The following is a 72,089-nucleotide window of genomic DNA, read 5'->3' as shown; positions in this document are numbered from 1 at the left end:
CTCAATTTCCTCATCATGAAAATAGATACTTATCTATTTGGCTTATCATGAATATCAGAGAACAGGGCTTGGTACACCAGTATTTCTTGTTAAGTATTCGTTGTTATGACAATGAGAAGCTCAGAGAGGTTAAGTTAACTCCCTAAACCACACAGGTCCTGACAGAGCTATACTGTATAATTCAAGAATCTTCTCTATCCTTCGGCCCAGATTCATTCCCAAATGCTCTTCCCACCATGGAATGACCATACCTTATGGAGTAGGCTGACTGGGACAAAGCCATGTTCGAATTTCCATCATTCCATTGCATGGCCATGTGGGGTGGCTTTGATGTAGGAGTAGCTCTTACCCAGGGCCTGCCACTCTCTGTAAGATCCAATGTGGCCCAGAGCTTGCCTTTGCCCTTCTGATGCTATGCTTCTGTTCCTTTCTCTCCCTCTTGCCCCCCTTGGAGCCCTCCACCCACCTTGCTGTCCACCCTCTGGCCAGCCTGCTGGAGTAGCAGGCTGTGCTCCCCAAGCCACTGTGTCTGGGGCTGCACAGCATGTGGATTGGGCAGCTTAGGACTGGGCACAGAGCAGAGTGCTAGGGCCTGGAGTGGTATGGAGGGAGAAAAACATGGCCCAGCTCTTGAAGTGCCACAGTCAAATGAGGGGACATGAGGCATGCCAGGAAAAGGCCTGAGGATAGCACCAAGCAGGCACAAAGCATGGTAAATTCTGCACAGTCAGGTAGATGACAGGTGAAGTACTACAGAAGGTACTGAAACTGGTTATGGTCAGTCAGGAGGACACCATGAAGAGTAGTACTGAGGAACTCTTTGTGCTGAGGACTGTTGTTGAAGAATGGGTCGGGGGACGCCTGGGTGGCTCAGCAGTTGGGTGTGTGTGGCTCAGGGCATGGTCCTGGAGTTCTGGGATAGGGTCCCGCATTGGGCTCCCTGCATGGAGCCTGCTTCTCCCTCTGCCTGTGTCTCTGCCTCTCTCTCTGTGTCTCTCATGAATAAATAAATAAGTCTTTTTTTAAAAAAAAGAATGAGTGGGACTTGAAAGTAAACAGATGCACACATGCGAATTTCTTCAGTAATTATAATTTTCAGCATAAAACTAATAATGATAATGTCTACTTATGGAACACTTGCTATGGGCCAGCTGTATACTGTGCATCTGCATAGGACCTTTTATGCATTAGTTTATTGAATCATGTCATTCCACACAAATTCCTTCAGTTATTATAGTTCATGTTCATTAAAATAGCAGTGTTAATGATAGCTTTCTTTGATTAAGCACTTATTATGATAGACCAGATGTCCAAGGACTGTGTTTAGTATCTTTACATATAGTATCACATTTAACCAACATAGTAGTCTGGGGGATGGACATTAATACCTTAATACCTGCATTCTATATATGCAGCCCCCGTGACGCAGAGAGGTTGAATGACTTGCCCCACATTACGTAGGTGATAAGTGACAGAACCCAAATTTGACATCATAGAATTGGAATCACAGGGCTGACCCACCCTGGCTCTTCTCCTATAATTTGCCATCCCATTTTTTGGAGAATTATCACATTGCAAAATGTGTCATTCATGTATGCAAATCATACACAAGGTGATGTGCTGGTACTGAATGTTGTCATTCGGTAGAAGAAGACTGTGCTCAAACGATTTCCCATTTATTTATGGTGTTCATGACTAGTATCAATTAACTTACTTTTCATTGTTGATATGGACTAATGAAATGCCAGTCGATGTGGCATTAGCTTTGTCCCCATCCATTTGGTAGCATTGGACCTGCTTGTGTTGGGCAGCTTCTGTCCTGTCCCATAATGATTCCTGCCTCTTGGTAGTTATGCCCCTGTAATCCTTTGAGTATAGGCTGGACCTAATGACTTGCTTATCTATTGTAGGGAATACAGCAAAAATGCTGGAATGTAGGGAATACAGCAAAAATGCTGGAATGTAAAAAAAGAAAACAAACAGAAAAAACCCCACACAAACAAACATGCAAAAAAAAAAAAAAAAAAAGTGCTGAGATGTCACTTTTGTGATTAAGAACCAAAAAGCTTGACTTCCATCTTGTTGACTCTCTGTCTCTGGGCAGCAGCCATTGGGGAACTGAGTTCTGCCAACCACCATGTGATCGAGCTCAGGTGAGGCTTCAGATAAGATCACAGTTTTTCTTTTCTTTTCTTTTCTTTTCTTTTCTTTTCTTTTCTTTGCTTTGCTTTTCTTTTTTCTTTTCTTTTCTTTTCTTTCTTTTCTTTCTTTTCTTTTCTTTCTTTTTCTTCTTTTATTTTCTTCTTTTCTTTTCTTTCTTTTCTTTTTTTTCTTTTTTCTTTTTTTTGGAAAGAGAGAAAGAGAGAGAATGTGCTAGTGAGTTGAGGGGACAGAGGGAGAGGAAAGAATCTCAAGCAGACTCCATAGTGCAGAGCTTGATGTGGGACCTGATCACTCAACCCTGAGATCATGACTAGAGCCAAAATCAAGAGTCAGACCTCAACTGACTGAGCCACTCAGGTGCCCCAAGACCACCATTCTTACTAATACCTTGGATCCACCTGAGCCATACCCAGATTTGTGACCTTTAAAAACTTGGAGATGAGAAGTTGTTTCAATCCACTAAGCTTGGGGTTATCTGCTATGCAGTAATAAATAACTAAATGGACCCTAAAGAATCAGGTGCTATCTGGCAGCATGCTTCTCTATGGCCCTTACCTGTCCCTTAGCCCTGCTCACCTGTGCCCTTCCCCAACAATAAAGAATATAGAAAAAAAAGCCTTTTCCATGTTGTGGTGTCTAAAATAATAAGCTCCCTCCTTGGGCAATTTGCCAGCGATCATCTTTTGCCCCTTATCTTTCTTGACTTGTAGAAGTGGTTGACACAGTTGATCACTTGTTCTTCCTTCACATATTTTCTTCCCTTGTCTTTGGGTCACTACGCTGTCCTGGTTTCTGTCTTACCTCACTGGTAGCTCTGACTCAGCCTCATTTCCTGGTTCAGTCTCTTCTTCCCAACCTGTGGACACTAGAAGACTCCACATCTGAGACTTCGGGCCTCATCACTTTATGCACCCTCTCCCTTGGGGCTCATGTTCCATTGTGTGGCTTCAAATGCCATGCAGATGGTAAAGATTCTCAATTTACATTTCAAACCCAGGCTTCTCTCTTGAATCTAGACTTGTTTATCTGATTCTCTACTTGAGGTCTCTACTTGGAACTAGAACTGACATTTCAAATTCAGTGCCTCAAAAAAAAAAAAAAAAAAAAAAAAATTCAGTGCCTCAAGTGGCTCTTGGTGTTTTCTGCTCCATCTATAGCTGTCCCCATTAAGTTGATGGCAATTCTAGCCTTTCAATTGCTTAGGCCAAACACTTTGGGCTCATCTAGGTTCCTCTTTTTTACACTGTCAATAAATCTCACCAACTCTATCTTTAAAATATGTCTAGAATGCAATCTCAATACCACCATGGGTGCAGCCCTGGTCCAAGCACTGTCACCTTTCTCTAAGATTACTGCACTAGTCTCCCTACTATTTCCCTTACCTCCTTTGGAATATTCTCTGCACAGCAACCTCAGCAGTCCTTTTCAAAGCCTAAATCAGGTGAAGCCACTCTTCCACTCTAGCCTCTCTAATCCCAAGATTCTACTTGGGATTTCTTTGCTATTCTCCTCCAGCCACAGTGGCTCTGGCTGTTCCTGGAGAACCCGCCTGTCACATTCTTGTCTTGACTCCTTGCCTTAGCTATTCCCACTGCTTGGATGTTCAACAAGTGTAACTCCATCACTTCCTTGAGGTCTTTCTTCAGGAGTCACCTCCTCACTGAGGAGCAATTAAAGATCACAACTTTAACCCCCAAGACCTCCAATCTCCTTACCTGGATATGCCTTTTCTTTTCTCCATTGCGTCACCTTCTAACATACTGTATCATTTATTTTTTAAAAATTGGGGTGCCTGAGTGGTACAGTTGGTTGAGTGTCTGACCCTTGGTTTTGGTTTGGGTTGTGATCTCAGGATCATGCCAAGTCCACATCCTGCTCAGGGTGGAGTCTGTTTGAGATTCTCTCTCCCTCTGCCCTTCCTATTCATGCTGTCTCTCTCTAAAATAAATAAATGAATCCTAAATAAAATAAAAAATTATGTTTGCTGTAGTTAGGCAATAAAAAGAAATAAAAGGCATCTAGATAATAAAGGAAGAGTTTATTTTGCAAATCTCTATTTGCAAATGATATGATATACAGAAAATCCTAAGAAATCCACTAAAAAACTATTAAAACAAACGAGTTCAGTGAGGTTGTAGGATACAAGATCAATACAAAAAGTTATTGTATTGAACAATCCAAAAATGAAATTAAAAAACAATTCCACTTATATGGTATCAAAACTAATAGAATACTTGGGAATGAATTTAATAAAGAAGTGCAAGACATGTACACTGAAAACCAGAAAACATAACTCAAAGAATTAAATGGAGAGACAGGTTGTGTTCATGTGTTGGAAGACTTCATACTGTTAAGATGGCAATACTCCCCAAATTGATTTATAAGTTCAAGGCAATCTCTATCTAAATTTTAACTGAAAAAAATTTTTTTGTAGAGCTGATTCTAAACTTATATTGAAATTCAAGAGACCTAGAAGAGCCAATATCTCTTGAAAAAAAAACCTGGAGGACTCACATTTCTAAATTTCAAAACTTAGGGCAATAGTAATCAAGACACTGTGTTATTGATATAAGGATGGACATATAGATCAATGGGATAGAATGGAGAGTCCATAAATAAAGCCCAATATTTATGCTCCATTGATTTCAACAAGGCACCAAAACAATCAAATGATGAGAGAAAATTCTTTTCAACAAGTGGTACTGGGACAGCTGGTTGTCCACAGGCAAAAGACTGAACTTGGACACTTACCTTATACAATATACAAAAAGTTAGCTTAACATTCATCATAGACCTACCTACATGTGAACACTAAAGCTATGACCCTCTTAGAAAAAACTGAGCTGTGAATCTTTGTGGCCTTGGGTTAGCAGAGCTTTCTTATACATGACACTAAAAGCGTAAGTAGCAAAAGAAAGATAGATGAATTGCATTTCATCAAAATTGAAAAAAGTTTGTACTGCAAATGATACCATCCAGAAAATGAAAAGACAACCCACACAAATGAAGAAAATATTTTCAAATTGTATGTCTGATAAGTATCCAGAATAGATATAGAACTCGTATAACTCAACAACAAAAAGACAACCTAATCCAACAATGCACAGGGGATTGAAGAGCCATTTCTCAAAAAGGGCAGACAAATGGGGTGCTCGGGTGGCTCAGTGGTTGAGCATCTGCTTTTGGCTCAGGTCATGATCCCAGGGTCTTGGGATTGAGTCCTGCCTCAGGCTCCCTACAGGGAAGTCCCAGTGAGATACTACTTCTTACCCGTCGAGATGATTATAATAGAAAAGGATGGTAAGAAAGTGCTGGTGAGGGTGTGGAGAAATAGGAACCCTCGTGCACTGCTTGTGGAAATGGAAATTGGTGCAGTGACTTTGGAAAACCATTTGGTGGTTCCTCAAAAAATGAAATACAGGATTACTAATTCTTCAACTGGAAATAATACCTAAAAGGATTGAAAATCAGTGCCCAAACAAATACTTCTCTGAGTGCTCATAGCAGCACTCTTCATGACACTCTAAAGGGGTAAACAACCCAAATAAACATAAGCTCATGAATGTGTAAACAAAATGTGGTGTATCCATACAGTGAAATATTATTTGGCTACAAAAAGGAATGAATGATACATATTACCACATGGATAGACCTTAAATACATTAGGTTAAGTGGAAGAAGCCAGTCACAAAAGGTCCCATGTTACATGCTTCCATTTATCTGGAATAGTCAGAATAGGCAAATGCATAGGCCATAGAAAGCAGATTAGTAGCTGCCAGGGGCTGAGGTGAGGGCACAAGAGGAGCGGGGACCGGCTGCTCACATCTTTGTGGTTTCTTTCTGCGGCAAAGAAAACTGAGTACAATACAAATTGTACAAACTGTACAATTCTGAGTACAATACAAACTATTGAATTGTATACTTTAAATGGACATGTTTTCTGGTATGTGCATTCTATCTCAAGAAAGCTCTTTCAAATAACTTACCCTTATATACCGGCTGTCTCCCCTAACAAGAATGTAAGTGACACGAGGGCAGGAGTCCTTATCTATTTTCTTCACAGGACAATGCCCGGTGCTCAGGAAATGGTTACCATGTGAATAAGTATAGGAAGATTTTGTGTTGACTTTTTCATTTCCAGAAAATGTAAATACCCCTGCATTGGGCAAGACTTACCTATGGCTCATCGTATAAACCTACATATAAAGGAATTAACGTGCCACCTTTCTTTCTTTCTTTCTTTCTTTCTTTCTTTCTTTCTTTCTTTCTTTTTTTTTTAAGATTCTATGTATTTACTCATAGAGGCACAGAGAGAGAGAGAGAGAGAGAGAGAGAGAGAGGAAGAGAGGCAGAGACACAGGCAGAGGGAGAAGCGGGCTCCATGCAGGGAGCCCAATGTGGGACTCGATCTCAGGTCTCCAGGATCACACCCTGGACCGAAGGTGCTCAACCACTGAGCCACCCAGGTGTCCCCAGAGCCTGTCTTTGAACTTAGTCTCTGCAAATACAGAAAATCTGACTGTGGACTCCTGTGGTTTTGGCATTGGCTCCGATCTGTGCCACCCTCTCCCAGGTCACATGGTGGTTCCATGAGGCCGGGTCCTTTGCTCAGGTGTCTCTGTGTCTCCATGGTCCCTCCACGGGGGTTTTCTCACACATCCACGTCAGAGCTGTGGGACTTCTTGGAGAGAGGCTTGGGGCTCCCAAGAAGCATGTCCCCAAGAGGGAGCCCATAGATGTCCTGTCCCCATTTATGATCTAGCCTTGGAACTCAAGGAGCATCACTAGCACAGACTCTACCGGGGGGGGGGGGGGGTGCAGTCACAGGTCTGTCCACGTTTGTGGCCTGTCTCTCTTGGGCTTAACATGTAGATCCTGGAAGTCAAGCCATCATGGAAGGTAGATCAGGGCAAGAGGCCCACCGGCCCTGGAAGCAGACTTGGAAGCTCTTTGAGCAGAGAAAGTGGATCCCAGTTATGGAAAGTTTCCTTCCTTTTGAAAGGAAGACCTGGGCTCCAGCTAGGCCTGTCCCGAGACTGTGGCCTCCTCACTCTGTGTGGAGGATGGGGAGCGGAAGGGTGGTCAGAGAAGGGCTAGAGTCGTCCTCTGATATATGGGTGGCACAGGGCAGAAGTTTCTTGGTGTCTAGCCCACCTGGCTACAGGTGTGCCGCTGCTCACAGCCTCAGGGGTACTCTCTCTGGGTAGATTTGGATAGATTTCCATAGGTAGGTGGGTGTAGCCCTTGTATATCTTCAGTGTTTGTGAAGATGATCCATATTTTGTTTTTAGTTCCAATAAAAGCATGGGAGACAGGAAATTAGAGGGATTCTTGCACAGCAATACTTGGAAATGCACAAATTTTCCTTCAGAACTTACTAGAAATAATAACCTCCAGGTACGCAGGGATTGTGTAAATGCTGTCCACACACCATTTCCTTTCATACTTACAGCAACCCTTGGAAGCAGTTTCCATTATTTTCTACATTGTTCAGATGATAAAACGGGGGATCAGAGAGATTAAGTAATGTGCCCAATCTTCATAGCTCCTGAGGACTGGTTTTAGGATTTGAACTCAGGTTTCCTTAACTCAAAAGCACATGCTCTTAACCATGACGCTTGAGGAGACCCTATATAAACAGCATTGTTTTTCCTTGAATTATTGCCTCGTGGCTTCCTGGGAGCCTCCAACCAGCTTTCCTGCACACCTCTGTCTGAAACTTGCATTTCGCATCCAGGCTTTGCCTTCGGCTTGTGCGTCTGTGAGAAGAAGCTGCAGCCAAACCAGATCCGCACAATGCTTTTGTGATGTGGAAATATGCCAGCTAAAGAGGGGAAGGAATTTTTTCTGGTTGGCCTGTTGCCAAACCAATTCAAGATATACATAAAATTTTAGTCTTTGATTCCTTTTATTTTTGTTTTCCCTCCGCATTTGGCTTTCCCATGAGCAGCCTTTCATTCCATTTACTCCTCTATTTGATTTAATTATGAAATCGGAAGAATTTGCAGAAGTAGCCAGAGTAAATGGATCTTGCTAATCCTGTGGTTTAGGAGGTCAAGTCAGCAAACACTTGGGTGTGAAGTGTCCAGGGCCCATTTCATTATGGCCCTGATTTGTAAAATCCGGGTGGGAAAAATTATATTAAGAGCCAGAAGAGGAGTGTTGGGTGGTTTCCTTATGTCGTTTTTCCCCTCCTATGGCGGCACACTGCAGAATTCCAACTTCCCTGTAAGAAACTCATCGACATCTGTGACCCTGCTTTCTCATCCGGAATCATAATTCTTTATTCAACGTCACAAATGTTCTTGGTGTGCTCGCAAGTCAGGTTCAAGGCAGCAGCTCTGCTCCCCAAAAACCGTTCCAAGGCCATATTCTATCTTGTGGTTACTGCCCATTTACAGGACCAAATCTATGAGTAGGTATATGCACTTGACTGTGGAATACCTGTCACCCTTGAGGCACTGCTATAAAGAGTAGAGTAGAATAAAAGGTTCCCAATTTTTTGCCCCTCCTGCTGTTTATGTCCTTTTCCTTTTAACTGGACATAGTGAATATTTTCCTGCTCCAGTGATGTTCGGTTTGCCTATGTGACTTGCATGGCTGGTGGGATACTAGCGGACATAATACAAACAAAATGAAAACTGGAAATGCACTTGTGTGATTAGGTCTGTCCTCTTGTGCTTTTTTTGTCACCATGATAATGTGCTCTGGATAGCTTGTTTGTCACAGAAGACAAGGAAATATGAGGGGCAGATCCAAATCAAACCTGTGGCCTGGAGTCAGACTCAGCACAAAGCTGGGGTGACTGCTGCCATGTGAGCTAGAAGGCATAATAAATCCTTACTGTTATAGCTACCTGTTTGGGGTGTTTTGTTTTGCAACGATACTGTAAAAGCTAATAGGTAGGGTCTATCAGAGTTTTTGAGGGAAACAACAAATAAGATACAGAACCAATAAGAAGGAGGCTTATTATTGGGAATTTGTTTGGGTGATTATAAAGGCTGAGACTTGCTATTGTGGCCGTCTGCAAGTTGGAGGCTCTGGAAAGCCAGTGGTGTAATTCTAGTCTGGATCTGAAGGCCAGAGGACCAGGAGCACCAATGTCCCAAGTCAGGAGAATAGTTGATGTCTCAGCTTGGGCAGAGAGCAGATTCACCCTTCCTCAACCTTTCATCTGTCTGGGCCCCCAGTGAATGGGTCATGCCTGTCTACAATGGCAATGGCCATCTTCTTCACTCCATCTATGGATTCAAATACTCATCTATTCTAGAAACACCTTCACAGACACACCTAGACATCATGTTTGGTAGCTACCTGGGCATCCTTTAACCCAGGCAAGTTGACTCATAAAATTAATGATCACAGAGTCCATTAGAGATGAGATTCATGTTTTTTGTTCTGTTAACACAACTCAAGAAAGCAAGGATGTCCACACCACAGCTTTGCCACGTTGCTTTGAGGAGTCTCCAGGTGACCCAAGCAACCCTAGAATAGAGCTGTTCGTGCAGCAACGTAGATGATGAGGTCTGATAGTACAGAAGTTATGGATAACTTTTAGGGTTCAACAGTGCCATATAAAAAAAGTTTGCCATATAAAAAAGGAGTGGAGGGAGTGAAATGTCGCAGTCATGAACAGGGCGAAGTTCACAGCTGAGGTAAAAACATGAAATAAATACTGAGAGAAGAAAAGGAACATTGTGTATATATCCTTTAGGACTACATTTCTCAAGACTACCTTCTAGGGGATGTGTGAATGGTTTATGTGTATGTGTATATGGGGCTGTTTCTGTTGATTGTTCTCACCCTCTGGCTATGGATTTGTTAGATAGGATTACTTCTTTTGTAAACTGATATTTGAATGACCTCTTAAAGCCACCCTATGACAATGTTTGGCCTCTGTGCCTTGGCCTCTATTTTCTCTCTGTATCCACTCTCTGGGTGATCCCACTCAGTTCCATGGCTGTTGATCCCATCTTAAACTAGATAAATTGAAATATATCAATTTCCAGGCAGGGCTGTCCTCAGAACTCCAATCCTACACAGCTGTTAATTGGAAGGCTTTACTGAGAAGTAGAATAGTTATCACCCACTAAGCATGTCCCACAATGAACTGATGTTCACCTGCCAAAATAATCCCTGCTTCCCCTTCCATCTTGGTGAATAAAAATTTCATCCTTATGATTACTCAGGCCAAAACCAAAGAGTCATTTTGACTTCTCCATTCTTTCATTCCTTATGTTCAACCTGTTAGCAAATCATGTGGACTCTGTTCAATATATATTCAGAATGTGACCATTTCTCGCTGCAACCAAGGCTACTTCACTGGTCTCGGCCACCATTAATCACTAACCATCTTTCTGCTTAAACTCTGGAACCTTTAGTTTATTCTCAGTGTAGTGGCCAGAATGTTTCTGTTAGGATGGAAGCCAGAGAGGTCATGCCTCCACTTCTCATTTCACTCATAGCAAAAGACAGAGTTCCTGCTCTGACGTATACAAGGCCCCACATCCCCTCTAACCTGCTCCTGCTTGCTTTTCTTTCTCTTTCTTTCTTTCTTTCTTTCTTTCTTTCTTTCTTTCTTTCTTTCTTTCTTTCTTTTTTTCTTTCTTTCTTTCTTTCTTTCTTTCTTTTTTCTTTCTTTCTTTCTTTCTTTCTTTCTTTCTTTCTTTCTTTCTTTCTTTTTCTTTCTTTCTTTTCTTTCTTTCTTTCTTTCCTTTCTTTCTTTCTTTTCTTTCTTTCTCTTTTCTTTTCTTTTCTTTCTTTCCTTCTTTCCTTCTTTCATTTTATTTATTTGAGAGAGAGAAAGAGAGTGGGTGGAGCCGAGGGAGAGAGAATCTCAAGCAGATTCCACACTGAGCATGGAGCCCAACACAGGGCTCCATCTCATGACCCATGACATGAGAGCAAGACTTGAGCTGAATTCAAGAGTTGAACACTTAACTAACTGAGCTACCCAGGCGCTCCTGGGCTCCTTGCTTTTCGTGAAACATGCCACTTTTTTGCACTTGTTCTTTGTGCTGCTGTAAACAACTTTCCTTCCTCGGGGCTTGGTGTAGCCATCTCTTCTTCTTCTTTCAAGTCTTTACTCAAAATCATATTCTCAATGCAGAAGGTGTACAATAAATACCTGTAAAATGAGTGAATGAGCTAGAAGCTCAGGGGAAGGGTATTCTTGTGAATACCACCCTGTCACACTCTGTCCTTGGCATGGATCCAGGCATTCCAGACCACCTCTGTTAGTGTCAAGTCTGGTGTGACACCACACTTACCATGTGCCAGGGTCCACGCCCAGTGCTTCCTCTGCTTCATCTCACCTAATTCTCCAACCTCCTCAGGAGCCAGATGATGTCACCCTTGACACTGGGATGCCCCATGCTGAGTCCTAGGGTCTTCCAAGGCTACCTCCTGATCTCATCTTGCCTGAACTCATGGAGGCTTGGAGAGTGTTTCCCCTGCACTATGACTCCAACTTAGAGGGATGGAGGGTTGTCCTCCTAATCTGAGCCTCCAAGAGTCCTGGGCATTTTGAAGTCCTGGGGCAGTTGGGGAAGATGCGCCCAGGATTGGAAGAGGCCACAAGAGCCTAGCTCAGTGCCTGGCTCTGTGTTTGCTGACTGAATCAGTGAAGGACCTCCTGGAGGCCACCTCAGCATGGGACAACAGAAAATGAAACAAGTCAAGGGGATGAATAGACTTAGATTGTTTTTTAGCAACAATATTTGGTCAAAGTTGGAGTAATATAAAAACTAGCCCAAACAACTGGAAGGGTCCTGGGTGGTCTCTGAACTCTGAGGGATATAACAACATATAATGGGGTGAAATTGATCAAAGGAAAATGCTCTCGCAGGAAAGCTGATTATATGTTACCACTGGGTCCTAAGGAAGTGGTAAAATCCCTTCACTGAAGTCAATTTTGACTACTTTGGGGGAGTATTCATCAGGCACAGAGTGGAGGTGGTGGCTGCCTTGGGGGAGTGTGTGGTCCTTGAGAGCCTCTGGAAGGCAGTGGGGCCTCCTTCATGAAAGAGCCTTGGTTTAAGACCAGGGTTGGAAAGTTTGATCTGAAAAAGCATTTTGAGGAGAGTGTGTGGGAACCTTTAGTATTTCCTGAGCTTCTAATCAGGAGATAGGAACGAGTATGTTTCTCATCTCTCAGAACAACTTAGGTGGAGCATCTCGGTGCAGATGGGAAGACAGTAAGCCTTCTGGAGGTCAGCGAATGCCCGAAGGCTGCTTCAGAAACTCAGAAGGAGTCTCATCACATGTGGCTTAGAGTCTCCTGGTGTTTCCTGTCAGGGGTCTCTGTCAATTTTAGGACAAGGACAGGAGACAATGGCAAAGAAATGCCCCCCCTTTTGGCAAGCATGGCGAGGTACACAGTAGAGGGGATTTTTTTTTTCTTTTTCCCAACTTCTTCAGGAAAACAAAGGACTTGAATTGACAGCTCTCAGGCCAAACTCAGTCACAGACGTGTTTTGCTTGGCCTATACAGGTTTTTTAGAACACTCTAAGCCAACATTTGAAAATTGGGTGGTTTCATATAAATATCTGAATTTTGGAGTGTCCTAACACTCCAAGAAGGCCTGGGCATCCCAGTCCACGCTCCAGTGTGGCAGCGGCTGGCGGTGCCCCTTGTGGAGATGAGGCCGTCACTCTCGGGCTAACCTCAGAGCCTACCAGGTGGACCTTATATATCATCATTCGCTACCTTCTGGTTTTTGGATTTTGCCACTCCTGAGATAAAGTCAACTTTTAGTTCAAGAAACAAGCATGGGAATTTGAAAATGAAAACAACTGCTTCACAGCACAAATAAATGGTACAGCAGACCAAAGGCTGTAAGGCTTACGAGAGTAATGCCTCAAGAGAGTCTATGTGGGGATGGAAACAAATCATTACCTTAGTTGGAGTTTCCTAGAAACGGAGCCCAAGCCAAAGCTTCTTGTGCAAGGGATGTGTTGTGCTGGCGCTCTCAGCAGAGGGAGAGCTAAGGAAGAAGCAGGACCCCAGGGGGCTCTGGGGTTGGAACCACACCGCAGCCCAGGCCCCACTGAGGCAGAGGCCCCCCTTTTCTGCTTCCTTGTCAGTCGTGGGGAGGTAGATGGAGGGGGAACACTCAGGCCAGGGCCTGGCATCCAGGGTGGGAGGAAGGCTGTAAGCAGTCAGCAGGCCACGGCTGGGGTGGGTGGGTGCGCTGCCTTGACGAAGGCAATCCAAGTTACTCCACCTTCAACCACCTGTTATAAAAGTAATTCTTACTACAGGAGAGTTAACAAATACAGCAAAGTTTAAGGAAAAATGACTAATTATCCCAGAGCTTAGAGATAATAATTGTTCATATTTCTACAACAAATTATCTTTTCCTCTTTCCCTTAACAGTGTGAGTAACTTGGGCTTTCATCCCCCTAAATCGTGGGCCACCCAGGGCCTCACCCCTCCTGTGAAAGCACCCCCCCCCAGTGGCTGGAGGACCCCCAGGGCCTGGCCTGCCCTCCTTGGGAAGCCCCCACTCCTGCTCTCCCCACCTCCTCCTCTCTGGACCCCCTGCACTGCCTCTGTGTGCTCCCCCAGTGCCTCCGCCTCGGTGCTTTCTCCAGGCACTTCCCCTCGTGAAATCCGTGCAGGTTTCATCCTGTCTCGGCCTTTGCCGCTCAGATCTGCACTAGCACAGGTCCTTAGGTCCTCTTAGGGGTAACTGCTGCTTGCTACACAATTTGAGGTTGTCTCTGGCCATCTTGGCCTTTGCCTCAGCTGGAGCATTCTGTGTGCGGGCGCTGGAGTGTCCAAAGGGAGAAAAAAAAAAGCAGAGAGAGGATCCAAGGGTTTATCTGGGTGCTTGACAACTTTTCCAGTGCCTTCCTTTTTTTTTTTTTTTTTTTTAAGATTCCTCTCTCAGGTGCTGAATTCTGAGAATTCAGAATTCTTCTCACTTGGAAGCCCATCCCAGGGGCCGAGGGAAGGGCAGGGGCAGGAGACAGGCTGTACCCCACATACCAGCACATGGGGAGGCTGCAGCAGGTGTTGACCCTGACCCCGCTGATCTTATCCCTTCTAGCATGCCCAGGCTCCTTGTTCTACATCAAGGTCACTTTCTTATTCTCTATTCCCCGCACTGAGCTCCTCACCTAGCTTTCTGATTCCAGTACTGATGTATTGGTTTCGTCTTAGAGGAGATGATGGCCAGCCCCACCCGCATCCCTTTGGTTTTCCTCTCCGTGCACCGAAGCTGCTCTTAACAGGCACCAATGAAGGCTTTTTCTGGTCATGGGAGATGTTTGGCCTGAGCTCAAGGCCAGCCAGAAGTGCTGTGAAGTTGACGTTCCAGAAGCAGCTCTGACTAGTGACAGACAGGGCACTAGATTAATGCCTTAGCTCCTTGCCTCTTGGTTGGGAGAGCTCTGGATGCTCTGTGCTGTCTCCAGGGTTCCCTAGAGAATGGACTTCTGGAGTAGCTGGCTTAGGTGAACCTTTTACTGCCTTCCCATTTCCCAACCAGTGTTTCTTGGAATGACCTCCCAAGTAAAACACTAGCATGGGAATCCTTATCTTGAGGTCTGTTTCAGGACAGCCAAGCATGCTATTTCCCTTTGCTCACTGCTGCTCTGGGTTACATCTCTGGATGAGTGAGGAACCCAAGGAGCAGGGGTGAGAGAGGCACATGAAGACCGGTGCCACCCTGCAGGCCTATGGTGTCATTGCTGAGAGTACTGAAGGGGAGTGCCTATCTTTTGGAAGCCAAAGGGGTGGGAGGCTCAGCCTAAGGATGCAGATGCAGGGGTTGTAGAAGAGGACTCTTGGATTGGATTTGGCCCATGGGATGATTTTGTTTGGCCTGTAATTTTTTGAATTTGAATTAGTTGCCAAAACCAGAAGAGTTCACATAAAAATTCACATGTATCTTGCCTGGAAAAGTTGGGATATGTAGCCGATGATGATGGCCAGCATCTTTGCCTCATGCCAATGAGTTGCCCTGACAGCTGCCGCCCCCTTCAGATGGGGCTTATGTGTTCCAGGTTTCTACATCTCCACCTACCTGGTTTGGTTTGTTTCCTTGGCTTGGGGGGATCCTATAGTCATTTGGGCTTGTGGTCCTGTGCTAGAATTACTGCATTCCTAGAACTGGGTCAAAGGCAGATGGACTCATGCTGAATCGCACTGAGGGAACAGAGGTGGTGGGGCTGCTGAGCCCTTGGCTGGCTTGCTATCAGCTGAGGGATGAACCATGATTATTTCAGGACCCCAGCACCTTCTTAAAAGAACAAAACCAAAAAGGCCAACTGGGCTCTGAATGTGAAGCTTCTGGTCTGGTGCTTCTGAATCCCTGGCCTTACTTGTTATAAATCCTAAAATTTGGGCCCCATCCCCAGGAATTTTGGTTTGACTGGTCTGGGGTTGGCCCGGGGTATTGATATCTTGAAGAGAGCTGGCATGTGCTAGAGTAGGCTTGTATGGCTCAGGAGAACCCATGGTGTGTATCTCTTATTGAAACTGACCATGGTGGGACTTATTTACACCATGGTGACCAGGGCTCACACTGTCCCTCCAGAGAGCCTGTTGTTAGACATTAGCCAGCACACCCAGAACAGCTCCGTGTCAGTCTAATGGGAACCGTGTCATGAGCTGTGGTTTTCGATGTGAAATTTGTTGCCCAGTTTGAAGCAGAAAACTCTCCACACAGAGGGCCTCAGGTCCAAGCTGGTGGGGGGCCACATGGAGTCTTTCATTCAACTGGAGAGTTAGAATTTCTGTTCTTCTGGTCATGAACTGTGCGACCTTGGATAAAATGTCCTCATCCTTTGGGCCCCCAGCCTCCTGTGGATTCAGTGGGAGCAGCACTGTCGACCTCTCAGGAGGGTCGTAAGAATGAACGAGATCCCACCAACCAGTCATCGTCACCGTGTCTGCCATAGAGTCACACTCCATAAAGGCCATTTGTCTCTCCCTTTGTCTGAAAACGTACAAAGTATCCAGTGTAGTTTCTAGAGCCTCCTTCAAGGACTCGTGTTACCACTGACTGCAGATCTGAGTGGGTGGCAGAGAAGGTCCACTTGGAGGCCATCTGGGAAGAAACACCAGGGACCTACTGGTTCTTCTATGGCCAGGCCTAGGCCCCGGGGGTGGTGGGATTGATTTTTCAGGTGGAAATGACTCTTCCAACTATGACTCCTTTCTTTGATCTGGAGAAGTAAGGACTGTTGTCTATTGAAGGAAAAAAGAGCTACATTAATTACAGTCTCACCCATGACAATTTACTCTAAAATCTCACCACTCATCATTTCATATGATCTCTTTTAACCTGAAAAGCAGCTTGTTTTGCTCCCTTTCTAACCCAGACCCAGTATTTAGCAAGGTAATGGGATTTATGATTTTGTTTACATCAGTCTCCGTGGCGATCTACCATAAAAAGATCAGTTGCTTGGCAACTTGGCATTGTGGCCTTGCAGTGGAGGGTGGGATTTTTTGTCCCTCTGAAGCAAGGGCTTAGGGAAGAATGAAAACTTCTGCTCATACTTCTCATGAATGCTTTTATTTTCAAGGTCAACCAAATGTTTTTTCAGGAGAGACTAATGCACTTTTCTTCAAGCGATACACCGTAAAATGTTTCTCCAAGATTATCCTATCTCTGAGCTGAGGACAACTGGCTCTCAATGCTTTTATTTCGTCCTTGCTCTTGCAAAATTAGGTTTGAGCAACTCTGAGGCCATCATAATGGAGGGGACTCCTCTCATTTACTGGCATTTTCTACACTCATTATCAAATTTTTTTTTTTTTTTATAAGCTGCTATACACTCTGAATCACTTCTCCTCAGAAACCAGTTTGGTTTGGTTTGTAGTTGGTTTACCACCATCTCTTTGATGATGGGGTCACTGTTAGCAGAAGCCTGGAGGGCATAAAGCAGGACCCCAATTTCCCTCTGAGGTTCCTATTGATGATAGGCGTTTCCATGAACGATCAAAGGGCCTGTTTTAAAACATGCAAATGACCTTTCCCGACCTCTTTCTCAACACGGGTACACACGATGACGGGGAGAAGTTGACTCATACAGATATGCATGGACAAAGCCTATGCTGGAGTGTGGAGGCTGCACTGGGAATCACAGTGAAGGTCACAGGAGCTAACTGAACACCTGCCATATGCTTTACATATAGTACCTTGCATGATACTTGCAACAACACTCAGCCACATATAATCTGCTGGGGGGCCAGTTGCGGTTATCCTAGCAATCGAGACCTCCCACTGCCAGGCGATGGCTCCCTCACCAGCCCATGCCTCTCTGCCTCCGGTCTCCACCACTAATTTGTCCCTACTGTTGTTCTCTCAAGCTAAACTCAGAGCTCTGCTCCTCATGGTGAGTGATTCCCAACTGCCCTGGTCACAGGCCCATCCTCACCCTGAGTTAAGTTTAATCTAAAGACTCTTCTGCATCCCTATGAGGTATAATATATAATAATATACTTGGTTGTGACTAATATTAAGTATGCTAGGCTGTGACACCTGTGAATTAGTGCCTCTTGAACCTGAATGTGCACGAGAATCACTTTGTGGGTCTTATTCACGGGCACATGCTGAGCCTCGCTCTCAGAGCCTCTGATTTAGTGGGTCTGGTGGATTCAGTAAATGTTCGATGAGATAATTTATGATGCCCAGTTTTCATCTCACTTCTTGCCAAGGATTTGGCAGCTTTTATGTTTGTGGACTGTTGACAATTTACATGCATTGTGTTATATTTGTGGAGTGATTTGTAATTTACATGCATTGTGCCATTTGGCCCAGTGAGGTATGGTTTTGCCCACTTCACAAATTAAGAAATAGAGGCTGAGATGATTTGAAGGGCTGGATACGGATTATAAACCAAGCCTTTGGGTGCTAAGTTCCAGTCTGTTCACTCCACGGGAGCGGCCCAGCTCTATTTCCAGTCATGAAGTTGTCTCAGTGCTGTGAGGCAGTGGGGCACACATTCTCTGAAGAGGCAGAGATGGAAACTTGGTGAAGAAAGGAGTCCCAAAATGGAGGCTCAGAGCTTGAACTCTGACCACTCAGTAGGCACCCAATTCTCTATCTTGGAGAATAGTATTTCTATCTCGGAGGTTGTGCAGAGGATTAAATGCATGTAGTGGGTTTGTCCTGGAGTAAGCTGTAACTAGAATTCCCAGTAAAAAAGAGAAGATACTAGCAGTACTGGGACAGTAAGACCATTTCTTACATTGACTCTGGATATTTCAGAAACAAGGACACACTCTTGTGATCTCTGTTTAACTCTGAAATGCTCATACAATTTGCAAAATATCATTTTTTGGTGGAATTATATCTTGGTTCAGAGGCAGTGCTTCTCATTTTGGACATGACAACCTGAGGCTGGATGTCATTTTGTTTATTTTCTTCCTTTGACTCAAATTAAAGTGTTTTTTTTTTAAGATTTTATTTATTTATTCATGAGACACAGAGACAGAGAGAGAGAGAGAGAGAGAGAGAGAGAGAGGCAGAGACACAGGCAGGGAGAGAAGCAGGCTCCATGCAGGGAACCCAACATGGGACTCGATCCTGGGTCTCCAGGATCACGCCCTGGGCTGAAGGCGGCGCTAAACCACTGAGCCACCCGGGCTGCCCTCCAATCAAAGTGTTTGAAAGGGATGAGGTTGAAGAAATTGGTTGTCCAGCCAGCTCATGGGTAAGCATGTTATTGAAGAGTCAGGGATGGCTAGAGAAGAAGACTAATAGATCTTAATTATCAAGTACTATGTATAAATCCCAGCACTGACATGCAGAGGTGGGAGATGGGAGGAAACCCTGCCCAAAACTTGTGTTGGAGGTCACTCAGCTCTGTCTCCAAAGCCAGCAACTTAAGCACTCTGCTGTATTGCCACGCCCTCAGCCCCAAACCTGGATCTACTGCTGATTTTTTTTTTAATCTAAATTTGGGAAGACGTCTTTCTGTCTTTCTTTCTTTCTTTCTTTCTTTCTTTCTTTCTTTCTTTCTTTCTTCCTTCCTTCCTTCCTTCCTTCCTTCCTTCCTTCCTTCCTTCCATCTTCCTTCCTTCCTTCCTTCCTTCCTTCCTTCCTTCCTTCCTTCCTTCCTTCTTTCTTATCCAAACTCAGGCTGTTTTCTGAACTGGTAGGTCTGAGTGCATATTTCATTCCACCTTGAGCTTCTTTCTTCTAAATCCCAATGTCTGAGTAAGGGGCAAAGGGATATTTGAGGCAAAGAGAGGCGAAACACAGAAAGCCCAAGCCAGTGATGCTTTAGGAAAGGAATACAAACCTGTGATACCAAAGGCCAAAGTCATTAGGCCATAGTGTGGCTGGTTGGAAAGCCATGGGTGGTGGGTGCTGCACGGGTAATGGATTTCTCTGGTGGTAGCTTGGGTTTGTTGGGTGGTCCTATTGCCAATTAGGTGAACTCTCAGGGAGAGTTCCTATATCCTTGGAGTGTCTGTGGCACTGGCTGCGAAGTTCCCTGTCTCAGGGCTAGAAAATGCCTGGTAACTTGAGTTTCACTGCAGATACATCAGCTTATGACATCATCAAAAGAGCTGCTTACTCTTTTCAGCTGCTGATATAAGGAGGCATCCCACAAGACAGCTAGAATTAACTTCATTTTCCAGACATGGAAACTGGGGCTTAAGGAAGCTCAATAAGGTGCCCAAGAACGCAGAGCTAGTAAGTAAAGGGCTCAGGAAAGCATCCACACCTAAATCTGCCATTTTAAAAATACATATCATTTTCACTGTTTTGGGCTGCCTTTCATGAGAAGGCCCAGCTCCCGGGAATCTTCCATAGTAAGAATGGGCCGTTGGGAGAGAAGACTCATGGAGTGGCTGTGGTCTCCCTGAGCCCACCTTCTCCTCAGGATGCCTGGCAGAGAAGCGACTGGGTTCCCACAGATGTGGGAGGTGCTGAAGGACACTCAGGGCCCACTGTAGGCATGTCCTTTTACCTAGATTTAACTGGAACCCAAGGCGGCATAAGTAATTATGATGAAGGAATGTTGATGTGGCCTGAGTGAGAAAGAAAGAGCAGGAACAAAGTGAGTGGATGAGCTAATGCAGCTCAATTTCATTACACTTGGCTCTGCTTCAAAAAGGTGTAAGTGGCTTTCAACGTGGATGCATCCCCAGGATGCTTCTCTGAGCAAAAAAGACAAATAATAGAAGGGTAGCCTACCATTTATGTGAAGACACATAATCTACAAAGAAAATACTGTAAAGTTTCTGAGAGCATATATGTACACACGCATACATGTCTACATGGATCTAGAAAGTTATTCCTAACTTTGGCTACCTCAAAGGGTGAGATTGGAGTGGTGGATCTCAGAATTAATCACACGTTTTAATTTTTAAAAGTAAAGTGGATTTGTGCATTAATTTTGCAATTGAGCACTAAATTAAAAATGATAGTTAAAAAAGAGAGGGCAGCTGGTTGTTATGACTCCTGCCCATGGCAGGGTGCCATTTCAACGACCCTGCAGTGACCATCCCCTGAATAACTGAGACTTGGAGGTTCCTTGCTGCGGTTCTATAACTTCAGTCTTTGAACTTGAAGCAAAACAGGCCGAGGCTCTGCCAAGTTCCTTTGCCTTTAGGGTTTGGTTTACTAAGGCAGCAGCCTTAGTAAAGGAGGGAAATCTTTCCCTCGGGGTTGGTGGCCCCTCGCTGTCTCATAGGCCTTTTACTCCGTTCATTCCCTCCTTTTTTAAGTGTCTTTGATCAGTTTTGCTACAGGAAGACTAAATGGTGAAGGCTTAAAGGGTCTTTCTTTCCAGACACATCTGGATCTGACGAGGTAGTAAAGAGTGTTCTTGAGGAAAGGATGAGCACAGTCTGGGACACTGGCAACCAGGATTTATGCAAGTGCTCCCATTGCTGGCACAGGAGTCTGACTTTGCTTCAGGCCAAAGAAAAAAGGACTTGTAGTTTGTAAAGCAGGCAGATTCATTTTAACAGAGAATTCCTTCTCAATTCATTAGCCACAGGATTAAACAGGTACTCCTCTTTTTCCCCTCCCCTTAATCTTTGATAATCCCAGATAATCTCCACATTGAAGATGACAGTCCTTAGTGGGATTGACTCATACATCCCTAAGGTTTGGGCAGCCAGATACCTGCTGAAGTGGAAGCTGTCTCCTTCTGAGGCCAGCTCCAGTGTCTGGATGGGACCCTGGAGTTGGCAAGTTGACCTGGTGTCAGAGTATAATTTTCACCTTTCCCTTGACTGTGTAATGGAGCTGCAGTTTTAATAATCCAAGAGTCTAAACCATGAAGTCTAACAGAGTGTGAGGGGCCTGGATCTCATGTACCTTTCCTTCCTTCCTTCCTGCTGGAATGGCAAGAGAGGCCAGACTTCCTTGTTGGGTATTAAAGTCACACAACACAGCAAAACATTTGGTGAAACATGGACATGACTGGTGAATTTGAAGAGGATTTGGAAGACCATAGGGACAGTTTGATTAAAAATAACTATATTTTATTTTGATATAGTTATTGACAAGCCAGTCATGCCTGAGAACAATCTTTATTCCTTGTTGCCAGTATATAGCAGTTGTCCTATCCCTGATGAGACAGCTAGTGTAGGGAAAAGAATATGGATTCTGGAGGCAGGAAAACCTGAGTTCAAATCTCATTTCTGCAGCCCATGAATGGTGTGATCTTGGACAAACTATTCACCTCTCTGAGCCTCAATTTCCTTGCCAGGAAAATCAGTCTTATAATGGCCATTGTCCATGGCTATAAAGCTTAGAGAGAATATATGTTTCATCTGCCTGGCATATATTAGGTGCTCAATAGATGGTAGCTACTCTTATTATATCATCATTTACACTGTATTAGTCAGGACTCACAGTCACAAGTGACATCAACCTAATCACAGTAAGACATAAGCAAAAGGGAATTTATTGGTTTATCTAACCTAAAAGTCTAGAACTTCAGGCATGACTAAACCTAGGTGCTCAAACTGATTTTCATGAAGAATCAATTTTTCTTTTTTCTCCACCTCTTAGGCTGCTTCCTTTTGAGCTGGTTTCATTCAAATGACAGCAAAGATGGACTTCAGTAGATTGAGATTTATATTCTAACAGTTAAGCAACCTTGGGAGAAAAAGGATATGTTTTCTATTTGCTTAGCATATTCCCATATTATTCTAAAGTGAATGACTTAGGCATATCATTTTCCCACCCCTAAGAAAATTATTGTGTCCAGAAGATTGGAATATGTTAGTCATGCTATGGTCATGTGTTTGACCTTGCATCCTGATAAACATATATGAGCCAAAAGGTGGACTCGGGGATAATCCTAAGGAGAACTGGGATGGGCACCATTATCAGAAGAAGGTATAATAGATATTGGGCTGGCACAAACAAAAGACCCCTATTACAAGGGCATGTTTTTAGTAGATTCTCTAATTGTGAGATTGACAGCCTCGGAAAATTACTGTTTAAAGAGGGTTGCCATTAAGCAAACTTAGCTGTTCGTAAGTTTTCTGATTCTCTAGCTTTTCAGAAATTCAAAACAAAACCAAAACCAAAAACTAAGCAAATTAACAAGTACTTCTTGATGGATATGTGGGATTATAATTTGAAAGTGCCCAGCACCCTAAATTTCCATGGGAGTGATCATGCCAGAGTTGTTTGTTTTTATGTTTTAAGTAAGCTCTATGCCCAATGGGCTTGAACTCATGACCCCAAGATCAACAGTTGCATGCTCTACCAAATGAGCCAGCCAGGTGCCCCCATGATGGAGTTTTAAAAGTAATTGGAATGGAATTCCAATTGGAATTCTAGAATTTCTAGAAGTTCCAGAAAATGTTTTTCAGCTCCAGCCATCAATGTGGAGGGAACTTAGTAGACACCCCAGCCCCCTAATCTGCTTTAGGCATATTGTCCCAGGACATATGCTACTCCTTCTGTATTAATTGAGTACCTTTGAAAGTGGAAGTTCCTAACATACTAGAAGGTTCTCAGAGAACACTGGGTTTGATTTGCTCCAAATCCACAATCACTGAGCAGCATACCTCAAAAACATATCCTTATCCCAAATGACTGATGTGAGACGGAATGTGGATGCTATTGAAGATATACAAAGGGCTTTCGAGGATCCAGAAAAAGATAAGTGTTTGGGGTGCTTAAAACCCCTTCATGAAGGACAGCAAATAGAGATGGACTTTGAAGGGTGTGGTCATGGTGGTGAAAGCTCTTCTTGGCAGAATGAACCCAAGCAGATGTCACGAAGGGTTGTTTCCAGTTTGTCTCTGCTCATACACAGTGATGCTATCAGCTAGGAATGCCTGGAAGTCCTGGGGGGTACATAGCATGTCTCCAGGGCAGTGAGGTTTGGGTGGGGTTGGGAGAGATAGACAGTGCATGCCAGCAGAGCTGGGATTCAGCAGCTACTGGGGCTGAGGGTTGGGCACCTAGGGTTTACAGGTTCTTTCTTTATTGGTGAATTTAGAACACAAGAGTGAAATTAACTCATGGGAAGGGAAGAGTGGGGTCACTCAAATGGTCACTTATTAGGTCACCCAGGGCTTTTTATTTTCTTAATTTTAATTTTTTAAAGATTTAATTTATTTATTCATGAGAGACACAGAGAAAGAGAGGCAGAGACATAGGCAGAGGGAGAAGCAGGCTCCATGCAGGGACCCTGATGTGGGACTCCATCCTCCAGGATCACTCTGAGCTGAAGGCAGACCCTCAACCGCTGAGCCACCCAGGTGTCCCAACACCCAGGGCTTTTTAAAAGGAGAACTTCATGGGTGGGGGCAGCCTGCCTCCTTATCAGCTTGCTTTGCTAGTAGCAAGGTCACACAGCTGGCAATATGTTTATTTGAGACGGTTGTCTTTGAAATGGGGCCTTGGCAACTTACACTCCAAGGGTTGAAGCCTCCAGAAGATTTCTTTTCTCACAGCCCAAAATAAGAACAACTGGATTTCAAAGAGTGCTATTGAGCTCACAAAATGCCTTCACCAGCATTTTCTACGGTTCTGAAAACAAAGTCTCCCAGCCAGTAGACACACTCTCTCTGACTTCTTGCTTTGGATCTGGGATTCTGATTCAGAGGTGTCACCTGCCTTGTAATGAATGCATTTCTCCAGCCCCAGAACTGACCTTCCTGCTTTCCAACCCTTCCTTGAGTTCTGTGTGTAGGCTTTGCAGCTTGATCTGGGGATCAGATCAAAGGCATTGCAAGTTTCAGGATATTACCACTGCTAGCACATTAACATTATATGTAAATGGATTATAATTCAAAGGCAAAAAAGGCTAGATTTGCCACTGCTCTAAACTGAAGGGAATCCAGTGTCCAGCAAGGCTCCACCTGAGAGATGACTCTCAGAATCATACAGACAGGAATTTTCAACAACCACTTAAATTGCTTCCTTCACCACATACATTTTTATCATAGCCCTTTAATTTATGCCCTGCAAAGTCTTTTAAAGATTAAAAAGCTTTTTAAAAAATTTTTTTACGTGGCTCCTGTTCTGTGTTATAATTGAGCTGAAAGACAACTCAGGGAGCAGGCTGTTTTGAAGCCCTAAGATTGGAATTGAGGTTCTGGGCCACTGGATTTTAGTTTACACCATGGCATTGCTGCCCATTTCTGGCTTTGGTCAGGTTACTTTTGCTGTCTTGGTAGCTACCTCTCCTTTTTTGAAAGGAGACCCTTATTCTGGAAACAAGCTAATTTACAGAACAGGGACACTTTCCCATTCTTAGCTTCCTCTTTCAAGGGCACTGAGGTTGGTTCACAACTTTTGGATGCTATCAAAGATGAGTTTCAGAAGAGGAAAAAAAAATCCCTGCCAGGTCAGTGGGTGATTCAGGGGCCCCTGGAGTCTTCCCTGGGGATCATGTCTTAACATTGGTCATTGGCAAATATCTTCTCTTCCCTCCTTTACTGGTCAGGCCTTAGCTCTGAGAGGTACTTCCCTCTCTATCCAGCCGGTCAGTGTTTACTTGAGGGGGAAATACTCATGTGACAGGGGAGGTATTTATTGTTCTCTATCTAGAGTTAATGGGAAGGGAGCAATGGAAGCTGTCTGGCATCTCTTGTAGTGTCTAAATTCATGGATCTCATTGCCACCCAAAAGGGGAGAACTGGTTTTAGAATTGAAATTGTTGGCGTGCCATTTGTGATGGTGCCAGACTAAAAACCTTTCATATAGAAACCCCAAACATTCTACCCGTGACAGCCACCAACCTAAATAGGAAGTGTTAGAGACCTCCTGATATTTGGAGATGTTTAAAAAGAGAGAGAAGTGAAAGCAATGTGCTCAGTGGGTTGGCCCCTGAAAGCTGTACCACAAAAAGGTGCCAGGGTGACAGGATTACACCAGGAAGAGGAAACTATCTGTACCCACAGCTCAGATGGGAGAGCTGTTGAAGGAAAAGAGGAAGTTTGTGATTGGAGGGGTCTTGCCAAGTGGGAAGACTGAAATAAATAGCTTTGCTTGGCGGTTCTTTTTTTCTCCTATTGGCAGAGTTTAGGAGTGGAGTGAGTGAGATGGGCTGTGTGAGGAGGGGAAGTCACTGAAGACTGGCTGTCTCTTAGCTTCACTAGTGGCCACCTGTGCATGGGGGGGGGGGGCGGTCAGGCAGAGGGCTTCCTTGGGAGTGGTTTCCTTTGACATAGGAGTTGGATAGATTATCAAGAGGGAAATCAAGAATACAGGATGGCAGTTTTATTTGGCTTTCCGCAGTGTGTGTGTATGTGTGTGTGTGTGTGTGAGAGAGAGAGAGAGACAGAGACAGAGACAGAGACAGAGAAAGAGCTACTTGAAAGGTGGTATCTCGACTAGCAGTTGTGATTCCAGTGGGCCTTTGAAGACAAGGAACTGACTTGCCCACCTCTCAGGGAAGGGCAAACTCAATAAACACAAAGCATTGGTTTACAGTTTGCTGGCTTTAAGGGAACAAAGCCTAAATCTTGGACCGTGGAGAATAACTCTCACTGGAGTCGGGTAGCCCCTCTCAGCTCTCCTGCAATGTGACTACTTACTTAGCTCCAATATCTTCAGTATCTACTGTATAAGAGCAGTGCCCAAGGCACACAAGAACTCTCTGTTCAAATGGCAGAGGATATAGGATTATTAGGTAAACGTGTGGAATGTCACATGGTGGTAAGTCCCGTGAAGAAGAATAAGAGCAGGAAAGAGGGACAGGGAAGAGGGACAGAAAGAGCAGGAGTTGCATTTCTGAGCAGTGGTTGGACAGGTGTTGCCAAAGGGGTGCCATGAGGTAAAGATGTGAAGACAGTGAGGGGTGAGCCAGGCAGGCACTTGGGGGAGAACATTCCAGGCAGAGGGAACAGAAAGGAGGTCATGTTGCTGGGACTGTGGAGTGAGAGCTATGGAAGCAGAGTGGGTCACCGATCTCACTGTTCAGGGCCCAGTGGCCAATGGAGAGGAGTCTGGCTTTTCCTTTCAGTGAAATGGGAAGTCATAAGGGTTTGACCAGTGGAGTTATATGCTCTGCAATCACTGGCTGGTATTGAGAATAGACACAAGGAAGCAAGGACAGAAATATAGACCAGGAGCCAGGACAATAATTGAAGGGGAGATGACGATGACTGAGTTCTGATAGACTTGATGGATTTTGTGTAGGGTACAAGGAAAGCAGAAGTCAAGATAAACTGGGGGTGCTTGGGTGGCACAGTTGGTTAAGCATCCAACTCCTGATTTTGGTTCAGTTCATGATCTTAAGGTTGTAAGACTGAGGCTCAGTTGTTGGGCTCTGTGCTCAGCTGGGAGTCTGCTTGAAATTCTCTCTCTCTCCCTCTTCCTCTGCTCCTTGTCCTGCTTTTCTCAAATAAATAAATAAATATTAAAAAAAAAGAAGAAGTCAAGATAAACCTAAATTTCCCCAGAGAATAGAAAGATGAAGTTGCCATGTGCTAAGTCTGGGGAAGGACAGGGTTTTTCAGGGGGGGACTCTTGGAACCCTCTTTTGGACATTTTAAGTGTGAGAAGCCTTTTTTATTATTATTTTTTTTATTTATTATTATTTTTTTTTTGAGAAGCCTTTTTAACACCCAAGTAGTAATGCCAAAAGGAGCTGGTGGATACATACAACTGGAGTTTAGGGGTGAGGCTCAGGCTGGAGATGTAGCAGTGCCAGCCTTCAGCATATGTATGTCATTGAAAGATGAGCCTTCTGCCTCCAACATTAAAAAGTCACAGAGAAGAAGTGGACTGTGGGGGACATTTTCTGCTATTTTAGAAATGAGTTTGTCCAGAGAGAGCTACAGCTTAAGTGGTTACTGAAGATTTTACTTTTAGTCACCTGCCTATAGATGAGGTTCTTTTTTAGCCTGAGATTTTGCGGGTGACACTGGCTTGTACCTTTCATTCTGTTGGGGCAGCATGGACTGTGGTGCTTTGAAGAGCCAGAGAAGGACTCTCAGTCCTCAGCATCTCAGGTAGGGTAAGGAGAGGCATACAGCCAGGCGGGGGTTAGAGTCTCTGCTCCCTTTAAGCTGCTGGCAGAGCACCCTCAAGCAGCTCCTTGAACTCTCCAAGCCTGGATTCCTCATCTGTGAAAGTCAAGACAATAATGGCATGTAAGTCATAGGATTATTTCAAGGTGTAAGTAATGATGAAAGTTAAGAGCACTTAGCTGAGTGAACATAGTAAACTCTCAATAAGCATTAGCTCTTATTGTTATTTAATATTACCTTTCTTTACGAGTACTTTGAGATTTGAAGTGAAAATTGGCAAAGGAGAAAAGTACCATTGACTACCAGGAGTCTGAGATAAATTTAAATTTAAATTAGGCTGTATTGGGACACCTGGGTGGCTGAGTGGTTGAACGTCTGCCTTCAGCTCAGGGTGTGATCCTGGAGTTCTGGGATCGAGTTCCACATCAGGCTCCCTGCATGGAGCCTGCTTCTCCCTCTGCCTATGTCTCTGCCTCTCTCTCTCTCTCTCTCTCTCTCTGGGTCTCTCATGAATAAATAAATAAAATCTTTAAAAAAGAATTAGGCTGTATTATACTAACTCTGTAAATAAACTATTTACTAAAATCTATGCTTGAAAATACCCAAACTAAAGGGGGACATTCTTGGTGCTCCAATACTTCTCCATTGTTTGCTTCAGCTAAATGCAATTCTATTTGATAAGCAGCTGACAGTACTGACAGTGGTTACTCTGTCTAAGGAAACATTGAGATTTCAAAGGAGTCAAGTAATAAAAATCATTTTCCTTTTTCAATGTGACTGAGTCTAGGTCTGCTTCGGTTCTCACTGCCTCTAGGTCATTGGCTTCTTTCCACTCCCCTCACTCTTTCCTGCTTCTCTTATAAAACCGTGAACTTCTTGGGACAGCAACACCTACATCAGGTAGATGTCAGGTGTCACTCACCTACCTCAGTGCACAGTGAGTACTCAGGACATGTTTGTTAAAAAAAAAAAAGTTAGGGATTGCCTACAGGAATGAATGAATAAGGGAATAAAGCTCAGTCCTTTCCAGTAAGCTCTCCATGAGATGGAGAAGAAAGGTGTTCACATACATCAATTAAAATACAGTGTGTGATTATGAGGGCAGACAACTTGTACAGGCAGGAGTTTTGAATTGGAGTGTGAATCCAAAGACCTCCCAGGGTGTATGTGGGCTGAGCTGGTTTTAAGGGAATCAATGCCAGATGCTCAGATTCCACATCGACTGAAAAATGGGTGTGATGGATGTGATGGAGTTAGCCCATCACCTTCCTCAACTCCTGATTCACATGGCCCAAGAAAGGTACGGACTCTCACTCACTATGAGTCCCTCCGTGTGGTCTTACACAGGGGTGTAAAAGTCTTTGGGGCAATAAAATTATGATTCAACATATTGGTGTTGGCAAAACTTCTGTAACTGGACACCACTGACCTGCAGAGAACCTAGTGTCTTTCTGTTACAGGCTGAGTTCTCCAGAAGCAGAAGCTGAAACAGAGTTTGGGGTGCCAGATATTTTTAGGGATCAACACCAGCTAAGGGAGAGGGGAAGAAGCAGAGTTGAGTAGAAGATGTCAAACTGAGAGGTAGGCCTGACAAAGGCTTGGCAATCCTTGGGGAGCTCTAGAGTAAGCACTGGCCCCTGGAGTGGTCCTTGCTAGGCAGGAAAGGCACACCAGGCTGGCATTCTGGAAGCTGGGCCAGCTCTGAAGGAGTTAACAGTTGGAGGCCATTTGCTGGCTCACTTCCCACAGTTAGGCAGCCAAGGTTTCTTTGCAGGGGATCTTCATGGAGCATCCCTATGCCTACTTCACTTTCACCTTATTGTATGCAATTCTGCTAAGGGTGAAATGTGGTGCTCAGAAAGGAAGGCTTGGGTCTGTGAATTCACAGGTTTTGTAGAGGGAGACAGTGGGAGTGATAAAGATTACTCTTCAGGGCAGCCTGGGTGACTCAGCAGTTTAGCACCACCTTCAGCCCAGGGTGTGATCCTGGAGACCTGGGATTGAGTCCCACGTCGGGCTCCCTGCATAGAGCCTGCTTCTCCCTCTGCCTGTGTCTCTGCACCTCTCTCTCTCTCTCTGTCATGAATAAACAAATAAAATCTTTAAAAAAAAAATTACTCTTCAATAACCTCTCCTATTCCATCCTCAAAATAATGTCAAAAAATATGTATCTCCTAAAGAAAGATTCTCAAACATGAAGCAAAGAGGGCACTAACAAGCAATAACCAAGGTCTACTTCGTCAAGACAGTTAATTCACAATATGTTGCTATTCTTTCTTGATTTCTCAGGTGAACAATTGGTCTACCACTTCCTTGCCTAAGCATTGACCTCTCGTCTCAGAATTTGAATTCAGAAGTAAGATGGTTGGCTATGATTGGGTATTAATACATGTATTTGAAATTGAAATTTATTTTTTTCTACCTGAAACTAAATCTGGTTTGGCTGCTTGGCTTGACAGTGTGGACTGCTTTGCCAAACGGGTTATTATAGCAGACATTTCCCTGAACCAAATCAGCTAAATCTGAAAATCCAAGCTTTGATTAAAATAAAGCATGTGATGAAATAAAGTAATTTTATTAAAAATTGATTTGGCTGAAGGTGGCAGAGGGAGGATGAGGAATAGTACTCACAAATGCAGAAGTTCTTAATTGGGGTGATGAAAATGTTCTGGAATTAGATAGTGGTAAAGACTGCATGATTTTGTGAAGATACTAAAACCCACTAAATTATGCACTTTAAAGGGATGAATTTTATAATATGTGAATTATCTTTCAATTTAAAAAGTAAAAAAAATATTGTTTTGGCAAAGTTGTATTGAAATAACAAGTATTTTAATTTTCTCAACCTTTTCAGTTTAAACTAGGGGTCTCTAAGTAAATGAGTAGCAGGTATAATTAGCAGTCATCTGAGAAGTTTAGGTACAGCCTTTTTGGTGTATTTCCCAGAACTAAGAAAGCAAATGACTAATGACTGGGTAACAAATATATTTTCAGCTCTCATGGTTTCTAATTCTTTTCTTTCAACAAAATTGAAGGAGGATCAAACTAGTTTGCCAGCTGATAGGTCACTACTAACTTTAGAGATTGTTATGGAATTTTGGCATCATAAAACTTCTTTTACTCATATCTTATTTTTAGGAGAACTAGATTTCTCAGAGGTTTCTCTCCAGAGATGCTAAGTAGGAGTAGAAGTGACTCTGGATCCTATCTCATCTTAGCAGATAATAATTTTCACCCATAATTTCAATGCATCTAATTGAAAAAAAGGTGCCATTTAAATTCCTTAAGAGGTGAATTTTTATTATTTATTTATTTTTTTTAAGAGGTGAATTTTTAATAAAATCTACCCTTATTCTTAATTTATGAAAATTCATACTCATATTCTTATTTATGAAAATCTAGAATATGTTTATATTCTCTTGATTAATTGTGTTCTGATAATTATGAAAGTTTTTTAATTAGTTAATTAATTAGAGAGAGCATGAGTGAGGGGAGGGGCAGAGAGAGGGCGACAAGCAGACTCTGCACTAAGCACAGAGCCTGATGTGGATGGAGCTCAATCCCACAACCCTGAGATCATGACCTGAGCCGAAATAAAAAGTCAGATGTTTAACCAACTGAGCCACCTAGGCACCCCTCTGCTAATTATTGAAGTTATAAGTTGGTCTAGAAAAAGCTGCTTAAAACTTATAGACTTACAGTGATAACGAAATTAAAATTTCAATGTATTTACATTTTTTGCTGCAGAAAAGAATGGCATGACAATCAGTTGTGAAAAAAACTTTCCAACATGAAAGTTACGACAATTGCTAAAGTGTACAAAGAGTAAATAGAATGGAAATGTGAATTCAAGGAGAAAATGGACCAATAAGTTGATAGAGAAAACTTTTCGTGGGGGTACCTGGCTGCTCAGTCAGAAGAGCATGCAACTCTTGATCTTGGGGTCATGAGTTTGAGCCCCATGCTGGACACAGAGATTACTTAAAAACCAATAATAAATAAACTAAAGAAAGAGAAGATTTTCATGTATTTTTAAAATCGATAAAGTTTCAGAGTATAGAATTGTTCTGGGACTTAGATTCCATTGGCAATATTTAAAGAGCAATCTAATAATTTTGTTTTAAAATGCTAATATTGGGCAGGCCAGGTGGCTCAGGGGTTTGGTGCTGCCTTCAGCCCAGGGTGTGGTCCTGGAAGGTCCTGGAGACCCGGGATCGAGTCCCACGTCAGGCTCTCTGCATGGAATGGAGCCTGCTTTTCCCTCTGCCTGTGTCTGTGCCTCTCTCTCTCTGTGCCTCTCATGAATAAATAAATAAATAATCTTTTAAAAAAATAACATAAAATGCTAATATTTACAGCACTAAGGAAATGACATCCTCTGGAACTATTTAAACTTCCAGTAAAAGTTTTTTTTTTCAATGTCATTTTAAAACTGAGAGAGGGTGTATGGATTTTCAAACCATTTCTTGGGAGCACACAATCTAAAAACTTAGGAGGCCACAGCTTTAGGGGCCAGACAAGGGGCAACTAGATCTGCTTGGATGGGTGGAGCTTTAAGGAGGAGTGACGTGCAAGCTGGACCTTGACAGATGGCAGAAGGTGTCTGCCAGGCGGAGGAGGGCCTTTGGCAGCTGCCAGCCTGGGGAGGCTGATGTTTTAGGGGCATAGTGCCAGCTCCTGGCATTCTTACCAGTATGCCCATTACTACAACCTTGAGCCTCATCAGTTTGACAGCTAAGACCTTGGCCATTTTATAGGAACCTGAGTAAAAGGGGAAGTTAAGTGGACAGGTGCACCAGAGCCTCCAGGTGACACAGCCATATGCTGACTTCCTGGCAGATGCACCATTATTCTCCACTTCCTCTGGCTCGTTGGCCAAACTATAGCACCTTCGTCATTGTTCAGCCACACCCTGAATTACCTTGACTTCAAACCTCATTCTTTCCCTTGCCCCCAAGTGCACTCTTAGGTCCACAATGTGACAAAGGGGCAGCCTACTCATCCTCAGCCTTCCAGAACTCAGGCTCCATTTTCCATCCCTGTGATCTGTGGGGTCGCTCTGAGACTGGATTTGGACAATGGACAAGAATAAGCTCACAAAGAGCAGAAGCAGTCTTTGGTTTTCGCTGTCTTAGTGGGAAGGAAAACCCTTGGTAAAGTTGAGGGGTGGGGACAGGTCTTGGGTTGGAGGGTTTCCAATGAACTTGAAAAGAAACTCAGGCTTTTTCACCCTCTGAGCCAAGTTCAGAAGTTTGCAGATGTCTTTGGGGGGAGAAAATTTGTGCTGCAGACCTCAAAATTGTGTTTGTGTTGAATGGAGAACCACAAAGCAGGTATGATATCCTAACGAGTTCTCACACTTCTCGAAAATGCTACAATTAGAACCTGTCCAGGGCGGCTCTCCTGTGGGAGGAGACCAGCTTTGGGGCACCACGGTCCACCCAGAGAAGAATCTCGCAGACCCTTCCCACCACCCATCCTTAGCTTGGATTCTGCTTTTATGCATATTTATTTTAAAATGTGTATACAGATGTGTGGGTTTTCTGGAAGGAATCTGAGAGGAGGGAAGCAAATGTGGCTGTGCAGAATGTTTTGAGCTGCAGCCATCGAGACCCAGAGGAAACGAGTTTACTTTTTCAAGCTTGCCCAGATGGGCTGTGCGTGTGGGTTGTTAGCTCTGGCACTGGCTGCCAGGCTCTGTAAACACTGCGTGGCTGCTCCCCCAGGACGTGTGTTGACTGTCATGCCTTACTGCCTAATTGGCTCTCGCTGAAGAGCTACAGGCCGTTTCTTTCTGGTCTCTGTTGTTCTGCGGGGAAGCCTTGGGGTTGGTGATGGGCACCAAGTTATTTGGTTCTGTCCCTTTTGTTCGTTTGTTCATTCCCAGTGGACCCAACTTAATGGCTAAGAAGGACTTGCCTTCTCTTCAGAAGACCTTTGCAGCATCTGTCCAATGTGTCTTTTGGGATGGAAGGGCGAGTTTAAATTCTCTGCTTTAAGTCAAGTCTAAGGCAGGCCATGGGAGGCTTATGACCCTCCAGTCATTTCCTCAAGCTCCCCTTCCCCACAATCACTATGTTTGCTCCTTTCTGGGTTCCATTTTTTATTTCCCCTCTAGATGAGTGCATTTTCTTTCTGCTCTTTTCATTCTAACTGCCCAGATACTGCTGTGCGTAGGGGCCATACATGTGCACGCTGAGTTAAGTCAGCGTGGACGGGTGCCAGGTGCCAGGCTCCACCACCAACAAATCACACCCTCTCCACAGCCCCACTACAGCCCTTCTGAGACTTGTGTCTATAAATTGTGCCAAGACAGGTCTCCTGGAAACTTCCTTTGCTGCTGGCAGCTCCACACCCATGCATTTCCTTTTTCCTGTAAAAAATCCATTCCCAGCTCCAACTTAAAACAGAAGGTCAGTTATATTGACACCTACTGCACATAGACGCTGTATTTTCAGGAAAATATTTTCACCTCTGAAATCTTTCAGTGTGAGGGGTTACGCACCCCTCAAACTCCTGTGGTAACAGTCAACCTACAGGCCTGTCCTACAGCTGCACACCCACCTCCAGGAGGATATGTGCTTTGAAAAATGTTTCCAATGGTAGTGAGGTGCTCTGGAGAGAAACTCATGAACTCTCCCTTCAGCGTGGAGAGATGCCTGAGTTCCTTGGTGCATGGCAGGCTTTCTGCTTAGCTGATGATGTGGGGCAGGGTTTCTCTCTTCCCTGCCTGCCTTTCCTAGTTTGTGAAATAGGAGACTAATAATTTCCCAGGAGGAAATATACTTACCTTGTAAGTTTCCAGTGTTGGGATATTTTATGGGATGGTGCTCTCTCCTTTATGATCAGGCCAAGGGACCCTTTCCTGCTTTTCCATGGATTTCAATCTGTCTCCAGGAGCCTTGGGTTAAAATCAAATATATTAACTTAGGGAGGAGGTGGGGTGAACATTTGTTGTTTTTGCTGTTCCCCATTCATACTAATAGCACCCCATTTCCTTTCCAGGAAATTACCTCATCCCCATTCTGTGCATTCCAGGGAATTAGCTCACCCGAGTTGGTAGAGTGTCAATCAGGTGCCCCACTCTCCCCAGCCAGGCAGTGGGCTTGCTGTTCAAGCAGGGGTGGCTGGATTCTCCCCGTAAGATGTCAAATCTGGAGCAGCGTTATATGAGTGAGGAAATGTGTTGGAGCTGATACGTGCTGGTGTGTTCCCTACCCCGGCAGCCATGGCTCCTGCTCCTTCTGGCCCAAGAAAGACTGAAGTTAACCAAACCTACTGGCTTGGTGCTAAATTAGCAGAAAGTAGAGTTCTTTTTACCTATCTGATTTGGTGAGCTGAGGGTAACAAGTTAATCCACAAATTCTGACAGACTGAGGGAGAATATGAGTCAGAAACGCCAGAAGAACTCTCTACAAATAATGGGATACTGGATTCCAGCATTGCCCAACCTACATGTCTCTCTGTATTTGTGTCAAATAAGGAAGGAAGGGCATGCATCTCTTCTTTTTGCTCTTGTCCCTCTTCCTCTTTTTGTTTTTTGTTTCTTTCTCTTCATGGGCAAAGTTGGACCTTTTTCTACTGAGGCTACGGCTCTTTCTCTTAATTATCTGTTTAACTGGGTTAAGGGTCTCTATTTATATCTGGATGATCAGAAGTTTAGGGGTTCACCTTCCATAACTGGAGTCTGAAAACTAAATTCATTATTTTGAAGCAGCTTCTCTGGAATTGAAGCTAGTGCTAAAACTATGTCAAGCCAGTTGAACAAAACAAGCAGAAGGACCAAAGTCACAGCTTCTCTTTCCTTCTTCCATCACCTATGGCAGACAGCATAGTTTTCTTGCAGTCAGGCGTGAATCTTCTTTTGTTACACCTGGGCTTTGGAGAGACACTTTTCTTTCAAAACAGCTTTTCATTGCCTGAGCTTGCAGGCAACCTTGATGTGAGCTGTGCTTTCCTCAGCAGAACTGCATGGGGTGTTCTAACAATGTTAAAAGGAAACTGTGGGGATCATGCAAGTGTTTCAGTGGAGAGCCATATTGGAGAGGGGTCTCAAAAACCTACAAGTCTGGCTAACACAATTCCAGAGAAAAGGTGGACATTGTCTCAGGACCTGGGGAGTGATTGTTGTAAGTTGCACTTTTTCCTGTACGAGTAGAATAATAAATAGCTTCCTTTTCCTGTAACTCAACATAATGGGCACTGGGAAAGCTTAAGGGGTAAATTTTCTATAGTCTTTCCATCTTCTCTTTGTATTAGTCAGAGAAATTAATGATACCTGCTATAACAATTATCCTCAAATTCCAGTGACTTAATACTAGTTTATTTCTTCTTCAGGCCATGAGATCCATGGCAGCTGTCCTCCAAAGCAGTGACTCTGGAATCATTGTGTGACTTTGCTGTCTGAGCAAATGCTTGCAGTCATGTGAGCAGAAGAGAGAGGATAAAAGTAGGACCAGATGCTTAACCACTTCAGCCAGAAGCGCTATTTCATTGGCCCAAACTAGTCATGTAATCAATTTAGCTGTGAGGGAGTATGAGAAGCAGAGTGGGTATCAGTGAGCATGAATGCTTTCTGAAATGCCTTTTTCTTTTTTTCTTTTTTTTTTTTTTAAGATTTAATCTATTCATTCATGAGAGACACAGAGAGAGGCAGAGATAGGAGAAGGAGAAGCAGTCTCCCTCCAGAGAGCTTGATGCCGGACTCCATCCTAGGACCACAGGATCACGACCTGAGTCAAAGGCAGACATTCAACCACTTTAGCTCTCAAGTAAATGTCCCTCTCAAGTCCTAGTGAAACTTCTCCCCTGCAATAAGACTGTCAGGAATGGCTCGAAACCTACTAAATGCTAAGGTACATGAGTATCATGGCCTTTTCCTAAGGAATATTGTACTTTAGGGCAGGCTAATTTTCTTATCCTAAAGGGCTAATGGAGAGGTCTTTTGCTAGCTTTACTGGTTAACATTAGAATTTTCTTAATTTTCAGGCCCTTGAAATTTAAGTGAATTCATGTGAGGATGGCCTTGCTGCACAGTACATGGTCCCCAGACTCAACTCATGCTTGAACAACCATCATTCTTAGAAATAAACATAAAAGCAATTTTCACTGGCAATACTCATGTTAAATGAGGAAAGAACTGCTAGGCCCTGGTTCTTTTCTGCCCAGAGCTTGTCTCATTTGCCTTTTCATTTTCTAGTCAGACTTATGCTTGGGGCTTTTCAACTCACAAACAATGGGACTGATTTCCATTGGGTGGTTCTGTCATCTGGTAGGTCACCCTGGAACTTTATGCTTTGTGCTCTGATTGAGAACAGAAACAAGCTAAAGAAAGAAAAAGGGCAACAAATCTTGACTCACAATTATAGTGTGAATCAGTAACAAAGCTCTAGGTTTGCTGTGTGGGATAAAACATTGTTTTCTGTCCATCTATCTCCTGATTCTAATTTCCAAGAACCAAGCTTAAGAGAATGAGGAGGAAATAATGAAATCATGGGGAACTTGAAAAACATAGTCAAAAGGAGGTTGAACTCAGTATGTAACCATCAGACCAAGGTTACAAAGGGAAGGCGGGGAGGCCAGCTCTGGTCCCCATACATATTTTGATGGGCTTCTGGCCAGTTGGTCCACACAGCTTTGGGTAGACAATCTGAATTTGTAGCCAATATTTAAATACTCAGAGATTTCACATAAAAAGCCAGATTTATGACTTCTCTTGAAAAATCCAATTTTGGGGCAACATTAAGCCTTATAGTCTAGCAGAGCAACAGTTGGCCTTAACCAGTCAGTAGCTGTTCCTTTCAGATAGGACTGTGGCTATCCCCTTGCCATTGACTGTGGTCCCACCACTCCCTATTGCACCCCCAACTCTAAGCCCAGTATCAATCTTCTTTATCTCTGATCTTTTTCTTCCAGCAGTCTCACTCATTCACACTGGCTGCCTGGGCAGGTGTATATGGAAACCATGACCTCAAGGGCTTCTATACCTCAAACTCAAAATTGCTGAAAGGCATTTAAGACATGGAAAGACTGGTGGTGAGATATTTAAATATAAAGGAAGAAAAGGAGGAAAAAAAAAAAAAGAAAAAAAAAAAGGAAGAAAAGGAGGAATAAGGACCTTGAAGACAAAGAGAAAAGACTCAGGGAGTCTCATTGTGTCCCAAAGTGAGAGCTTCTCATAGTCATGTGAGACACTGGAACTCTTGCTATCTGGGCTGTGACTGAAGCACAAAGGCCAAGGATAGAAGATGGAGGAAGTGCAGGCTTCCACCATGTCATAGGTGAGGGGCTGGTTGTGGCCTGTGCCACGCTTGCAAAAGGGAAGACAATAAGATGAGGGGGTTTGGGAATAATGAATAGAGACAAGTTTTGGGGGAATTTGCTGAGAAGTGGAGTGGAGAGAATTGGGGCAGTAGTTAGAAAAGATGAGATTAACATTTGTTTATTAAGCTGAAAGCCCAGCTTTGGTTTATTGATTGAATCATTTAATAGAGAGAGGAAGCTGGTGATGCTATAAGGGGCGAGTTAAGGGAAGGGGTAAAGTCCCTGAGTCAGTGAGAGGGAACAAAATTGCACCTTAAGACAAAGCACAGATAATTGATACAGTAAAGTAAGAAAGGAAGCAAAATATAAGGAATGGGTGAAGTGAGGCTTGGCAGATTTAGACATTTAGGTGTGGAATATTCTTTGATAATTATAGCCCAGTTGTCCTCTTTTCAGCTATGGGTAATAAACTGAAATTTGATTACATTGAGCTTATTGGGTCTTATTTTCTTATAAGGTTGTATAAGTTGTTCACTGCACAAGGGCACCTTGCCAAGAGGATGATGGAATGAGACAAAAATCCCATCCATGCTCTTTGCTCTCCTGCAGTATACCTGGAGCAGTAAAGCAGCTGATTTGCTGCTTGGTATAAAGGGCAGCTCTGTTTTTCAATTTGCAGAAAGCAGCTGATAGGTTAGAAGAAACTCTATTTTGTTCTCTAGGTATGTGATGTGATTCAATCCTGCCTCAGAAATGGAAGTGAGGTCCTGAAGGGAGAGCCTGTCTCATATTTGTTACCACCAGCAGCACTCAGACCAGCGGGTGGTTTCCTCTAGAATGGTCCATGGAACACTTCTATAATATTTAAATAGATGTTCTATAAAAAGAAATCCGTGCAAAATTAAAAAAAAATAAGAGGAGGGGGAATCTGCACAGTGAAGATAGTCGGTCAGTGTCACAAACGACATTGAGAAACAGCACACACCCTCTCCTGTCGTGTGTCACTGGGCTGAAATGTGCCTGCTGTGGTGGTCCTGCTGGGGTCTCCACATGGAACACCCCCCTGGAAGCTGTTGTGATGTCTCAGGACTCTTGGGCCCATGGGCAGAAGATGTTTCCCTGGCTAATCTGAGTACTCCACAGGGTTTATATTATTTCCAAGAGTGAGGTTTAGGCCCTGGAGCAATCTGACTCAATATTTACAGGAAGACAGGGCCTGTAAAATTCCCTACATCATTCTCACTCCTTAGAAGTATCCAGAGCTCCTTCATTGCATTGTTTTGGGCATAAAAGTCTTCCCAAAGTTTTCCTCAAAACCATTTTTTTTTTTTTTTTTTTTTTTAGAAAGAGAGGGTAAAGTACTTAGGGGGCTTGGCTCATATGAAGTACTCAGAAAATAGTGGTGGTGCCACTGTCACTGCCATCATCAACCTAACCTTGATACACTGATATCCTTGATGAAAAATTATAATTGCAGCTAGACTGTACTCCTCTTTCTATCTTGCAAACATTTACCTGTCCCCTCCCTCCAAATGTCCCATATATCTCTCATCGTATGACCTATCTTTCCCAGATAGAATTTCTCCCGAGCAGAATGTGAGAGCTTATTAACAAACTATGCCAAAGGTGGACTTGGCTCATGTTTACTGCTCAAGATGTCCCTGTGCGTGATTAGAGTCCTCATATGTTCTAAGTGTAAGATTTTCTGCCTGCACCCGTGCTTGGTGCTCACACTCCGAGCATTAAAGACACGGAGGGATTAATTAAGGCCCGAGTTTGAGAGGCTGTGGTGTATCCTGCTTCCTGGAGGCAAGAAGGTAGTCAGAGCCACTAGACACAGGCAGCTTTGTCTGGCGAGGAGACCCATGGACAGCCTCATTCTGGTCGTTTTTATAATTCCTCTCAGTCTCGGTTCTCCAGGCAGAGCTGTAAGCCCCAACCAGAATGCCCCAGGGAAGCAAAGGCCAATTTGCCTTTGGAGGGAGCCGCATTCTCTATGCAGGCCTTTGAACTTCCCGGGAGCATTGCTCTGGTCTGTAGATCTTATCTGAAATGTTTTCTTCCAGAGGCCTGTTCCCTCACCCGCAGCAGTGGTGTGACACGGGCCACTCTCTCATCTGGTTCCCAGCAGCTGGAAATGTGAATGTTTGCCTCCTGGCCAGCACACACACAGACCGGGATACCCCCCACATGTTCTTGGAGAACTGGCACTCAGGCCCCTTTTCTGGATGTTTTGCTAACACACACTTCAAATGAGTGGGCAGGGCTTGATCTTAATCAAATGTCTCATTAATATCTGCCCTTGGCACAGCTCCAGCCCTGAAGTGCTGCGTGTGAGAGGTATTTGCATAACACGCACACATCCTCACACATGTGGCCATACCACCCACCGTCATAATATGAAGGTCTCAAGCATACGATGAGCCTATTTTTTCAGCAGAGATGGTTTAGATAAATGGATAGAATAAATACTTCCTCTCCTGGCAGTATGTACAAGGTCACTAAACAAGGAAATGGGATAAAAGTTCCTGAGTTGAAGGTGAAGGGCAAGGCATGTCCTAGTGACAACCTGTCTTTTTCTTTTTTCTTATTTTTAGACTCAAGGTTATAGGTGCTATTGATGAGTGTTCGCTTGGGAAGTATCTGGATATCAGGACCCAGATTGCCATGCCAAGTTCTTCTGCTCCATCAAGTAAGATGATTGCTCTGGCCTGTAAATCTCATCTGAAATGTTTTCCTCAAGAGGCCCACCAGAAGGATCTCCTGGTGACACGGTTTGAGGTTAATATAAGCTTCAGGTTCTGAAGCTAGGTTTTTCCATGCTGGGTTCTCACAGTTCCATGCTGTTTCTCTCATTTTGTTTGGCATGCATAGGAATTAATGAAGGTAGCCGTGGGTGGATAAGGGTCCTTTTTAAATTGTAGGTTCCTGAGCTTCATCTCCAGAAGTGCCAATCCCGCAGGTTAAGGGTGGGCCAGGCATTTGTACTTTGACAACTGACTTCCCATATTCTGATGTGGCTGGTTCTCAAAGATGGGACCTTTTGGGGGCATTTGTGGCTGCTTCTAACCTCCCCCAGAGTTTTTGTCCTCATGAGGCCCCCTGAATGCCCAGGAACTTTGCTGTCACTTTCCCTTCCTCATTCTTGGCAGCCTTGGCACAGTCAGCATTGGGGACAGGCCCTGCCTGTCAAGGTGTGGACACGCTCTACAGAGACTCTTGCAGAGGATTCTAAGGAATAGTCTGTCCTTCCTTTCATCTGAGTTTTCTCTGATAAGATGAGGACAAGTACCAAAGAAATGTGTAGAACACAGGTTCTGAATTGAAATGAAAATGTCTTACAGCCCAAATGAGATTTTCTGCAAAAAAAAATTTTTTTTACAGTAGCTCTATGTCCGGGCCCAATATGGGGCTTAAACTCACAGCCCTGAGATCAATAGTCACATACTTTACTGACTGAGCCAGCCAGGCTTCCAAGATTTTATGCAATTTGAAGCTTAGAGACTTTTGTTGTAGTTATTGCCTTAAAATAGTGCTATAAAACCAGGTGTGGGGTGGGGAAGAGGCCCCCTCTCTGATACTTCTGTCGTTTCTGATTGTTTAATATTTACCAGGTACTAGCAACAGACACGTGTTTATCAAGGGCAGTTCATTATCCTGTCACGCTCATCCAAAGAGAAGAATTAATTGTCCCCCTTTTCCTTTTTACAACATTTCATTTTTCAAATGATTTTAAATTTTTATCAAAGTAACATATGCACATACTTGTGGGAGCCAAATAGTACCATGAGGCTTGTAACAAAAAGAGCAACCTCTCCTGGGAAACTTTTCTTGTAGTGTTTCCTTGTGAACATCCTGCCAGTGCTTTTTCTAGTCTTGTTCTTGGGCTCCTTTGGGTGTTGAACCTCCTGGGTTGATCCTCTGATCCTTTATCTTTTCTAGTGTCCATCTCTTTATCGTTACTCTCCTCTGAACAATTCCTTTCTCTTTATTTATCCAACCTTCCACAACATTTTTACTTCGCTACCATATTTTCTAATTCTCAAAATGTCTTTCTTATTGATTTTTACAGTATCCTGGTATTGCTTTATGAATGCAACTTATTCTATAGTTCTCTCAAGTTTGTGATTCCTGAAGTTTTGATGTAGCCCTCTAAATTGCTTTTGTTTCTCCTAAGGCCCTAACTAGGACCCAGTCTCTTGAATTGGAGGCCAGAGAAGAGACTGATGCCAGTATTCTGGTTTTCAGGTGAGAGGAAGCTGGACTTCAGGCTTTTACTTAAAACTCCTGTTCAGTTCAGCTGTGGACCATGGTCTCCTACTTGTGCCTGTGTCTTTGTGCTCAGGGCCTTTTTGGTTCTGTTGCTGTAGAGACCCATGCTGTCTAATGCAGTAACCCTTTGCTATGTGTGGCCATGGAGCACTTGAAATGTTGCTGGTCAGCACGGAAATGTGCTCTGAGGGTAAAATATATACCAGGCTTTGAAGATGTTATATATAAAAAAGTAAAATATCTCATTACAAATTTTAAAAGATATTGATTACATATTGGAATAATAACATACTGGGTTAAGTAAAATGTATTATTAAAATTCACTTTACCTCTCTTAATGTGGCTACTGGAAAATTTGAAATCACATCCGTGGTTTGCATTAGATTCCTATTTCACAGAGCTGCTCTTCTGTGGTTGCAGGGACGGGTGCCCAGGGCTCACCGCTCCTGCTCCAGCCCTGCATGTTAATAGGCACCGCTGCTTCTAGTTCCCTGTCCTTTCTGGGCTCCACACAACGAATCGCTAGCTTCTCCCTGGTGTCTGATGCAGGCTCTTGGTTTCAGCTTCCTCTATGTCCTCTACTCTGTGGAGGTCTGTTATCCCTCATCTGCTTTCCACCTTAAAAAAAATTGATTGACATATCTCCGCTCCTATTCTCTTAGCAAATATTTACCTTTGCTGTCATTTTGGGGGGGGGGAGTTGGAAAGGAATAACTATAAATGCATGCAATCAACCTGCCATTTGTAAGTTCTAATGGCCCCTTGACTCAAAATAAAATGGCAACTTTCAGGACCATGATAATTTCCCCCGGTCTCTGTGCCAGTAGGCCCAGACTGTAATAATGAAATCCCACAGACTGGGGGCTTTAAACAACAGGAATTTATGTCTTGCACGTCTCACTTCCTGCAGGCTGGAAGTCCAAGCCCAGGGTGTTGGCTGATTTGGGTCTCTGATGAGGATTCTCTTCACGGCTTATGGCAATTTTCTCCTCACTATGTCCTCACATGGCAGAGAGAAGAAGCAAGCTTTCTGGTATCTCTCCTTATGAGGGCACTGATCCCATCATGAGGATTCTACCCCCATGACCTCATATAAACCTAATTATCTCCCAAAGACCTTATCTGTAAATACCATCACACTGGGGGTTAGGGACTTCAACGTATGAATTTTTGAACGAGGCATGGTTCAGTCTATAGCAGTCTCCATTCTGGCTCATGGTCCAAGTTTTTAATCAAGAAAAACTTCTAGGCATACAAATAGCCAATAGACAACATGAAAATATGCTCAATGTCACTTGGCATCAGGGAAATACAAATCAAAACCACAATGAGATACCACCTCATACCAGTTAGAATGGTAAAAATTAACAACTCAGGAAACAGGTGTTGGAGAGGATGTGGAGAAGGGGGAACCCTTTTACAACGTTGGTGGGAATGCAAGCTGGTGCAGCCACTCGGGAAAACAGTGTGGAGGGTCCGCAAAAAGTTGAAAATAGAACTACCCTATGACCCAGCAATTGAACTACTAGGTATATATCCAAAGGATACAAACATAGTGTCTCAAAGGGGGCACATGCACCCCAATGTATATAGCAGTAATGTCCACAATAGCCAAACTATGGAAAGAGCCCAGATGTCAACAACAGATGAATGGATAAAGAAGAAAATATGTGTGTGTGTGTGTGTGTGTGTATATACACATATACACATATGTATATATATGTATATATACACATAAATATATATGTGTTCATATATATAATGGAATATAACTCAGCAATCAAAAAGAACAAAATCTTGCCATTTGCAATGATGCGGATGGAACTAGAGGGTATTATGCTAAGTGAAATAAGTCAGAGAAAGACAAATACTGTATGATTTCACTCACGTGGAATTTAAGATGAATATAGGAGAAGGGAAGGAAAATAAAATAAGATGAAAACAGAGAGGCAAACCATAAGAGATGCTGAACTCTAGGAACAGACTGAGGGTTGATAGAGGGGAAGTGGGTAGGGGATGATGGGGTAATTGGGTGATGGACATTAAGGAGGGCATTTGATGTAATGAGCACTGGGTGTTATATGCAATGGATGAATCTCTAATTTAAAAAAAGCTTCTAATTGTCCTCTACACAAATGTTATTTGCTTCCCCCATTCCCACCCACATACTTGCCATCAGGATATTCATCTCATCTCAAAGGTTTTTTTCATCTTTTTCATAGCAAAGCCTTGTTCTATCACCTTTAATATATTGCTTGAAGACTTTTATTCAGAAATTAATAAGAATTATAAGATTTATTTGGAAAAACAAAGGACCAAGAGTAGCCTAAAAAAATCTTGAAAAAAACCCCCAAGTTGGTAGACACATGCTACTTGACTTCAATACTGTTAATCAGATTAGTGTGGTACTGATGACAAGCTGGACATGTAGATCAATGGGACAGAATAAAGCATCCAGAAATAAACCACAAATATATGAATAAATACTTTTTGATAAAGTGTCAAAGCAATTTAATGAGGAAAGGAAAATCTCTTGAATAAATGGTACTAGAACAATGAGATATTAATACATATATGAATATCCAATTGTGTGTATGTATATATAGTGTGTGTATAATGAATCTCAACCCTTCCTTTATGTAGAACAGCCAATCAATTGAGATGGATGCAATACCTAAATGTAATATTTAGAACAATAAAACTACCAGAAGAAAACCTAGAACGATATCTTCATGACCTTAAGCTAAGCAAAAATTTATTGGAAAGGATATAGAAAGCACAAATTGTAAAAATAATGTAAGTTAGAAGGAGCATGAAGAAACATTTTGGGGGCAAAGGAAATGTTCTGTGTCTCTGTAAGTATTTTTCAAAACTGATTGAATGATACATGTAAGATTGGGACATCTATAGTGTATAACTAATGTTTTAAAAAAGGAAAATAATTAAAATATAAAACACTGCTTAAAATTCATTTACTGGGTTCCATTTTATCAGAAGAATCTCAAGAGGTTACTCAACTTACTTAACCTACTTCCTTAATTACATATTCTTCTAACTGGGGTAAGTTGAAATATTTCTCAGTTTACTTGTTATAAAATTTCTTTTTCTAAAGATATATCTTTCTTTTTAAAAATATTTTTTATTTTTAAGTAATCTCTACACCTAATTTTGGGTGTGAACTCACACCCTTGTGATCTAGAGTTGCATACTTTATGGACTGAGAGTGCCAGGCACCCCTAAAGATGTATTTTTCTAGATAGGATGCTTGACCTAACTCACTGGTGATCTGGAACTAAAAACAGGGAGAGTAATTTCTTGTAATGTCCTAGAAAACACTTGGAGTATCAAGAGCTGAGTCACACATCTCTGCCTATGTTCTCCTTTATGGCCAAAATGCTCTTTCCAGAATTCTTATTCCGTTGTACACTTTGCCAGTTCTTTAAAGAAGCATCTTTGCTTATGTATCTCTATCACCCAGGAGGCTTTCAGCTGTCTGTAGTAGGAGATTCAACATGGGATGGCTTATTCTTTAAGAAAAATGTATTATCTCATGTTATGAGAAGTTTGGAGAGAATATAGTCCCAGAATGGGTTACATTAGCAGCTTAATGACTTCCTCAAGGTCTTGGGTTCTTTCCATCTCTTTTCTCAGAACATCTCAGCTTTGTCCTCAGATACTAAATTTTCATATTCATGGCTATACTTCATGGTTGCAAGAGGGCTGCTCCTGCTGAAGGTATCATATCAAGAAAGAAAAGTCTCCTGGAGGATGAAGATCCATTTCTTCTTGGGTCTTTTTTTTTTTTTTTTTTAAGCAAGGGTATCTTTCTCAGAAGTCACTCAACAAACTTTGTTTAGCCATCTCATTGGCCAAACATACAAAGGAAAATGGGACTGCCATTATTGAGTTAGACACATCAGGTCCTTTTTCTGAGACTGGTACTTGGACCATTCTCCTTGAAGTTATGGGAATATATTGTAGGGTTTATACCTGGCCATAATCAACATCTGTTAGAAGACTGGAAATGGCAGTCTTGATGGATATTGGGTTGGCAATTAGCTATGTCTGCTACAGTAACATTTGTGTTTTTCTCATAAACTTAAACTTGAGGATAGAGATTCTTTGTCCCATTTCCCTATGTACATGGTGAATGGTATAAGGGTGTACTCACAGTAAGTCCTTCATAGTATTGCTTGATTGATCACATTCCAGAAAGAATTTAATTCTGCTCAAAAGGCACTCAAACGTGTCATGATGTCAAAATGTTCTAACTGATGGGACAAGCTTAAGAGTACAACTGAAATGATATAAAAAATGTTGTATTTTAAGAATGAGATTTTATTATAGAACCAACTTGAGTGTCCTTTTTTGCAGGGATTTTCCTACATTCCCAGGTTATCCTGCTTATCTTGGTCTTCAGTGTGACCATTCAAGAATAGGAAGGAATCAGAAGTTTGACTTTCTGAGTGCTCGCTTTAAAAATTGATGTTCTTGCTTAAAAGGAGACTTGTGGAGTGGGTTTAATGTATACTTCTCCTGGCCTCCATTAGTGCTATTACCTATCATCTAGAGTGATCCAATTCAAAGGATACCTCCTTGATGGTTTCACCATATATGGGGCCAGATGTTATTTGAGCTGGGAGCTGGTTTTTCTCTGGAGTCAGAGGGAGCTGGTAGTTTTCAGAGATGTACGGAATATCTGGGGCCCAGTTTACGAAGTGCTTTATGACAGCAGATGGAGGTGCATGGAGCTGGGGATTCCAGAGTGCTTCGATGTCAGCACCCCTGCAAGGAGGGGGGTCTTGTTAGTTGACTTAAGAGATTCCATTCTAATGTGCTGAAGATGGATTTTAGGCCTGGCCTTTGCTGAGGCTAAGAAAGATTCATTACAAATTTCTGTTTACTTGTCTGGCTTTCATGGGATAGCCAGTGTTTTCCCTTGTCTTAGGTTATCTTTGGCTGGAGGTCAAAAAAAATAGTCAATGATGTCTTGGAAGTTTAAGTCTATACTATATGGCTCTTTTAAAAAATATTTGGTTATCCAGTAAGATATTTCTTGTGTTTCTACATCTACAATTTCCCTGTGGCTTGGCAGTACCATAGCTTTTCATGGCTGCCACTCATATCTTAATTGGATCACTTTGTGGAAACTTCAGAGACATTTCCTAGAATTTATTTCCAATTTCGGATGCCGACCCAGCTTTTATTATTTAAGGTGAGACAGACATGACAATCTCCTTGTTTCCTCTTCTTTAAAAGGACTTGTCGCATTTTCCAAAATACTTCCCAGGGAGTGTTTACTGGGGGTACATTTTCCTTTCTTGGCAAAAAATGTTCTTGCTAGCTCTGTAACCCCTCAAATGATGGTAACTTTCCCCCCCCCAAATCTGATTGAGGAAATAGGTAGCTGAAGATTCAAAGAGGGAAGAAAAACTTTACTTTGTACTCATCCTGGAGCCCGTTGTGTTGTTATTTTTAAAAATCATGTTTATCTGAGTCTACCTTGTATTATGAATGAGAGGTGCTTGCTTTTCAAAAACACTTTTTTTGTGCATACCAAATCATAAGCTCCTTGAAGGCAGGCAAAACATCTAATTCCTCTTTCACTTTTTCAACATCAACAATGTCTGACATGTAATAGGTGCCTGAGACATACTTATGGAATTAAAATGCTTGAAATATATCCATGCAAAACACTTGAGTGGGTATTAAAATATTTTCCCCAAATGCTTTATGACATGAGGGAAAATGGTTTTAACAAAAAAAGCAAGGCACAAACTTTACCTTTAATCGGATTTCACTTTTATTATAAATGGGCATAAATATGTAGACCAGAAGAAAGACTGGAAGGAAATATGACCAAATAAGAAGCATAGTAATTTTAGAGTGATGAGATTAAGAGGTAATTTTAACTCTTCTATGGTTTTACTCATGTTCAAATTATTTACAATAATAATTTTATAATTGGAAAAAACTAAATCTTAAAATTTTGTGCAGCTGGTTTTAATTTTTTTAAATTAATTAACTAGTTTATTTCAGATTTTATTTTTAAGTAATCTCTACACCCAAAGTGGGGCTCAAACTTACAACCCCAAGATCAAAAATCACATGTCCCACTGACTGAGCCAGTCATGCACCCTTGTGTCATTGTTTTTAAAAGATCCTTTTCCTTAGGTATTTTAAATCAAGGCATTGCAAAATTTATTAAATTATGACAACATTTTTTATTTAATCTGTATGTCAAGCACTGTGTGGAATGCTCCACATTATTATCTCTTTCTCTTTTTTAAAAAAAGACTTTATTTATTTGAGAGAGAGAGAGAGAGAGAGCACAAGCCGGAAGCAGGAGAGGGAGAAGAGAACTCCCCGCTGAGTAGGGAGCCTGGAGTGATGCTTGATCCCAGGACACCGAGATCATGACCTGAGCCAAAGGCAGATACTTAACCAACTGAGCCACCCAGGAGCCCCTATTATTTCTTGTTGATATTTAATGATCGTGCTCTGTATGTCATCTCCATTTTACAGATGAGGCAAATGATGCACAGATAGGCTAAGGGGCAGCCACGCAGAAGAAGGGATCTGGATTGGGCCTCTCAGATGCTAAGGCTTGGCCATAACCACACACCCAACTTGTTCCGAGTTGGAATCCACATGCTGATTCTCTAGTATGGACCTTTGGAACCTGTCAAAGTTATGCCCTTGGCTCATATATTAAAACATGTTGTGACTATAACTGTTGATCTGAAGTTTTTAGTCCTCTGTAATTTATGAATATCTATAGACTTAACAAACACTGATAAGATGACTGTAACAGTACAAGTTATTATACATGTAGAGGAAAAGAACAAATAGGAAACGTGTCCCAAACTTTTGGTAATAGTTATCAGGGGACATTTACTTTCTAGGTGATATAGTTTTGCAATGTTTTGATTTTGTATAATGAACATGTATTATTTCTAGTCTAAAAGGACAATGAAAATATGAGAAAAGATGGAAATAATTTGTAGCTGAAAGCAGGGTCAATAAAGTTTTTCTGTAAAGGGCCAGATTGTAAATAGCTTCAGATTTGTCAGCCACGTGATCTCCATCACACTACTCAACTCTGCTAGGGTAGCAAAGAGCAATCATTAATATTTCACAAAGAAATGGGCAAGGCTCTGTTCTAATAAAACTTTATTTATAAACAGGAGGCAATGGGCCAGATTTGGTCCCTGGGCCATCATTTGCCAACCGTTGTATATTAGTGTCCTCTTAATATTGTAGCAAATTACTGCAAATTAGTGACACATAATAACATAATTTTACTTTCTCATAGAGCACAAGGATAGATGCTCGAAATCACTATCACCAGGCTAAAGATTTCTGTGGGTTCCAAGGCAGTAGGCTTGGCTTGTGGCCTCTGTCACTTCAATCCCTGCTTCTGTTATCACATTGACTTCTCCTCTTCTGTAAGCACATCTCCCTCTGCCTTCCTCTTACAAGGACACTGTGATTGCATTCAGTGGCCCCTTGGATAACTAAGGATAGTCTTCCCATTTCAAGATGCTTAACTTAATCATACCCGCAAAGCCTCTTTTGCCACATAAATAAATACATTTACAGGTTCCAGGGATTAGGATGTGGATATCTTGGGGACCCTTATTCATTCTTCCATACCCTGGTTTAAAGTAACAGGAGGTTTGCGGGCTGCCACAAAAAGAACATTGATTTAGGATCAAGCTCACTTGAGTTGGGGCCCCAACTCTGGAACCATATGTATGGCCTTTGGAGGGTCATTTTACCTCTCTGGCTTTTAGCTTTTCTCATTTATAATGTGAGGGAATTAGGCTATATGACCCCTATACATCTTTTCAGCTCTGTCATCTTTAAATTTTATGATTTTGATAAAGAATATATTTTTTAACATTTGTTATATGTCACAGTGACCTTGTCATAAGTAATATAAATATAAATTTGTGCTAATTTGTATTAGGGAAGATTCAATATTTATAAGCAAAATAAAGGAAGAGATAAATTTTAACTATTCCCAAGTTAACATAAGCATGGACGGATTACAGGCCAGTCCTCTCATTAAGAAGAAACTTAAAAATTTTTATGTGCCACTCTGTACAGAAAGCATCTAAAGAGTCCACAGAAGTACTTTAAGAACCTGTAGATAAAGAATAATAAACTCAGGATGGTGAGAAGAGATAGAATTGAATTATTATATGGAGCTAGATCAAGGGAAAAAATAGAAAAGCATATACTTAGGCCTTATGTAATTCTTAAAGGTAGGCTGTAATTCTGTCTGTGAGTTTCCTAGTGGCAAAAGTAAAGAGGGAAAGATGATTGTGTAATAATAACATTATTAGGGATGCCTGGGTGACTTAGCGGTTCAGCATCTGTCTTTGGCTCAGAGCATGATCCCAGGATCTGGGATCGAGTCCCGCATTTGGTTCCCTGCTGGGAGCCTGCTTCTCCCTCTGCCTGTGTCTCTGCCTCTCTGTGTCTCTCAAGAATAAATAAAGTCTTAAAAAAAATAACACTGTTAATAAAATTTTAAAAATTGCTAGAAATTCCTGCGACATGAGTGATACTTCCCAGGAGTCTCTCTAAACAGGGCCAATAAAGTTGTTCTAACAATATCAGGTCGTTCATTCATATGTTCATTGGGAATTCATTGATTGCCTACTACCTATCCAGTACTGTACCTGTCTATTAGGGAGCTAGTTGTGAGCTGGATAGAAATGCCTCTTTGGTGTTCACAGCCTGGCACTGGGCGCAAATGTTGACAAGTGCAATGAGCTTCATGAAAGTGGAAGAACAGCAAGGCATAGGGGTTTATAACAGGGAGGCTTATCTATGGGTTACTGGAAAAGTTTTTCTAAAGAAGTGACATTCCAGGTGTCTATGGGATGATAGTAATTAGCCAAGCAAAGAGTGGATAAGGAAGTTTCCAGGTAAGGTAGAGAAAATGGCTTGTGCCCAAGTTAAGGATTTTGTTCTCTAGTTAATATAAAGTTTAATAGAGTAATGTCAGCTGCTGTAGTGAATAACTCTCAAGGTTTCAGTGATTCAGGCCATACTATGGTTTTTTTTATGACTCTCATAGTAGTCTGACACTATTTCTGGTAGTTGGGCAACTTTACCTCAGGTTGTGATTCTACTGGGTGTCTCTTCTGCCACTGGGGCCTTCTTGCTGACAGCAGAGGTAACAGAGAAGAGAAGTGGAGAGAACACCAGTATGTCTTAACCATGTAGGTCTTGAAAATGATTCATATCATTTTAACATAATTTACTGGTAAGACTTAGTCCCAGAGGCTCACCTAAATGAAGTGGCAGGCAGGGAGGTGGTCGAGGGTGGAGCATAATCCCTGGCCAGGCAGCCACTTGGCAGCAGTATCTTAATTCTGGAATTTAATTTCTGGGGTTTGGAGGTTTGGAGGACAGTTACCTGTTTCTGCTGCAGGAACTCCCTGGAGAATTGTTAGCAGGATCTTGGTATGATTGAATTTGAATTTTAAAATGGCCATTCCTGACCACAGAATGAAGGATGTTTGGAGGGGGCAAGACTAGACACAGAGACCAGTTATATTGTGCAATAAAATCACTAGCAGCAGTTACAGAAGAGTTCCTAGGTGTATCTCTCAGTGACAGCCAAGGACCTGATGCCAGCATACACGTTAGCCATCATGTCAGGGGACTGTGAGGTAGAAATATGTTCAACTGTGACAACCAAGGGATTCATTTTCCTTTTATCACCAGAAGTCAGATGGTGGTGATGGATAGGCAGCTGATTGGTTGATCCCAAATATGATCAAAGGTGATCCCAGGGGCTGGTTTCCTTCTGTTTGCCATGTCACTGTCTTTAGTGTGTAGTTTTTATCCTCAAGGTCATGGGATCGTTGCCCCCACTAGGTAGGGACAAGGTGGGGCAGACTGACCAACAAGAGCTATTTCCTCCTGACATTGTATTCAGGAAGGGAAGCCCAACCCAGGGATGTCTACTTCTCATGGGTCACATGACATCCTGGAAGTCTGGGAAGGGAGTCCAGGAGGCTGAGTATTTTAGTAGAGTGTGTGGCACACACTCACACATGCACACAGATGCACAGGAGGAAGGCTTGACCAAAGACTGTAGGGGTATACTGGGAATGAGCGACGAGACTAGAGGAGCAAAGACTGCTACTCCAGGACTAGCCCTACAGCAGAGGATGGTATTCTCTGTTGAAAGCAATAGTATAGTAATTGAAGACATGAACAGATAATTCTCTGAAGAAGACCTACAAATGGCCAAAGGACATATGAAAAAATGCTCATCACTTGCCATCAGAGAAATATAAATCAAAACCACAATGAGATACCACCTCATACCAGTGAGAATGGGGAAAATGAACAAGTCAGGAAATGACAGAAGTTGGTGAGGATGTGGAGAAACAGGAACCCTCTTGCACTGTTAGTGGGAATGTGAGCTGGTGCAGCCACTCTGGAAAACTGTGTGGAGGTTCCTCAAGAAGTTGAAAATAGAGCTACCCTATGACCCAGTAATTGCACTACTAGGTATTTGTCCACAATTGTCAAACTGGAAAGAACCCAGATGTCCATTGACAGAGGAATGGATAAAGAAGATGTGGTATACATACAGTGCAATACTACACAGCTATAAAATAAAAAAAAAAAAGAAAGAAAGAAATCTTGTCACTTATGACAATGTGGTTGGAACTAGAGGATATTATGCTAAATGAAATAAGTCATTCAGAGAAAGACAGTTATCATATGATCTCAGTTGTTTGTGGAATTTAAGAAACAAAACAGAGGATCATAAGGAAAGAAAGGAAAAAGTAAAACAAGACAAAATCAGAAAAGGAGACAAATCATAAGAGACTCTTAATCATAGAAAACCAACTGAAGGTTGCTGGTGGGGGTGTGGAGGGATGGGGTACCTGGATGTCTGGGTGACAGGCCTTAGGAGGGCACATAATGGGTGTTAAACAAGACTGATGAATCACTGAACTCTACCTCTGAAACTAATAATACATTACATGTTAATAAATTGAGTTTAAATAAAATAAAATAATTAAAACTGCTCTGACAAAAAAAAATATTTTTGTTAAATAAACAAACAAAAAAAGAAAGGAATTGTACTATCATGGCCAGGAACACCAGACTTTATTATTGTGTGGCCACTCTGAAGACCTACCAAAGGATCTTCCCCTCTTCCTCATGGCATAATCCTGACACCAGTGTGAGGGGCTTGCTTCACTGTCTGGGACAGACATCTGAGCCCTGCGATCTGGATGGTACCAGTTCACTGCCAGGCTCGGCAGTGACACTGGGTTGCCCAGCTTCCCAGAGGCCACCATGGGAGAAGGGAGGTGTGAAGATGAGTTCAGCTCTGGGTTGCTCCCTCCCAAGCCACCCCTGGTGTGGAGAGGGAAGGGAGCAAAGAAAAGAGAGGAGAAGGTATGGGGTATGGCCAGGACATCTGGAGGTACCAGGTCCCAAGAGTTCTGCCCCCTTGGATTACAACCACCAAGGTTACTGCCTGGTCACCACAGCTCCAGCCAGGCCTATAGTAGCAAAGCCTCTGTCATGGACTATGTGCAGGACAGTGACTATCAGAAGTCTTCTGATGGGATGATTCCTCTTTAAAGGAATTTCAGGTAATTACTACCTGTGTAAGAAGAGGATGTAAGACAACAAACCCCTGAACTCTTGAAATAAATTAGACATACAATGACAAACTCTGCTTTTCACAGCCCTGTGTTTATACCTGGCTTCCCTCTTAATGGCTGTAGAGGCTGTCCTCCAGATGAATTTCAATGCCTTGTCCCTTCAGAGGGCTCCTCCTGCTTCAGTGGCTCCCATCTACTTCCCATGACATTTGCTGCTGACCTCGCCTGCATCCTCACTCCTTGTCTGGGCAAAGGGATTATGATTTATCATGCAGGTGGTCATACAGCTTGCCTACATTAGAGGAAAATGAAAAGGAATTTTACTTTCGTCTCATATACTCCACTTACTGTTGTTCAAAGCCCCTGAATGACATCCTCGTTTGGAGTGCAGTCATTCTCCATCCTCAACAGCACAGTCTCAGACTTGATTTCCTCCAATCTCTGAAATATAAGGGATTCTCAGGGCCCATGGATTAAGCATTTATGGGAGGGTGAGCTTGGGACTTTTTCCTTGCAAAACAAGTGTTGCCATGTTTCTCAGGGGCACTTGAGTTCCTGAGGTCCTTCGGGTCTTCAGGCTGCCTTCATGCTGCTGGTGCCCACCCACATTCAGGGACACCCCACAGCTCGTTCTTGCACCTCCACTTAGTCTGGAAGGCTGTGGAAAGCTCTGCATTGTCAATGTATGAGTAAGAGGTATTGATCAAGACATCCATTTCTTTTTCTGACGGACTGGATACAGAAATCCAAAGAAATAAGAGGACACAATCTGAGGGGACAAGCTGCAGATCGCTTCCTTCATGATACACTGTTTTTCCTGTATGAATTAAAAGAGAATCATCCTTGCTACACAATTTGGAACTGAACACAGTAGCCACGAGAGGTAACTAGGAAAGGGAAATGAGTTTGAAGTGGTAAGAGACACATAGCAGGTACCTGGATGGTGAATATGATGACATACTTGTGGTGCGTCAGCTGAAAGAAAGCTTTCCTCTGCAGCTAACTAGTTTTGGCTTTTCAAAATGTCCCATTTCGAGGCACCTGTGGCTTAGTCAGTGAAGTGCCTGCCTTTGGCTCAGGTCATGATCTCAGGGTCCAGGGATCAAGCCCCACAGTGGGCTCCCTGCTACGTGGGGAGCCTGCTTCTCCCTCTCCCCTCCTTGCTTGTGCTCTCTTGCTATCTCTCTCTGATAAATAAATAAATAAATAAATAAATAAATAAATAAATAAATTCTTTAAAAAAAACAAAAAACAGAAAAACCCACAAAATATCCCATTCTAACCACCCAACATTATGTGTGCCTCCTGGTATAAGCATGAAACACTGCCTATGTGGTATTTTTGCCAAAAATTTAAGCCTGAAATTTGGTTGTCTAGGTTTAACTATCAATTTACAGGATACAGAGTACAGTATAATAAACAAATATATTTAGTGTTTGTCTCTGCTTCCTGTCTCAGAGCTTCAAAAACTCTTGGAATTCACCCATCGCTAGGATTGTTTTGTTATGCTAACGAGGCGATCCTGGTGGCCCCTAGATGGCTTCAGGATGGGGCTGGTCACCAGAAAGACAAACCAGGGGATTAGGTTGGACTCCTGCTGTGACTTCTAGTGGAACTTTCCTTTTTATTTAGCATAGTTCACCACATTTGAAGCTTTGAAAAACCCTGTAGAAATGAAACCCCCGACAGCCAAATTTGACCCAAGGTTTCCCAATTTTCGGCCTGTGGAACACTTTTTTTTTTTTAATAATAAATTTATTTTTTATTGGTGTTCAATTTGCCAACAGAATAACACCCAGTGCTCATCCCGTCAAGTGCCCCCCTCAGTGCCCGTCCCGTCAAGTGCCCCCCCTCAGTGCCCGTCACCCATTCACCCCCCCCCCCCTTCCACCACCCCTAGTTCGTTTCCCAGAGTTAGGAGTCTTTATGTTCTGTCTCCCTTTCTGATATTTCCTACCCATTTCTTCTCCCTTCCCTTCTATTCCCTTTCACTATTATTTATATTCCCCAAATGAAAGAGACCATATAATGTTTGTCCTTCTCCGATTGACTTATTTCACTCAGCATAATACCCTCCAGTTCCATCCACGTTGAAGCAAATGGTGGGTATTTGTCATTTCTAATGGCTGTGGAACACTTTTTTCTTGCCATACATATTAAGCTCCATGGAATAGCATTCTCTAAACTATCCATTTGGGAAACAAATTATCCATTTGGTTTAGCACAAAAATTTTCCTTAAAGGATCTTTTCTGAAAGGATTAAGAAAAAGAAAATACACAGTTCTTTTAGCTTTTATGAATTACCAAGAAATGAAATGCACTGAATTAGGAGAGATTTAGGATGAAATTAACCTTTTCAAAAGAATGTCATTTCCTATTATGTTCTGTTGTACACTGAGCAATGTATCCCTACATGAATAATTTGGAAATGATTTACTAAATTTACAAAACAGTTTCAGATTGTTAGCCTTAGCTCTGACTGTTTTTAGGGGAAAGAAAGGAATTAAAACCTGATTATTAAAAAAAAAAAAAAAAAAAAAACCTGATTATTGAGAAAATTGAAAATTTCTTTTACCTCCATCTTGTTAGTTTGTCCTGCAGTTCAACTTGAGATAATTTTGGATTCTGATAGTCTGCTCATCATCTGAAATTTTAATAAATATATAATTTATGTTTTAATTCATATTATTAAAAAAGCAAGGCAATTCCCAGGTCTGAGCCCTGTGACAGACACATCACTAATAAACCAAATGAGTTAACTGATTCAGTCATACATCAATCCACCCATCTCTATCTCCATTCACCCACATTGCCCATATTTTATCAGGATTTTGCCAAATGTTTTTCCGATATCAACATTTTCTGCATCAACCACATTTCTCTGAGCTACTAGTCTAACAACCATTCCAAAAAAGGAAATGAGGTTAATCTAAAATGGCTTGTTCTCAGTGAGCCTATCAAAGCTCATAGCAATCACATTGGTCTTTAAATAATCTATTCATGTTACTTGCCTGAGATTGAAATCATATGGTATTCAGATATGCCTTTTTCTTCTTTCTGGAAATTAAAATAGCATTTGCCCATTTCTTACCTTTTGGTCCCCTTCCTGTTCTCCATTATTCTCCCAGGTTGCTGCTAAGGGTTGATTCTACCATTAGCCTCAGGTATGATTTGTCCAGATCAGGATATTAGAATTCGTTTTAGGGCATTCAGTATTTTCCTACACTCTATCTATATCAGGGTCCAATTCCCTTTAACCAATATGTATTGTGCTTTTTTTTTAGCCCCTAAAGAAATGACTTTGAAAAAAAATGCAAACTGCATACTTGCTTTTTTGCCAGCCATCAACATTACTATATAGGTTTCCACAATAGACCTATCTCTTCTTTATATGATTTTCAAGTGAAGTTAATATGATCCATCCTACAGCTTGGAACTGCAAATAATGATCATGGCTATTTTTCAGAGTCAAATGCATATTAAATTAGCAAGGAAACCAGTTCCTCTGGAACACCTTCCCAACCCATCTTCCTGTCCCAGGCTTTTTACACAGTTTGAGGGTGCTATTTTTGTTTGGTATAGACACTATTGGAGAATCTTGTCTACCAACTAGCTCCACTTGTTCTTATACCAGTTTGTTGCCCTTATGTGCTGCTGGGATGGTGCTTCCGGTAATTCAGTGCCTCTGGGATGGACAATCCTGGATTCTCAAATATTGTGCTCCATTTTAGTCTTTCAAGGCTAGAGTCTTTGGATTCATCCTCATAAACCATGAACTGTCCAAAGTAGTCTGTGAATAGAGATAGCTGGGTCAGAAGTCTGTCTGAGTTGAGCTGCACTTTGGGCCAGGATGAATCCTTTCTTCAAGATCACCCAGACTCTGGTGTGAACCCAGGTCTCCAGCCACATTCCCTTCCCTCATGATGAGTTCTTTTATTACGCCCTTCGTGCTTCTCTTGTAGACATCAGTTAGGACATGCCAAATCCAAGATTTTGGGAGTTAGATTCCTTGTCCTACAAGTTTACCAGTCTTTAATCTCTGCCAACCACAGGAAAGGAGGTACCCTCTACCAGTCCACAAAGGCCCCAAGCAAAGGGAGCTTGGACTCCATATATTTGAATGATCAAGATATGTATGACCATGTAGTTCTATCTTGCTCGAAGAGGTCTTCTAGTCTCTACCTAAAAGGCAGGTTTTTTTTTTTTTTAAAGGTAAAAACCTCATTTATCTCTTTTTATTTTTAAAATTTTTATTTTATTTAAATTCAATTTGCCAACATACAGTATAATTCCCGGTGCTCATCTCATCATGTACCCTCTTTAATGCCCATCACCCAGTCAACCTATCTCCTCATCCACTTCCCCTTCTGCAGACCTTTGTTTGTTACCCAGATTTAGGTTTTTCCCACTCAGTTTCCCCCCCTTTTATTATGGTCCCTTTCACTATTTCTTATATTCCACATATAAATAAAACAATATGATAATTCTCTTTCTCTGATTTATTTCACTCAGCTCCTCTACTTCCATCCACATCAATGTAAATGGTAAGTGTTCATCCTTTCTGATGCCTGAGTAATATTCCATTGCATATATAGACCACATCTTCTTTATCCATTCATCTGTTGAAGGACATTGTGACTCCTTCCACAGTTTAGTTATTGTGGACATTGCTGCTATAAACATTGAGGTACAGGTGTCCTGGTGTTTCACTGCATCTGTATCTTTAGGGTAAATACCCAGTAGTGCAATTGCTGGGTTGTAGGATAGATTTATTTTTAACTCAAAAGACAGCTTTTTAATTGGAGTTTCTCTAGCTAAAGTTCTGCTCACCCAGCACTCGCTGTTTGAATATAACTAAAGGTAGACTTTAATTTGCCTTCAGTGTTTTTTATAAGCTTAGCTCATTTGAAACTTTGGCTTTTTTTCTCCTCTTCTTTTAGAACTCTGATAGAAGGAGCTACATCACAAACTAGTGGGAGAAGGAGGAGGACCATATTAATTTGGGTAAGATAAGCTGTGGTAACAAAGATACCCAAACATGTAATCACAACAATATGGAAGTTTATTTCTCACTCAGGTGATGGTACTAGGCTGGTCAATAAGTCAGTGGGGCAGTCATCCTTCACTTGGCCACCCTGGGCCCAGGCTTATGGGAACGGTCATCTATAATGTGGTATACAAGAATGTATCTTACATGTTACTACTATAAATATATAATATATATGTATATTTATATATCTATATATATATATAGATATATAGATATCTTTATTTTGAAATAGTTTCAAACTCACAGGAAGTTGCAAAAAAATAGTACAGAGAGTTCCCATACTTCCCTTAGTGATTATATCTTATGTAAACATAAGTACATTATCAAAACCAGGAAATCGACAGTGATACAGTACTGTTAACTCTGGTGTAGACCTTATTTGGCTTTCACAAGATTGCACATGTATTTTTAAAAATATGCCTTACTCTTAACCAAATGAGACATTATTGTATGTATATGCATGCATGCAAGTTTGTGTGTTTCAGACACTGTAGTAGGCTTCCAGGGGCTGTCTGGATAGCTAAATAGCCCCCATCTCTGGCAAGTGTTTCTTCCATCTAGCCAGCAGCTAACCATATGATCTCACGTCTATTCCTGCCTCCTTATATCTTCATCCAAATGTATTCTAGCAGTATTCAATCCTTAAGTCACAGAGATCCAAAGGAGATAATTTTCTCAATATCCAGTCACTAAAGTCACTAGTTAGTTTAAAGACAATTGTGTCTGATGTACAGTACACATCTTTTCCTCTCACCAAAAGTCTGATGTCAATTAAGTTGGAAATTAATGTTTATGTTTTTAAAATTTTTGTTCAATTTTTTTCTTCTTCCTCTTATCCAATGGCCCAATAACCCTTAGAACAGAATTGGCTCCATTTGAAGCCTCTGGTGGATAATGGTAACATTTTATTGGGTTTTAGTTTTCATTTTCAGCATAATACAATGATCTGGAGAAAATACTTCTGCCTGTATTTGCAGCTCTATGGCACCTCCTTGCCACTGAAAACACTTCTTAAACTGCATAAGAGAGTTTAAACAATTGTGAAATTCCTAAAACTGCCCACTTCATTGCCAAGAAGTCTTCTTCTGGCTGGTGTCCAAAGTGGTGGCCTCAGCTACCTTTCTGGAGCCTGCTTTCCGACATGGCACTCTCTTACTCTTAATAAATGGTTTGAACATCTAAAGTAGCCACAAGGATTCCTGGCATTTGTCAGAGGCGGAAATCCGCATGGCAGACTGAGAGAGTCATAAAATCTTTGTTTTAGTTTGGACTCGTTTAAAAACTGGAATGAAATTAAAAACGTTTTTTTCTTATGTGGTCACAGAGGTTTCCTCTTAAGAGGTGGGAACTCTACCAGGATGTGATGTATAGGGAAAATGACTATTGGAGTTTTGTTTTTATGCTTAGTTTTGCTTATCCGTGGAAGTATGAATCTGCTAGGCTTCTTCTGAGTGCGCTCGAGCCCCTTCCCTCTAGTCAAAGCCCTGTGTCTAATATGTCTTCTCACTGGTGAGTTCTAAATGGTTTTACACCATGGTCTGCGAATGCACTTTCAGAACGTGCCTTCCATTGTGTGCAAACATCCATTCCCACATTCCCATGTTTGTGGATTCTCTTTGTCTTCCAGAAACACTAGTGTCTGTCCAAACCTTTCAGACCAAAAGGGTGTAACTTTTGGTTTGTGGTCTCATCTCTCAGTGTCTCTCATTTCAACAACACACAGAAACTCAGAAAGGGAAGAAGCCATCTCTCACCCCTGCCTCCCGAGTCTCTCTATTCTAGACACATTTGAAGGCATGAGAATTAGAAGGCGTTTGGGTGTGGTGATCCCCTCTTTGCTGGGCGGTACTAATTGATTGATTAGAGACCTGGAGACTATTTATAGAAGCACTCTGTCAGCTTTTACAGCTTCAGGCATTGAAAGAAAGTTGATCCTGAAGTTAAATAAGAGGTGATTTCTTGTATTGAATAAATTCAGTTTTTTGAGCTTTAATATACCCAAAGCCAGTTAAGAGCCAGAATTAAGATTCTTTCATCCACCAAATCCTTCATGAATGTCTCTGCCTTGGGCTCCACTCTGTGTTTTATTGCAGGGACACAGTGCTGGTAGCCAGCCCTCAAGGAGTTTCTGGTCCAGGGGCTCCAGGCATGATATTCTGTGGGCTGAGGTCCGTGAACAGTTGCACAACCAGCAGGTGGGGGCACAGAGAGGTGGGGGGAGGGGATGGAGATGGGCAAGAGGTGCTGGAATCTGTAAGATGAAATAAGGCACAGCTTCAACCTTGAAGGTCGGGGATGAGATAGCCTCATGAGCACAATTAAGGATGGGCACATCATGACAGGGAGAGCACAGAAAGCACAGCTGTAAGAGAGGAGAAGTGGGGTGAAGAGAGAAGTTGAAGCTAGGGAGGCTTCCATACCAAGAGCCAGCCTCAGGAGCTTTAACATTTTCACTCTGCGAGCTCTCCGATTGCTCCTGCCTTTGGGAAATGGAAATCAGTAAAACTTTATTTTGAGTGGAGGTTAAGAAGACAGAAACCATAAAAGTCTGGGTGGAAATATTTATCCACTTCCATTACAGAAATTAGAACTTGGAAGATCCTCGGTATTGAATTTTCTGTACCTCTATACCTGTACAGATAATTTTTTCTCAATAAAAAATATTATGGTCTTTGAGATGACTTGAAGATGCTAATACTTTAAGATTTATTAATCATAAAAAGTGACTTTGAAGAAGATTACAGGCAGTTCTATGAAAAAGATAAGGTAATAAGACCAAATTGGAGAAACTATTTTTCAGAAAAAAATATTAGTGGTATGACATTCAGGAGAGATCTAGCTAAGAAATAAATCAGAGCAAGTAAATATGCGCCAAGAACAATTCTACTATGTTACTTCTTAGCATTCAGATAATCAATATAAAGAAGGTTTTGGGGCTCCTGGGTGGCTCAGTTGGCTAGGGGTCTGCCTTGGCCTAGGTCTTGATCTCTGGGTCCTGGGATCAGAGCCCATGACAGGCTCCCTACTCAGTGGCGGGAAGTCTGCTTCTCTCTCTCTCCCTCTGCCCCTCCCCCCTGCTCTTGTGTTCTTTCTTTCTCAAATGATAAAATAAAGCCTTTAAAAAAAATGAAGAAGTTTTGAGTTTGAGGTATATATTACTTATAGTTTTAGAAAGTTTATTTTTGAACTATTTTGTAGATCCATCAAAAACAGTAACACCAATTTGCTAGTCAATAAAAAATAGTTCAAAATGACATAACTTTGTTTTTGTTTTTTTTATAATAAATTTATTTTTTATTGGTGTTCAATTTACCAACATACAGAATAACACCCAGTGCTCATCCTGTCAAGTGCCCCCCTCAGTGCCCGTCACCCATTCACCTCCACCCCCCGCCCTCCTCCCTTCCACCACCCCTAGTTCGTTTCCCAGAGTTAGGAGTCTTTATGTTCTGTCTCCCTTTCTGATATTTCCCACACATTTCTTCTCCCTTCCCTTATATTCCCTTTCACTATTATTTATATTCCACAAACGAATGAGAACATATAATGTTTGTCCTTCTCCGATTGACTTACTTCACTCAGCATAATACCCTCCAGTTCCATCCACGTTGAAGCAAATGGTGGGTATTTGTCATTTCTAATGGCTGAGGAATATTCCATTGTATACATAAATCACATCTTCTTTATCCATTCATCTTTCGATGCACACCGAGGCTCCTTCCACAGTTTGGCTATTGTGGACATTGCTGCTAGAAACATCGGGGTGCAGGTGTCCTGGCGTTTCATTGCATCTGTATCTTTGGGGTAAATCCCCAGCAGTGCAATTGCTGGGTCGTAGGGCAGGTCTATTTTTAACTCTTTGAGGAACCTCCACACAGTTTTCCAGAGTGGCTGCACCAGTTCACATTCCCACCAATAGTGTAAGAGGGTTCCCTTTTCTCCGCATCCTCTCCAACATTTGTGGTTTCCTGCCTTGTTAATTTTCCCCATTCTCACTGGTGTGAGGTGGTATCTCATTGTGGGTTTGATTTGTATTTCTCTGATGGCAAGTGATGCAGAGTATTTTCTCATGTGCATGTTGGCCATGTCTATGTCTTCCTCTGTGAGATTTCTGTTCATGTCTTTTGCCCATTTCATGATTGGATTGTTTGTTTCTTTGGTGTTGAGTTTAATAAATTTTTATGGATCTTGGAAACTAGCCCTTTATCTGATACATCATTTGCAAATATCTTCTCCCATTCTGTAGGTTGTCTTTTAGTTTTGTTGACTGTATCCTTTGCTGTGCAAAAGCTTCTTATCTTGATGAAGTCCCAATAGTTCATTTTTGCTTTTGTTTCTTTTGCCTTCGTGGATGTATCTTGCAGGAAGTTACTGTGGCCGAGTTAAAAAAGGGTGTTGCCTGTGTTGTCCTCTAGGATTTTGATGGAATCTTGTCTCACATTTAGATCTTTCATCAATTTTGGGTCTATCTTTGTGTCTGGTGTAAGAGAGTGGTCTAGTTTCACTCTTCTGCATGTGGTTGTCCAATTTTCCCAGCACCATTTATTGAAGAGACTGTCTTTCTTCCAATGGATAGTCTTTCCTCCTTTATCAAATATTAGTTGACCATAAAGTTCAGGGTCAACTTCTGGGTTCTCTATTCTGTTCCATTGATCTATGTGTCTGTTTTTGTACCAGTACCACACTGTCTTGATGACCACAGCTTTGTAGTACAACCTGAAATCTGGCATTGTGATGCCCCCAGCTATAGTTTTCTTTTTTAAAATTCCCCTGGCTATTCGGGGTCTTTTCTGATTCCACACAAATCTTAAAATAATTTGTTCTAACTCTCTGAAGAAAGTCCATGGTATTTTGATAGGGATTGCATGAAACGTGTAAATTGCCCTGGGTAACATTGACATTTTCACAATATTAATTCTGCCAATCCATGAGCATGGAATATTTTTCCATCTCTTTGTGTCTTCCTCAATTTCTTTCAGAAGTGTTCTATAGTTTTTAGGGTATAGATCCTTTACCTCTTTGGTTAGGTTTATGCCTAGGTATCTTATGCTTTTGGGTGCAATTGTAAATGGGATTGACTCCTTAGGACATAACTTTGTTTTAATGTCTGTTTCCTCCTAAAAGTGTCCCAGGTAGGAGTGATACATTGCTTTCATTTTTCCCCCCTTTTCTCTTAGGTTTAGGTCTATAAGTAATAGAAACTCCCAACAGCACCAGCTTCAGCAAGGGGTTGACTTCTATTTCTCTCTTCTGTAAAGTATGGGGTGGATGGTCCAGGGTTTGCATGCAAGTCCTGCACCTTCCATCTGACTCATCCGCGGCAAGGAGTCCAGCTTCAGCCATGTCAGGAAATTGCAATCAGCCACCAGGAAGGCAGAGGGAGAAGAAAGACTGGCCATGTGCCAGTTGTCTTCTAAGGAAGGAACATGTGCTTGTTGTCTTTTAAGGAAGTTTCCAGAAGTTGTAACATCACCTTTCCACTTCCATCACCTGCGCCAGAATTTATTCACAAGAGCATGCTTAGCTGCAAAGGAGGCTGCAAAATCCAGAATTGGTCATGGCTTTGATAGATCAAGGTTAAAATGAGGGATTTATTGCTCTAAAGGAAGGACAGTATGTAACAGCAGTCCCTGCCATACTCTCTCCCAGCGAATTCATGCCACCCTCTGCCAGCCCCACAGGCTGACTGGTTTGGTTAGAGAGCACTCTTCATCTGTGTTTTTTAAGTATGCCAAAGATGGGTCCTTAATACTCCAGGACTGCATTAGTATTCTTTATGTTTCCTTGAATCTCTCTTTTCATTTGAAGATTCATGCAAATTTTGATATTATTCTATAATATTTCTATATTTGGTTTAAAATACAAATTATGTTAAAGTTTGTTAGGGTATAAAAAGCAAACACTCTAGGAAAATGCACCTATATTGTCTGTGGCTATACGTGACCTTGATTTGAGGAGAAACTGTTTCTCTAACCTTGGAAAATAGCTTTGCTATCCAAAGGGTACTTGTATTTTAACAGGGCTCTCCAAATTCTAAAGAAACACATTTCTTCTCATGAAATTCAGGTGACTGGGGAGGTATTGTGGACCTGGGGCTCCCTAGCCCTCTACTCACACCTCCCAGATAGACATCCCTTTGCCATGAATTTTGTCTGTGTCTGTGATTCATCCAGGTTCTGATAGACAAGGAATTTACTCATTGAATTCACTGTTTAAAAGAAGAAAGCAGAAGCAAGCTAGAGTCTGAAGGAGGAGACCTGGAAACCACGTGTTCTCTATGTGTTGTTCGTGCCAATGTTTAGAATTCCTGTGTCGATTATTTGGAACTATGTCCCTTGCATCCATCCACTAATTATTATCACACTTAGCCACAGCATGCACAGCCTTCCTAGCAGGGAAATTGTACAAGGCAACATGTCTAACATCCCCACGTTGGGAGGCCAACATCATATCTCAGTAACTAAGACTTTAGCTTCCATTAGACCCTAATAGAGATGATATAGAGATATCAGTCAGGAATTCTGAATGTGGATGGGAAATATTTATTCATTCATAGTATTTTGATCAAGTGCCTAGATGTGCCCTGGACACTGAGGATAGATAGGTGATCCAGAGTGAGCATGGATATTAGCCCAGCCGTAGACCGGACACTCACATGAGATTCAATTAATTTATTATAACAAAGGCTATGAAGGAAAAATACAGCCTGCCAAAAGACTGCATAATAATGATACCTAACCCACTCTGAGGGTCTGGCAGGTCCTAAGGAACTTCATCCCAGAAATAAGAAATGATTCCATCAGAGGCCTTGCTCCTTGAAGTGTGGGCCAGGGACCAGCAGCATGGGCTGGAAGCTTTTAGAAATGCAAAAGTTCAGGCTCTCTCAAACCTGAACTACTGAATGGCATTTTAACAGGATTCCCCCAAGTGATCTGTATAGAAAAGATTTGAGAAGCATGGTTCTAAGGAACTTAATACATTGCAGAGCTGGGTTAGTACTAAACTAAACCTATGATTTAGAATAAGTTTTCTTAATAGACTCAGAAATGGATGAAAGATCTAAATGTGAGACAGGAACTCACCAAAATCCTAGAGGACACAGGCAGCAACCTCTGTGACCTCAGCCATAGCAACTTCTTGCTAGACACGAAGTCAAAGGCAAAGGAAACAAAAGCAAAAATGAACTGTTTGGAGTTAATCAGGATAAAAAGCTTCTGCACAGCAAAGGAAACAGTCAACAAAACTAAAAGACAACCTACAGAATGGGAGAAGATATTTGCAAATGAAATATCAGATAAAGAGCTGATATCCAAGATCTATAAAGAATAGATCAAATTTAACACCCAAAAACCAAATAATCCAATGAAGAAATGGACAGAAGACATGAACAGACATTTCTCCCAAGAAGATCTACAAATGGCCAACAGGCACACACCAAAATGCTCCACATCACTCAGCATCAGGGAAATACAAATCAAAACCACAATGAGATACCACCTCACACCAGTGAGAATGGTTAAAATGAACAAGTCAGGAAACAACAGATGTTGGTGAGGATATGGAGAAAGGGGAACCCTCTTGCACTGTTGGTGGGAATGTGAACTGGTACAGCTACTCTGGAAAAATGTGTGGAGCTTCCTCAAAAAGTTGAAAATAGAGCTACCCTACAACCCAGCAATTGCACTACTGGGAATTTACCCAAAAGATACAAATGTAGTGAAATGCCGGGACACCTGCACCCTAATGTTCATAGCAGCAATGTCCACAATAGCTGAACTGTGGAAGGAACCTCAACATCCATCGACAGATGAATGGATAGAGAGAAGGTGGTGTGTGTGTATATATACATATATAATACACTACTACTCAGCCATTGAACAGAATGAAATCTTGCCATTTCTATCCAACGATGTGGATAGAACTAAAGGATATTATGTTAAATGAAATAAGTCAGAGACAATTATTATTATTTTTAAAGATTTTATTTATTCATGAAAGACACAGAGACACACACACACACACACACACACAGAGAGAGAGAGAGAGAGAGAGGCAGAGACACAGGCGGAGGGAGAAGCAGACTCCGTGCAGGGAACCCCATGTGGGACTTGATCCCAGGACCCCAGGATCATGCCCTGAGCCAAAGGCAGACGCTTTAACTGCTGAGCCACCCAGGCATCCTGAGATTCTTAATCGTAGGAAACAAACTGAAGGTCACCGAAGGGGAGGAGGCTGCAGGGACGAGGTAAGTGGGTGATGGAGAGCATGTGATGTAATGAGCACTGGGTATTATATAAGACTGATTCATCATCACTGAACTCTACCTCTGAAACCAATAGTACATTATATGTTAATTAATTGAATTTAAATAAAATTAAAATAAAACAAAAAATAGAATAAGTTTTCTTGTTTATTTTAAACTTTTTCTATTTGCATGGGTTAGGAGTGATCCCCAAGTTAAAAAGGTAGGTGGAGCCGCCATTAATTTAGGGACACTTTATTTAATGGACAAAGGGCTACAAACGTTTCACCTGTAATATTAAGGAAGGAAGAAAGGAAGGGAGAGAGAGAGAGAGAGAGAGAAGAGAGAGAACAGGCAAGATCTTCGAAGGCCATGTATGCAATGGGTTATTCACAATTTGTGAGTTTGGGATGAAAAAGAACTGGCCAAGTCAACTCAGCATTACATATTTTGGACACGTGCTTAAATATATTTTTAAAAAGAGATTCAAAACTTCCAATTCCTTTTTCTTTCATGAGTTTCTTTTTAAGGAAGGGATATTGGTAATGACTGTGGATTTCTAAACGTTGTTCAAATAACCAGGACTCTAAAAACTTCTCAGCGAGATAGTTCCTTTTGTTCTTGCTATTTATTAAGCCCCATTGGACAGGAATTCCAGCTGACACTGCGCCATGTGCCAGCATGTTGCTGGTGTTTAGTATCAAACCTTAGCACAAGTGTAGAGCTCAGAAATGATGCATAATGGTGTATTTTATCTAGGTTTGTGTGAGAAATTACTGCGACATTTAATGGCTTAGCACGCAAACATTCCTTGTCTCATGGTTTCTGTGGATCAGTAATCTGGGTTTGATTTAGCTAGGTGCCTCTGGTTCTAACCTCTCACGAGCTTGCTGTTAGGCTGTTGGCTGGGGATGAGTCTCATCTGTGGGGCCCACCTGCTCCTAAGCCCACTCAGGTGTTGGCTGGCAGCTCCGAATCCCTTACCATGTGGGCCTTTCTAGGGGCTGCTGCCTCATGACACGGTGGCTAACCAGCCAGGCAAGCAATCCATGAGAAAGACGGTACACAGGCAGAAGGCAAGCTCTTTTTATAAACTAATGCCAGACTGGTCACCTGATCACTTCTGTCATATTCTATTTTTTAGAGATAGCTCTCAGTTAAGTCCAGCCACACTCAGGGGGAGGGGACTGGTCAGGGGTGTGGCTCTGCCGAGGTGGGGGTTCCCAGGGTCCTCTTGGAGGCTGCCTACCACACAGGACTATTTTCCTTTTTATTTATACTCTTATTAGAATCATATGACACTTAAAGATTCTTTTCTAATGAATCTTTCTTTCTGACAGGTGAAGGGTATTGGGTTTTTACCCCAAATGTTCCAAGGAGAGACTTGGTTTACTGCTTTTTACACATGAATGGAACAGTAGTACCAGAAAGCCTGTTGAGGAGATCTGATGGGGCTGAGACGCAGGGATGTAGACAAGAGGAAGGCAATGGGCAATGTCCAGGCTGGCAGGCCTCTGCTGCTAGCCACCTCTCCATTCCAGGACCCTGCATGCAACAGAGAAGGTCTTCTTCCGTCCATTTATTCCCTCCTCTCTGCTTTAATAGCTGAGTAAATTCCAGACTTAGGCAGATCTCTTCTTCCCTCACTCCATTCCTTGCATGTCTGAACGCCCAACTCAAAGTACCAGCTCCCCCAGGAGGGCTCATTCTTCTCTTCCTTGTGCTCCTCTAGATGTTCATGACTGATAAGCCTGCATGGGCCTCCCCTGGGCGGGTGCTAAGGATACTACTGTAAGCAAAAGGGACCCCATCCCCTGCCCTTAAGGACCTCACAGTCCATTTGGAGAGACAGATACTAATCAAATGACCACACAAAAAAAAGTGGACCAACAATGGAGAGACCTAAGCCAGCCTGGGAGTTTGGGGAAGGACTCTGACAAGGACATTTTTGCAATCTTAGGAGGTGAGCAGAATTGGCTGGGCGTGGAGGAGAACGGAAGTCGTTGGGTGGAGGCAAGCGCAGGATAAGGTTGAGAGTAGCCCTGGGGCCCCTGGGTGGCTCCGTCAGGTAAGCATCTGCCTTTGGCTCAGGTCTTGATCCCAAGGTCCTGGGAGGGAGCCCTGCTTTGGTAGGGGCGTGTCCCTGCTCAGCTGGGAGTCTGCTTTTTCCTCTCTCTTTGCCTCTCTCCCTGCTTCTGCTCTCTCTCTTTCTCTCAAATAAAATAAAAAAAAAAAAAAAAAAAAAAGAGAAGAAAAGAAAAAGAAAGGGCCTGGGAGCCTGGAATGAAGATCCGGGGGAGCAGCACACTCACGCAGGCTGGGACACGGACAAGGGATGCATTTATTATATGTGATGGAGTGACAAATGTGAAAGGCCAGAGCAGCCTCAAGCTCAAGGCCAGCTTGTGTGTACAATATGGAACTCCCAGGTTCCCATGAAGATGGCAGATTTCAGAGGTTTGAGGTCCTCCAGGGCTTTGCTGTCAAAGTCGGGAAGTGAAGTGGACAGAGTCTTTACACCGAGTTCCCCATCTTGTCCTCCTCCCCTGCTGCTATCTCCTTCCTCCAGAGCTGAAAACTCCTCCTGGACTACGTGATATGTGTCCTCCCTCAGCCACTGGGTCTGTTTCTCCTTCTTGTCTCTCATTCTAGGCTCTGCCCTGATCAGAGATTCCTGCCATTGTCAGCTTTCTATTCTGTAAACACATTACCTCAGGACCTTTGCACTTGCAGCTTTCCTGCTTGGAATGGTTCCCTGGTTTTAAAAGCAGGAAAAGAGCGTGTTCCTTTCTTCTTGCAGTCTCTTTGACTGCCATGGGGTTTTTGTTTGCTATTTAACGTCATGCTTCCTTAGGTATGAAGAAAGTTATAGGCCAAGTGCAGACCCTCACAGGCTCCTGGGGGTCATGCCCAACCCTGCGTCTTCCTGCACTAGTGCTACAACTCTTGCTGGGCACAGATCCTGAGAAGCCATCCTTGAGCATATGCTCTATTACCCATCAGACATTACATACCAAAAAAAAAAAAAAAGGAGAAGAAAAAAAGCCAAAGATAGAATTACTAAGAATTTTTATATGGCAACAGCCTAGTATTAATCTATGAGTAGAGGGCCCCTTCTGGACATGGGGTCCATGTGACTGCACTGTCTCTGGGGCCTGCTCAGATCCTGCATCTAAAATAGTCCCATTCTGTATACACTGTGCAAGGCACACCCCATCACATCGCCCTGTTTTATATCCCTTATAGTAATATATTCTGAGAGTATCCCTTTAATCTGCTTTCTCTTTTTGTTGTCTGCCTCCACCAGGAGAATGTAAACTTTACAAAAGCTTGTCCTAATTATTTCCATGCCTAGTGTGGGAGCTGGCACATGTAAGACCTTCAATAAATATTTGTTGATTGAATAAATAAATGTAAAAGGGAATTTATTGTGCATAGCTTTAAGTAAACTTGCTGTTTCTCCTAGCTTATGCAACCTGGCAACGCAACAGAACCTTCCAACTAATCACTTCTCAGTTCTTTATTTGAGGTTACTGTCAGAACCTGGATGTTCCTGTCCGCATTAAGTTGACATAAAGGCCGGACCAGTCCTACTTTGCCTTAGAACTTGTTCCTGAAATCCTCTGGCCCCCGGGGGGTTTTCTCCCTCTGCTGGCCTTCTCTCGGGCTTTCTTATCTGCACTGTGGCTCTGAGCTGACAGAAGGAACATGGGGAAGCCCTGGTCTTCAGAGACCCCTGCTATTTCTTAGTTCATCAATGCCATGGTCAGCCTTCCTGGCACTCCCGTCCTCCGCTTTTCGGTCTTTCTGCCCACAACCCAGGAGGCTCTGCCCACCCAGAGTGCCCATCACTCACTGAGATGACAATCACCTCCCATGTTGCTGAGCAATTGCCACTTGCCTACAATTACACTGGATTTTTAGAAAGCTCCCGAGTGTACCAAGATCTCCTGTTCCCTGTAAGAATATAGGCAGTAATTCAGCAAGATAAATTCTAAGGAGCTTAAACATTATACCTTTTAAAAGTTATACATTTAGTGCATTACTTATGACAAATGTGCCATTAATGGACGCTTGGAAGCTTTTCTTGTTATGCAGAGGGTTTTATTCCCCGCCCCCCCCCCCAAAAAAAATGCAGTATGAAAACTACCAGGAGGGTGGAGAGGAAAGTGTCTCCACTGTAGTACAAATGATTTCAAATTGCTCTATTTCATAGATGAGATGAAAAAATACAGAAATGAAATAATCCTCTATTTTGGATCTTATCTTTTTTTTCTAATAAAAATAACAATATTTTGGGCAAATTCCCACATGTCATGTATATGTGTATGTGTTTCAATTTAAAGTGTGGTTTAGGTCTTTTTCTGTGGGCTGCTCTATTTGACTAGACATCTGAAGCCAAATTATTTATTGCATGCATAAATATGATATTTTCCTGCTTTTTAAGTGGAATTAGTATTAATGGCTAATCTTTCTGAAGCAATTCCCCCCCCTGAACAAAACACAAGAGTGGACATGTGTTATATGTGTGTTGAAGCCTTTTTTTCTTAAGTAAGCCTTTCCACAAACCAACATCTGGCTTTGTTGGTTCTCTGTATTGTTTGTTTTCGATTTCTTTGATTTCTGTTTTTATCTGTATTCTTTTCTTTCTTCTACTTTGGGTTTACCTTGCTCTTCCTCTTTTTGCTTCTTAAGGTGAATGCTTAAATCACTGATTTTAAACTTTTTTTCTTTTCTAATATAGGCATTTATTTATTTTTTTAAAAGATTATTTATTTATTTATTTATTTATTTATTTATTTAGAATGAACAGGGAACAGAGGGAGAGGGACAAGCAGCCTCCATTTTTATGTGTTACTTAGAAATGTATAATCAATCTTTAAATACTTGGATGTTCTTTAGAAATCTTTGTTAAAACCATCATATTATTTATTTATGTATTTTTAGATTTTATTTATTCATGAGAAACACAGAAAGAATGACAGAGACAGAGGCAGAGGGAGAAGCAGGCTCCCTCCGGGGAGC

General features: G+C 42.3%; 1 long non-coding RNA gene across 4 annotated transcripts; it reads left to right on the top strand.

Annotated features, from left to right (window-relative positions):
- Nucleotides 1-22,977: 22,977 nt before the first annotated feature.
- Nucleotides 22,978-45,131, top strand: LOC144317524 (uncharacterized). Of its 4 annotated transcripts, none has more exons than XR_013383530.1 (5): nt 22,978-28,520; nt 29,873-29,939; nt 40,444-40,538; nt 42,024-42,094; nt 43,029-45,131. It is a non-coding gene; the product is annotated as an uncharacterized LOC144317524 (long non-coding RNA). The 4 variants fall into 4 exon arrangements; XR_013383532.1 differs by having other exon boundaries at nt 40,444-40,627; XR_013383531.1 differs by lacking the exons at nt 22,978-28,520; nt 29,873-29,939 and adding an exon at nt 37,267-37,863.
- The last annotated feature ends 26,958 nt before the right edge of the window (nt 45,132-72,089 follow it).

Source organism: Canis aureus, chromosome 1, assembly GCF_053574225.1.
Source record: "Canis aureus isolate CA01 chromosome 1, VMU_Caureus_v.1.0, whole genome shotgun sequence".
In the NCBI taxonomy this organism is placed as follows: domain Eukaryota; kingdom Metazoa; phylum Chordata; class Mammalia; order Carnivora; family Canidae; genus Canis; species Canis aureus.
Note: the sequence above shows the minus strand (reverse complement) of the source record. Positions and strands in the feature narration are given on the sequence as shown.